Below are 72,089 nucleotides of genomic sequence, written 5' to 3'. Positions count from 1 at the left end.
GGGTGGAGAGGTTAACTTATTATTTCATTCACTGATGCATTTGCAAACAGCGACTTGAGCGTTCAAACTGCCAGGTCTAGAGTCCATTAAGGATTATGGTTTAGTTTCCTCCTTGCGCGCCAGTTCATTCTCCTTTCAAACCGGTCAATCAGCTGTTAGTTGCCAACGAACTGGAGCTCGTGGAGAAACTGGACGTGGAGGGGTGATAGTTATCGTTTTAAACTGCAAGAGGTGTCCTCCACTACTTGCTGACTGCAGTATACCCGTAGGAATACTCGCCTCGCGTGCTGTCTGCTGAGTAATGGCGGAAGAAGGAGACGTGGTGTGCGAAGGAGGAGGGTAGTCGGTGGTAATACCGACCCCTCCCTATATTAAGGGGGGTGGTCGATATTACCATCGACCACCATAGCCCAAACAACAAAACCTAAACTCCGCCACCTTTTATAAGGTCGAAACAAATTTTTTTATTTGTTTTCTTTAATATACTTTGGTTATTACGTTTAATATCATTTCTTTGTTTATATGTTAATAATCAATTAATGACTTTTGTTAATATAATTATTTAAATATTAATCCTTCCTTAGCCATCATATTTGTAAATGTGTATTTTGGTTTTTCTAATTTTATAACGAGTGGCATTTTCCTATATATATATTTTCAAATAATTGAATTATGTATATATTATACGTTCGAAAAGTTTATAAAACATGACATATTTATAATTCTAATTATATACATGCATAATCCACTATCACAGTAAACCGATGGCGATATAAACTACTGATAATACGATCACCTTATCTCAACTCAAATAACTACTCTTATGGACGTAATAAACGTAACAGTTACCAATTACATACAAAAATTGGGACACTGGATACGCAGACTAAGCAAGCATCAAGCGACTTTTATAAAGATCAAACAATAAAATATGAAGACCAAACCAATTGATAGAATGACTTATTGAAGGCACTCACCCGAGTGTAACTGACTAAAATTAGGGTTAACTACTATCTCCTTTACTTCCATCGGAAAATATAAGGCACGCTCAGACCTGTGTAGCCAGGTGGAGACGATACCCCGTACCTACCCGGTACTTGTACCTGCAACATCCTGCATCACCGACCACACATGCATATATACATATATCAAAATTTTAACATACACACCGATGAAGGAGATTCGCGACGTTCCCTATCTCACCGAGATGAGTGAAGGAAAATCGTCCCCATGCATCCCATACACTCGCAGATACAGAACACACAGTGCATAGATGAAGTAAAGCGTCAGTACATAACAATGAACCATATAATGCCATAAAACATAAATACATAAATACTGCAAATAAAACATATGTCTCATAATCAGATAAAACATGAAACAATGTTATACAATTCTAAATAACCAATGATAATGTATCTACTGAGAATAATAAGAACAAAGTATTAGTTCAAACAAGTAAGGGTACTACATTCTCCCCCCCAAGACTAGGCTTACTCCTAGAAGCCTAAAACAAATATGAATATAACTCTCTCATCTTCACTGCATCTTCCCAAGTTGCCGAGGTCTCATCATTTGGGTCCCATAGGACCCTTACCTGGTCGATGGTGCGACCCCTGAGGATCAAATCCCGATGCTGAAGAATGCGCACGGGTTCCATGGAAAGCTGCCCGTCCTCGACCTGCAAAGAGTTCCAATCAAGAACATGTGTCACATCAGGGTGATAAGGTCGAAGAACTGAAACATGAAAGACATCGTGGATGCGGGATAGACTCGGTGGCAAGGCAAGGCGGTAAGCAACAGGACCTATCCTCTCAAGAATCTCGAAAGGGCCTACAAACCGAGGCGCCAACTTAGAACCCTTCCCATAACGGATCGGACTCTTCCGTGGACGCACTCTCAGAAACACACGGTCGCCAACAGAAAATTGACGATCTATCCTATGAGCATCTGCATACTTCTTCTGCCTATCCTATGCAGCTACCAAATGCTCTCGAATTCGCCCCACTTGTTGCTCCATCTCTCGAAGAATATCCGGACCTATAAGCACCCTATCCTCTAACCGATCCCAACTCAAAGGAGTACGGCAAGGACGACCATATAATGCCTGAAAGGGGGACATACCTATGGAGCTATGATATCCATTGTTATATGCAAACTCTACAAGGTAGATATAATCCTCCCAATGCGACTGCTGGTCCATAACATACATGCGAAGCATGTCCTCCAAAACCTGATTCACTCTCTTTGTCTGACCATCCGTCTCTGGGTGATAGGCTGAACTAAAGTTCAACTGAGTTCCCAAAGCATGCTGAAGTGAGGTCCACGAAGCTGAGGTAAAGACAGGATCTCTATCAGAGATGATCCACCTCAGAACCCCATGCAGTCTCACTACTTCCTCCAAGAAGACTCGTGCCACCACTGCTGCTGTATAGGAAGCTCGAATAGGAACAAAATGAGCAACCTTAGTCAACCTATCAACTATGACCATAATGGCATCATGCCGACGCAAAGAGACAGGCAACCCAACAATGAAATCCATGGAAATGATATCCCATTTCCAATCTGGTATCAAATTAGGTTGAAGAAGCCCTGCCGGGTGCTGATGCTCTGCCTTCACCCGCTGACATTCCAAACACTTTGACACGAAATCAGCAATGTCATGTTTCATACCTTCCCAATGATAAATTTGTCTAAGATCTGCGTGCATCTTCTTGACTCCTGGATGTGCCGAATAAGGTGCACGATGGGCCTCAGTCATGATCAAGACGCGAAGACCCTCTAAAGAAGGTACATAGATCTGCCCATGGTGACGAAGAAGTCCATCTGCCTCAAGATTATATCCAGAATATCTTCCCTCTAAAGACCTTCCGGACTATATCATGGTTCTAACATCTTGATACCAAGTATCCTGAGGGAGAACTCTGAGAATCCTTTCTCTCAAGTCAACTCCAAGGGACAATACTGAAACTTCATGCCGCCTACGACTCAAAGCATCTGCCACCACGTTCTCTTTTACCTGAATGTATCGAACATCAAAATCATATTCACAAAGAAATTCCATCCATCTCCGTTGTCGAGCATTCAAATTTGGTTGTGTAAAAATATACTGTAGACTACGGTGATCACTATGTAATTCAAAACGACGCCCTAACAGAAAATGTCGCCATCTAACCAAGGCATGAACTACAGCTGCCAACTCCAAATCGTGAACTGGTTAGTTCAACTCGTGGTTCTTGAGTTTGCGAGACTCATAAGCAACCACTCATCCATCTTGCATAAGCACTGCACCTATACCTTCCAAAGAGGCATCTGTGCATACTACAAAATCTCTAGATGGATTTGGAACTGCCAAAATCGGAGCACTGACAAGGAGTTCCTTCAAGGTACGAAAAGCTGACTCACATTGTTCTGACCAAACAAACTTCTTCCCTTTCCGCTGTAGAGAAGTGATCGGGTGACCTATCCGGGAAAAGCCTTGAACAAATCGACGGTAGTATCCGGCCAAACCCATAAAACTTTGAACTTCAGAAACGTTGGTTGGCACTGGCCAATCAACAATGGCTTGGATTTTTGAAGGATCCACGAATACACCTTCCCCTGAAACTATATGACCAAGATAGTTTACCTCTGATTGAAAAAAATCACACTTTGCCAAATTAGCATAAAGTTGGTTTTCCCTCAAGCACTGCATTACCTATCGTAAGTGACCTTCATGTTCTTCCATAGTTCTAGAATAAATTAATATGTCATCTAAGAACACAAGGACAAAATGATCAAGGTAGGTGCGAAAAACCCCATTCATGAGGCTCATGAAAACTGAAGGCGCATTCGTCAACCCAAATGGTACTACTGTGAACTCATAGTGACCATAACGAGTGCGAAACACTGTCTTATGAATATCTGCATCCTGGATACGCAACTGGTGATATCCAGATTTCAGGTCAATCTTAGAGAATACCTTGGCTCCCTTTACTTGATAAAAAAGATCATCAATACGAGGCAAAGGATATCGATTCCGGATGGTTACCTTATTCAGCTGTCGGTAATCAATGCATAACTGAAGAGAACCATCCTTTTTCTTAACAAAGATAACAGGCGCACCCCAAGGAGAAACACTAGGATGAATAAATCCCTTGGCTAACAACTCTTCTAGTTGTAACTTCAATTCACTTAACTCCTGAGTAGTCATCCGATATGGAGCTCTCGAAATAGGTTCTGCACCAGGAACCAAATCAATGTGAAAATCTATGTCTCTCTTTGGAGGCATACCAGGAATATCTAATGGAAATACATCAGCATACTCTTGAAGAATAGGGTGACTATCAAGAGCGATTTCTCGACTCTTTAACTCATCCATGTCCTCAAGAGTAACTGCAAAAAACTGGCACCCTCTACGCATGCACCGCTTAAGTTGCATAGCAGAGATCATACGTAAGGATATTGGTCTCTGAACTCCAACAATTTTCACTTCCTTGCCAAGGTCATCTAAACACTCCACTGTCTTCTTGCGACAATCTACGTGAGCATTATGAGAAGATAGCCAATCCATTCCCAACACAACGTTGAGGAGGAGATTATGGGGGATGGTTTCAACTAGAGTGTTGGTGGTGATGCCGAATAGAATACCAGTGGTGAAGACCCCAAAACCGATCAGGCCAAGGTTGATGAAAAAATCCCCCCTTCTAACCCTTTTGTTGAGGGTATAAAGGGGTTTGTGGACACCCTCGATTAGCTCATAAATAGTCACAAGAAAGCTGTGGAGGGAAACAAGAACCTAAGTCATAGGATTCAAATTGTGGAGACTATTAGCATCGGTGAAGGTAAATCCATGGTTGAGCATGTTGATGATTGGGAAAGACTATTGCCAGAGCTGAAGAGATTAGGGACGCCTTCAATCCAAGGTTTGAGCAAGTGGAGAAGGCCCTGGAGGAAATAAAAAACAATGACACTATTAGGGACCAGAGAATGGTGGATGCTAAAAACAGAGTCAACAAAATTGATACCTGTCTTAGAAGCATTGTTGAACACAGTTATAACATTCTGAAGGCCTCAGTTGACAACATCAAAATCCTGATCAGTACGTTGGAGAATGAGAAGGGATCCTTGGAGCAAGAACCTGACATGGACGGCGTGGAAGGTGTGCAAGGACCAGGCATGAGGACTAGAGGCAACAAGAGGTAGAAAAAGCCAAACAAGGAAATCGAAGAGCTCAAAGTTGCTTTGGCGAATTATGACCTGTTGGTCATCAAGGCTGCTGAACTTCTTAAGTCTTTGTAGGTGTTGCTAGCTGTCTAGGTCTTTCTTTCCAGTTTTTTCTGCTTTGTTGTTCCTAGTTTTTTGCTGTCCGTTCGGGTTGCTGGCTTTCTTACCAATCTTTTGTATGTTGTCTTTTTGCTAGTCTAGTTGATCTTTGTTGATCTTTCTTTTGATCTTTATGTAAAAGGTTTCGAGTCCTTAAAACCTATTTTTCTAATTAACCAGAACAACCAAACCCCCCTTTGCCAAATCCCCCCTCAATTCAAGATTTGATTGCACAAAATTTAAATGAATTGAGGGGGATTACAAATGTATATCATAGGATCCCTCATCTAAACCCAATATTTGATCCTCTCACGTCGATCATAAAGAGTATGGAAACCATGACTGAGGAGCACAATGTCACCCTTTTGTGGCATGATTCTATGAGGGAACAATATGCGGATGGCTTGTCGTATAAGGAGATCAAGGATCTCAAGATATCCAAAGCCACTATTGCCTCATTTTTTATGAATCCCCACACTGGTCAACCCATAGAGCCCCCCCCCAAAAAAATTCTATTAAATGGTGCACAAATGATGGTATTGTGAAAAACATTTGGGATTGTTGGTGGATGGTTTTCGACAAACCACCCAACAACAATCTTGATGTCCCCTTCTACTTCATAAAAAAATTGTATGTTGAGTTTGTTTTAGGCAAACATGTGAACTACTTTGACATCCAACCTTTCCAAGGTGTGGGTTTAGGTATGCTCCAAAATAGACATGGGTAGTTAGAGTAGTCCAGGGCCCATATGTCGCCCCTCCTCTTGTTGATCCCCCACCTCCAGTGCAACATCCAGATATCATTTGTAAGGCGGCTTCACAGACTATATTGGCTATTCTCTTTGAGTAGCCTTTTGGTTTCTCATGATGGGTCAGTAGTTCAGCCTACTTTTGATGATAGCGGTGCATCCGGTGGCCCTGACACATCATCCTCGAGTCCCCACATTTGCGTGCCCCATAGTTGTGTCATGTGTGGGCATGTATGCTTGGGTCCAATTGGACATCCTGTTGAACCTCCTGCGGACAATGTAGATTATGAGGTGCATGAGATGCACGATGCACCGAATGTTATGACACAGACTGGAGGAGACCTATGGAGTCCTCGCATGCTAGAGGCGAGGAGGCACCATCATCATACATTGATGATGTAGTGGTAAGATTTGCAATTTCATAGTTCATGCTATATTTTAAATGAATATTTATAATCTAGATAATATTAAGTACTAATTTTTATTTACATGGTCTATTTAACAGTTGATGACCGAGGAGGAGTTGACACAGTTTCAGGAGGGCACCTTGTCGACCATTTCATTTGGCCTTGATAGCTTGACGCTATATATATTATTGCACCTAGTCGTTTGTATTTTATTGTGTTAGGTCCCGAAGACAACTGAGAGGGGGGGGGTGAATCAGTTGTCAAATAAATTCAAACCAAAAACAACTTAACCAACTTAATGCTTAATATCGGTAAACCAGTTCAATATGCCGGCAGACAGTTTTAACAGTTAATTGCTATACCGGTAAGGATTAGTGCATGAAACATAAACACAAAGTCATCCACAACACATAACACCGGCATTTATACGTGGAAACCCTGTAAGGGGAAAACCACGGTGGGAAACATTATCCACAATCAGATGATACTACTGCAGATAGTAAGTGTACATAAATGGGGTCTGGACATGCAGAAAGGCCAACCGCCTAGAGCTCACTGCTCAATCACAAAATGGGAGTCACACTGACTACAGTTGGATGGTTAAATCCAATAAGAATGTACTGCTCAAAATAGCATCTTCATATGCTGGATTCAGTACCGGTGTAATGTTGATATGCTTTCACAAAAACCTAGCTTCACCTTCAAATGATGTCTGCATGTATAGCTCTGCTTAATCTCCCATATACCTTCACACAATCCTTTTTCGCATTCCCCATTTGATCTTACAAATAAGATCTTACATTTATACCATAGTCTAAGACCATTTTTAGTAGGTCGGCTCTACAAGATATTACAATAAAAACATTTTACAAACAATATAATATCCAATGCAATAACTGATTGAACATGTCGGCTTAATGCATTTACAACAATAATTAATCATCTCCATAGCGTGCCATGTTGATCTGGAAAAGACAAACCTACCGGTGTAACCCTAGACCTATTTGTCGGTAACAACAAATATGCAACTATGAATATACCAATGAACAAAACTCCAGGACAAGATGTCCAAATGATGTCTTCGACATAACCATCTATTTTCCATATCATTCCAAGTGCCGGTGATCATTATATCTTGCCAGTGTACTAGATACCAGTGACTGTGCATGAGTCGCTTGCCGGTGAATGTTGCTAATTCTCCAAAGTGCTAGAGTTGATAAGAGTTTAGTAGGTGTTGACATCAATGACAAAACCATACCAAAATACCAACAATCTCCCCCTTTGGCATTGATGGCAACACAAGATGGAAAAACCATCAAAATACCAAAACATAAATGCCAAGTACCAAAAACCAACAATCTCCAAAAAGATCATAAACAGAAATCAAAATACAGATACAGAGAGTAATAACCTCTCCTAAACAACAATCTCTCCCCCTGGGAGCAACATGTGTTTTCCTTGTGTTTCTCAACGTTTTTCCATACCAATCTCTCTCCCTTTGACATCAAATGCCAAAGTTACAATAAAACCAAGTTCATATACAAAATACCAATCAATTCAATATACCAACTACTCCCCCTGAGAAATAGCTTCCCATTAGAGACAAGAATAAAAGATTTCTCTGTTAATTCTTTTTAAGATTGCAGAAAATTGTTGAAAGTACAAATGTAAAGATTGATGAACAATTCAGAGGAACTTCAAGGTATATAGGCTCTAATACCAATTGTTAGGTCTCGGAGAAAACTGAGAGGGGGGGGGGGTGAATCAGTTGCCAAATAAATTCAAACCAAAAACAACTTAATTAACTTAATGCTTAATACCAGTAAACCAGTTCAATATGTCGGTAGACAGTTTTAACAGTTAATTGCTATAGTGGTAAGGATTAGTGCATGAAACATAAACACAAAGTCATCCACAACACATAACACCAGTATTTGTACGTGGAAACCCTGTAAGGGGAAAAACCACGGTGGGAAACCTTACCCACAATCAGATGATACTACTGCAGATAGTAAGTGTACATAAATGGGGTCTGCACATGCAGAAAGGCCAACCGCCTATAGCTCACTGCTCAATCACAAAATGGGAGTCACACTGACTACAGTTGGATGGTTAAATCCAATAAGAATGTACTGCTCAAAATAACATCTTCATATGCTGGATTCAGTACCGGTGTAATGCTGATATGCTTTCACAAAAACCTAGCTTCACCTTCAAATGATGTTTGCATGTATAGCTCTGCTTAATCTCGCATATACCTTCACACAATCCTTTTTCGCATTCCCCATTTGATCTTACAAATAAGATCTTACATTTATACCATAACCTAAGACCAATTTTAGTAGGTCAGCTTTACAAGATATTACAATAAAAACATTTTACAAACAATATAATATCTGATGCAATAACCGATTGAACATGTCGGCTTAATACATTTACAACAATAATTAATCATCTCCATAGCGTGCCATGTTGATCTGGAAAAGATAAACCTGCCAGTGTAACCCTAGACCTATTTGCCGATAACAACAAATATGCAACTATGAATATACCAATGGATAAAACTCCAGGACAAGATGTCCAAACAATGTCTTCAACATAACCATGTGTTTTCCATATCATTCCAAGTGCCGGTGATTATTATATCTTGCCGGTGTACCAGATATCGGTGACTGTGCATGAGTCACTTGCTTGCCGATGAATATTGCTGATTCTCCAAAGTGCCAGAGTTGATAAGAGTTTAGTAGGTGTTGACATCAATGACAAAACCATTACCAAAATACAACATATTGTACATACATGCTCATCATTTATATTGGTATAAATTAGATTATGTAGCAACTTGCATGTATATCTTATTTTACTCTTATAGGGCACAAGTAGCACAAGTGTGGGGAAGTGTGATTTAGGATTTGGTAGTGCAGTTGGAGACAAGGGAAAGGTAATTGAATGCAAATATGATTGAATGAATAGTTTAAATAACTTATAGTGATTATACACGTCTTGACATAGATTGATAGTTTCATATACTTGTTGTTTATATGTACAAATAATTCTTGGCTTCACATCCTTGTTGACTACACCCAGTATACTTGAAGATGATGAAGAAGAAGAGATGCCTCGAGTACATGTGTGTTTGTTTTATTTTATGTTTAGTGGATATAATTTGTTATTATCAGTGACAATTATATGCTAACTTGTATCAATGTCATGTTTGTTAACATATGTAGGTTGTGCATGAAAATATTGAAAACATACCTCCTCTACCGAAGACATACATCAAGAGTCCTGCAAAGCCGAAGATAATACGTGGAGATAAGGTAAACATGAATAGTTCAATTATAGTTCATTTTTATGTTAACTTTTCGAATGTGAATTATACAATATAACTAATATTAATCGTGGTTTGTTTTTTCTTGTGCAGGATCCTTCAGAGCCGAGTAATGCGGCGAAGATGATTGATTTTGATGATCCATCCGCAACTTAGGATGTTATAGATAGTTTTGGGATGCTTACATGTCTAATGACATGTATATTTTGTATATGGACATACATTCACGTATATAGACATACATTTTGTTTGAGTTGGCGTTTATGCCATATTTGTGTATGGACATACATTTGTAATCATTTGACATTTTTATATATATAGAAGTTGATATTCGATCATATAAATTGTTGCTCATCTATGCATGGTGTTATCATAAAAATATTTAATCTTCATTCCAATAATTAACAATGGTTAATAATGGTTATTTAATGAACAATACAATTTATTTCATTTAATCATAAGTGTTGTTTGTATAATGAACAATACAATTCATTTAATGAACAATACTTGATACAATTCATTATTACCCTATGCATGCTCTTATTTCCCCCCCCCACTTAGTCTAACACTCGGGGTCATACCCTACCAGTGTCGTCCCTTGAGCACCCTAAGTGCTAAAAAATGTCAAACTTTGACGGGCCCTAACTTAGAATCCATGGCACCTGCAACGATCCGTTTGAACCTACGATGCCATGACAGGGGTCCTTGCAAAAGCCTATCTCAATTTTTCAAGTTTCCCTACGGTTTTATTAGGGAAACATTTTTTCGGTTGGCAAAAAAATCGTCAGCCTCATTCAATCGAATGTTGTCACGTGACCAATTTTTTGTTCTGCTCATCATGATAACAAATCATCGGCTCTGACATGTCTAGTTAGTCATTATTACCCTATGCATACTCCTATTTTCCCCCCCACTCGGTCAAACGCTCGAGGTCATACCCTACCGGCGTCGTCCCTTGAGCACTCTAAGTGCTAAAAATTGTCAAACTTTGATGGGCCCTAACTCAGAATCCGTAGTACCTATTAACAATCCATTTGAACCTATGGGGCCATGAGAGGGGTCCCTGCAAAAGCCTATCTTGGTTTTTCAGGTTTCCCTACGGTTTTATTAGGGCAATATTTTTTCGGTTGCTGAAAAAATCGTCAGTCTCATTTAATCAAATATTGTCGCGTGGCCAATTTCTTGTTCTACTCGTCGTCATAACAAACCGTCAGCTCCAACATGTCTAGTTAGGCATTATTACCCTATGCATGCTCTTATTTCCCCCCCCACTCGGTCAAACGCTCAGGGTCATACCCTACCGACGTCGTCCCTTGAGCACCCTAAGTGCTAAAAATTGTTAAACTTTGACAGGCCCTAACTTTGGAATCCACAGCACCTGCTAATGATCTGTTTGAACCTACAGAGCCATGAGAGGGGTCCCTACAAAATCCTATCTTAGTTTTTCAAGTTTCCTTACAGTTTTATTAGGGCAACATTTTTCGGTTGGTGAAAAAATCACCAGTCTCATTCAATCGAATGTTGTCACATGGCCAATTTCTCGTTCTTCTCATTGTGATAACGAACCATCAGCTCTGGCATGTCTAGTTAAGCATTATTATCCTATGCATGATCCTATTTTTTCCCCCCACTCGGTCGAGCGCTTGGGGTCATACCCTACCGGTGTTGTCCCTTGAGCACCCTATGTGCTAAAAATTATCAAACTTTGACGGGCCTTAACTCGGAATCCATCACACCTGCGAACAATCTGTTTGAACCTACAGGGCCACAAGAGGGGTCCCTGCAAAAGCATATCTCAGTTTTTCAAGTTTCCATACGGTTTTATTAGGGCAATATTTTTTCGGTTGGCAAAAAAATCATCAGTCTCATTCAATCGAATGTTGTCGCGTGACCAATTTCTCATTCTGCTTGTTGTGATAATGAACCATCAGCTTCGACATGTCCAGTTAGGCTTTATTAACCTATGCATGCTCCTATTTTTTCCCCCCACTCGATTGAACGCTCGAGGTCATACCCTACCGACGTTGTCCCTTGAGCATCCTAAGTGCTAAAAATTGTCAAACTTTGACGGGCCCTAACTCAGAATTCATGGCACTTGCTAACGATTCATTTGAACCTACAGGGCCACGAGAGGGGTCCTTACAAAATCCTATTTCAGTTTTTTCAGGTTTCCCTACAGTTTTATTAGGGCAACATTTTTCGGTTGGCAAAAAAATCGTCAGTCTCATTCAATCGAATGTTGTCGCATGGCCAATTTCTCATTTTGCTCATCGTGATAGCAAACCATCAGCTCTAAAATGTCCAGTTAGGCATTATTACCCTATGCATGCTCCTATTTTTCCCCCCACACTCGGTTGAACGCTCGGGGTCATACCCTATCGACGTCGTCCCTTGAGCACCCTAAGTGCTAAAAATTGTCAAACTTTGATGAAATATAACTTGAAATCCGTGGCACCTGCAAATGATCCATTTGAACCTAAGGGGACACGAGAGGGGTCCCTAAAAAAACCTATCTCGGTTTTTCAATTTTCCCTATGGTTTTATTAGGGCAGCATTTATTCAGTTGGCAAAAAATTGTCAGTCTCATTCAATCAAATGTTGTCGCGTGGCCAATTTCTCGTTCTGCTTGTCATGATAACAATTCATTGGCTCTAACATGTCCAATTAGGCATTATTACCCTATGCATTCTCCTATTTTTCCCCCCCACTCGGTCGAACGCTCGGGGTCATACCCTTCCGACGTCGTCCCTTGAGCACCCTAAGTGCTAAAAATTGTCAAAATTTGATAAGCCCTAACTTGGAATCAATGGCACCTATGAATGATCCATTTGAACCTACAGGCCACAAGAGGGGTCCCTACAAAAGCCTATCTCAATTTTTCAATTTTCCCTATGGTTTTATTTGGGTAACATTTTTTCGGTCGGTGAAAAAATTGTCAGTCTCATTCAATCGAATGTTGTCGCGTAGCCAATTTATCGTTCTGCTCATCATGATAACGAACCATTGGCTCTAACATGTCCAATTAGGCATTATTACCCTGTGCATGGTCCAATTTTTCCCCCCTACTTGATCAAATGCTCAGGATCATACCCTACCAACATCGTCCCTTGAGCACCCTAAATGGTTAAAAATGTCAAACTTTGATGGGACCTAACTCAGAATCCATGCCACCTATGAACGATCCGTTTGAACCCACAAGGCCATGAGAGGGGTCCCTACAAAAGCCTATCTCAGAATTTGTGGCCCTAACTTAATCAATGAAAAATATAGATAAACAAGCATTGCACTGTAGACACATAATGATCATCAATATTTCCATGTATTATATACACATAATTACCATTACACTTGCATGTGACATCCATGAAGGGATATGAAAACATGATTTTTTTTCATTATCAATACAACTACAACAATGTACTCATGCACAAATACATTGTATATCATCAATATAACTAAACCAACTTTCACATGGACATTATATATCGTCGTAATAAAGTTACATCAATTCACATCCATATACAAATACAACATCCCACTTCATCTGCATCAGACATCCTCATGTCCTAGGAGAAAATATTACGTACAACAACGCCTGCATATAATTAAAGACCAAAATAAGTAACCTTTTTATGTGGAATGAATGTGCTACAAGAAACAAATTATAACACTTAATGCAAATTAGTTTGTCACATTATAAATAGATCATTTGAAACATTTTTAAGATGTACAAGATTGTATAATTATGAAACTTACCAGTTTCTCTACAAAGTATACAAGCATAACTCTGAAGAAAGACACATGTTGATTAAAGCCCTTCTCACTGCATTTCTCTGCATGGTTGAAGACGATGGTAGATATGGTCATTTCCAAATAGAAATACATTCACTTGACTTAATGTTTATGCACAAAATTTAATCTCATTAATGCACAAAGGAATATGTACCATCACCAAGAGAGAGTCTTATCAACGGTGAATGATCTCGCATGAACATGTATTTTTAAGAATTGTTAGTCTACACATAGAATGCATGGATGGACATAAAGGCTTTATGATAATCACTTCAACTGAAATACATGATAATAAGTGAAAAGGTGGGATTATATACCCTAAAAATACATCCCTTCGAATTATATCAACAGAACCCACTATGTTGACGCAAAAATCCTTGTGTGATACTGTTGTATATCATAAAAAAAGACCTGCATGAGCATAAAGGTTTTGTGATAATTATATCATAAAAAATTGTCAAATAGTGTTGTCTAATAACAAAAATTGTAAAACTCATCAAATACATGATCATAAGTCATGTTGCAAAAATACATCCCTTCCAATTATATCGAGTGTACCCGCTATGTGCATGCAAAAACCACATTGCCAAAAAAAATGTTCATCAATAGACCTGCATTTTGAACACATCCTTAATATACACATAACAAACTTGAACATTAAGGTTTAATGATCATTGTTTGAAATGAAATGCATGATAAAAAAAAAAAAGGCACCATTAAAAACCTACTACTCAAGTATGCCTGAAGGGTCATCTCTTTGCTTAAGAGTATCCAGTATAGCTTCATGGTCAGCAGTAGTCACTATCCATAGCTCTTTGGTCTTTGGTTTTGCTTGATGCTTCAATAACTTGACATTTGTAGCTATAATAAGGTGTGAATACATTAGAATGGTTTTGTGTCTCTCATAGTCTTCAAATGCAGGTATGCCATTCTTTCTAATCATGTATTTTTGCAACTAAGTTCCCACAACAACAACCAAACCTGTAGGATATGTGAACTTGTCATCATCTGTCACTGGTTGTGTTAGTTTTTGTTTTCCCCATACACATCGTGCCAATGAATATTATGATCTCTCTTCATTCCCTTGCAGTGCAACAATTGCAAAAACATGTCTTGGTTGTACAAGATTTGATAGACAGTCATACTCAAGTGAACTTTCCATGTCATCATTTGACAAGGATATTGTTTGAGATAAATGAATTAGATATCGAGGAACCCACGTATTAACCCACTCACTTGACTCACACTGATCCCAATCACACCGAAAACAAATCTAATAAAAATAAGCCAATTCTCGTGCCCAAATGGTCCATGTACTTGCATCTGAGCTGAGAAATGAATGCATCTTTGAAGAATATTTAATTGTTTGACAATCCAATCTATCTCCCACTGTGCCCTCCTCAACCAACCAAAAGAATCTGGTCATTGTTGAATCAAGAGTACCTCCATGTGACAATGTTAAACTACACCAATCAACAATAGAATGTGATAACTCAATGATGAACCACTAGTACCAAACCAGTACTGAGAGGGGGGGGGGTGAATCAGTACAAACACAAATATAGTCTAAAATTGGTTTGACGGCAAATACTCCAAATGAATGATAAACAGGGATACCGATAAAATAGAGTGCAACCAGTAACATCCAGTATAGCTCAATCAGTCATGAACCGGTCACTCAATAAGCTTTTCTCTTAGCTTAATACCACATTATCATTATATTCTCATGCATAAACTAGTAAACTTAACCATCAAATCTTCACAACAGTGAGTTCAATATGTTTTATAGACAAGCATAAAACATAGAACCTTCATGTGCTTAACAGATAAAGTAGAGCATCACAAGACAAAAGCATTACACATGACACACATATTTTTCACATGGAAACCCAATTGGGAAAAACCACGGTGGGGATGAATACCCACAAGCTACTTTTTGAACTCTTTAGAAGTCTGCTCTGTTAGGAGCCTTGTTCGGTTAAGGACATTACAATAGGTTCTGGTAGGAACCGATCCTGTTAAGGATCACCCGGTTAAGGGTTAAACCCGGTAGGGTCACCTTGTTAGAGGATTTTAAGAACTCAATAGCTGAAAGGATCTCCTAAGCTTCTCTAGCTTCTCATAACTCATTAGCCTCGAATTACCCGGTTAAGGGATTTGAAACAAGCTGGTTAAGACCACCCGATTTAAGGGATTTTGAGTCAAGCCAGTTGAGGCTACCCTGTTAGGGGATTTTACAATTGTTGAAGTGGTTAGAGATCAACACGTATTACAATGATCTGTTAACAACACTCAATGCTAATGCAGATCCGTTTAGGCTCCTCTTTTCCTTCTACACATTCACTTTGCAGGTATCTCTCCTCTCCTTTGGCCTGGCAAGAATCATGTATCACTTTTCCTTGGATACACACTCACAACTTTTGCCAACAACCTCAAACAAAAACCCAATATCGACCTTATAGGAAACATACAAGTCGGTAACAAAAACCCTAAACCCTAAACTTGTTAGGTTGAGCAATTCAAATGGTTCGATCCTGACCGTTGAATCATACTGCATTAAATGCACCAGTCTTGAATCGATCTCAAGACATTCTCCATCATTCATTATCCACTGTTTTCATGGCGGATGATAACCCATCACACGTTATCACCGTTTGACAGACTTCGCACATTCCCGAGGTAGATAGGAATAGTCATCTTCATGCAAGATCCTTCACGCACACAGAGCTTACGTGGCAACACGATCTATCCTCCATCATACTACTAACTCATCACACAAAGATCACCGATTGAGTCACACAGACTTGAGGTACTCCAACCGGAAACCCCGAAGTGGAAGCTGCCTACCAACCGGTAGTCATACAGTGCTTCCATGTGCCGGTTCCCATAACTACATGCCGGTTCACTTTGAACAAATATGCCGCTTCACTTTGGCATATAAACTGGTTCACACATATGCTGGTTCCTCTCTCTTCACTTATCACATGTGCCGGTTCACACTATGTCTCATATTGACATCAATGACAACATACAATATCATTATGTCTTCATGCCGGTTCACATAAGGCTCATGCCGGTTCACATACTGCCAACAGAATGTGCATGAAAGAAATTTGCACCTGAAACCCTCAATCGCTCCTTAACTAGAGCTCTCTTCAAACATGCACCTGTTCCATCATGCTCCCCCTTCCCATGCCCTACCTCAAAAAAACACCAAATATGAGGTATACGTCTCTCTACATGTATTCTACTCAACTAATAAAACATATGGGCATTCTTGAATTGACCCGTATAGTTATCTGACCATATGATATGTCGATCAATTGCAATATCTTTCTCATGCAAGAACTCAAGAAAATTCTCGAAAGAATGTTGCACATACTCAGAGGAGTGTGATCTATCATCACTCATATAAAAATGATACTCCCTGATTATCTTCATGTCCTCTTCTGTACTATCAGGGGCATGTCTATATGTAATGTGAACAAAAATAGCAATCTGGATTGAATTGTAGTACTAAGACTGTACCTCATTCTTTGGTTGCAATGTATAGTTCTCTGCAAAATCAACCACCAATACCATAGTGCCTATAGAGAAAGAGTTCTTACACATCCCGAACTGTTGATCTAACCACTAAGACCTATGGGTGTGCTTTGCATACTTGTATAAATTATTTTTCTTAGAATCCAAAATAAAATCAGCAATAGTCACTTCTCTTGAGACTAATTCGCATCTAGAACCTTCACCTCCACTCTTCAAAGTATATTTCACTATCTCATATCTTTTTTTCTCAACATAATTATTTCCAAACTTGTGTTTGTTGTCCTCATGAAAACATGAAACAAAATTTGATAACCCACCACATTCTGAGCACTTCTCATTCAAACAATCATTTCTATAGAAATAGCAGCCATCATCTCTAGGGCATAAAAATAGATCTTGCAAGTCTCTTTATGATCTCGGAAATAGCATTGCACCACACTCCTGAACCATCTCATTAGTATGCATCGTAGAAAAAATATGACATACAAGTTCATGGTACATTGAAAACTCCACATGGTACTTGCAACAACAAGTATTACGAATCTTAAGAGGAACACAATTAAATGGCTTCAAAGATTCAAAGGCCCTTTGTGATATTTGCAAAGTTGGATGTACTTCACAAAATTTTTGTACAACATTGTTTGGCTTGATTCCAAGAAATGTTTGGGATGCGGTGTGCGGTCTCGGTTGCCGATTCTTAATTTCAAAATGTCCTTTGCATTGGGTGACACTCTAGAATTAGAGTGCCAAAATTGTTGAATCTCCTCCTTCACATAGCCAGTCAATTTTCTATCAACACATGGAAGCCTCCCACCAAAAGCCCATGTATCTTGTTGAAGTTGATCGTCAAGTCTTTGTCTTCGTGCAAGTGCTCTATCCAAAGTTTTGTTAGCATATTCAGGTATTTACTTGATTAATTAAACAATATTTGTTTAATTATTTAAGTTCCCTTTATCTCTTTTACACTTAAGCTAACTTTAGGTGCATAATAATTAATTCTTTTATTAATTATTATGTGCAAACCTAGGTTTTCCTTTTTAGGGTTTCCTGACCTATTAAAGGTTAAGTTCTTTCTTTTCTTTGTAAGAAGAAGTTTTTTTACATTACACATTTTGTGAATATTGAGCTCTCTTTTTTAGCATATTTTCTATGTATTTCTTTCTTCTATGATTTGCTTCCTTGCTTCTCCTTGTAACAGGTTTTTTAGCTTGCAGAGATCATTTGGGCTCCTGTGGTGTTGTATTTTCTCAACTCCAACATGGTATCAGAGCTTCAGATCTGCAACTATCTATTCTTGTTTTGATAATTTTTGCATTGGAAGCACATCTGGGGTTTCAGAAAGTTTTTTTATGCACCTAGGGATAGAACTTTTTTTTCTGAGCACTTTGGGCCTAAACGAACCTCACCATCATGCTCAGAAGGCCCGAAAACCCTTATGGTCATATAAAACTTGACCTCTTTTGGTTCTTGAGCCTTTGGGAGTATTTTTTCTCCAAATCCAGGCCATACGACCTTGGCACGCAATTCGAGGAAAAAATTTCAATTTTTTTTTTGCCTTTTTACGGCATGCAGGTCGGATTTTTAAAAAAAAATCAAAAAAATCAAAAAAAGAAAAATTAAAAGTTTTTTTGTGCAGATGCAGGTTTCCGTACCCTGCAGCCAGTCTGATAGTTTGCCCCCCGCCGGACTTGTCAGACCGGGCCCACCGCCGCCGGTCGCCGCCGGTCTTCGGCCTCCTGTCGGGTCGTGGCCCCGGCCTCCAGCCTCCTGCTGCTGCGGCCCCCGGTGGCCTCGCCTTCCCGACGCCTTTGCCTGCGGCCCTCGCCGCCGTTGCAACCCCGACCCCCGCCACCGCTGCGCCCGCTGACCCTGCCGCCTGCAGCCTGCCTGCGACCCCAACCCGCGCTATCGGATTCTTCCACTGTCATCGCATCTCCCCGGACCCCGCCGTCTGCTGCTGGCTTCTCCCATCGCCGCCACAGGCGCCGCCTGCAGCACCCCGACTTGCCTCCCATGCCCAGCCATCGTTCCGCCACACGGCCTCCCTGCTCTGCCTTGGCCACAGAAGCTCTGGCCACCCGGACCCCACCAGCCTCCCTGGCTCTGCCGCCCGGCCACCGGAGCACCACCCCACCATCTGGCCAGAGCCACCAGACTACCCCTGCCTCTTGTTTTGAAAGGGGGTTTGGTTTTTTGGTCATATCTTGGGCATACAGAGTCATTTTTTCAAAAACGAATAGGCATCGAAAAGTTGGTTCTGCATCGGACCTTGTTAGATTGGTAATTTTTTCCAATTTTTTTGTTTGACTATTTTTTTTCCAATCAAAGTGAGGTCTCTTTTTTGCACTCTAGGGGACGTAGAATGAACATCTAAACTCCATTTTTTGAAAAAAATATATTTTTGGAAAGCGTGTGCTGTTTACTTTCTAGCTATATGAGTTTTATTTCCAGATTCTTCTTCATGCATATTTTATTCAATTTTTTTTTCTTTTCAGCACTCTTGTGGATATCTTGGTTGTTTCAGGTCCTAGGATCTCTACTTTGAGTAGGATGTCTTGGTTTTTGCCGTTCTTTCTATTTCTAGTCTTCTTATCATTGTAGCATTGTAATTATGCAAACGGCCTGAGATAAAGTGCCATCATGCATTGTTTACTTGGGATATTTCACATCTTGTTTGCTTGTTGTTTTCCATCTTCCTTTGTCCAGTGAGTGTTCCTTCCACAACATTCACCTCATGATGTGTGTTAGGTGAGTGTTCCTTCCACGACACCATGTACTTTTTTCAGCACCTTTGATGTTCTTGGTTCTTCGTCATGCAGTTCTTATTGGTCATTCTTTTTAGTGTACCTGTCCCTCTCCCTCTTTAGCATTATGGGGAGGTTTGTCCTGTTGGTTCTAATGCTTCCTTGGTTCGATTGATCAGCTCTTTAGGCTTTGGTGTTTTCATACCATCCATATCTTCGATTTCAGTTGTTTGCCTTGTTTTCCTTCTTATTCGAGTAGTGACATTTGAGGGCAATCATACAGATTACAGTCTTCTCTACCTGGTTATGTTCTATTTCAGTGAAGGTTCTTCAGATCAACAGTTTCTCTTTGACAGTGTTTGCAGGTTCTTCATGCTTTAGTGGTGTTCTTTTCCATCTCTTTTTGGAGTAGAGTTTTTCTCCACGTGGTTTTCTCTATTTCTCCAGTTCATAGAGATTTAATTGTATTTGGGTACCTGGTCAGGCCTTGTTGTCAGGACCCATCTTTCTTGCTTTCAGTAGCTGTTCTAGGTTTTAGCTTCTCCCTAAGTCTAGCTTAAGGGGGGGTGTTAGAGTATTCAAGTATTTACTTGATTAATTAAACCATATTTGTTTAACTATTTAAGTTCCCTTTATCTCTTTTATACTTAAGCTAACTTTAGGTGCATAATAATTAATTCTTTTATTAATTATTATGTGCAAACCTAGGTTTTCCCTTTTAGGGTTTCTTGACCTATTAAAGGTTAAGCTCTTTCTTTTCTTTGTAAGAAGAAGGTTTTTTACATTATATTTTGTGAATCTTGAGCTCTCTCTTTTTAGCATATTTTTTATGTATTTCTTTCTTCTGTGATTTGCTTCCTTGCTTCTCCTTGTAACAGGTTTTTCAGCTTGCAGAGATCATTTGGGCTCTAGTGGTGTTGTATTTTCTCAACTCCAACAAGTTTTACGGTTTATGTTAAAATCAACACAAGTTTGTCTCATTTGACGAGCCTTTCTCAATTGATGGCTTACTAAGGAGGTTGTAATCACTCTTCAAGCGACTCTCTTATCTCTTTCTTTGGTATTCTTTCCAATAGAATTGAGAGCGTCAAATAGATTTTTGGCAATAATAGAATTTCTCTCCATCTTCTTGTTCATAGGAATGTTCAATTTTTTTAGCAATGGTCTCATATTTATCATCTTTAGCAATTGAACAAAGAGTTGGCATTGCTTGGTCAATGTCTTATTGCTAAAATTTTGGTCGAAAAGTTGTGTAGCCCATAGCCAAATGGTTCTTGTTGACCTCTTGCCTTCAAGATTCACAATAATGTAATTATCGATTTCAAGTAACCATTTTGTAGTTATTGAAGGTCTTGGATTTGGAATTTGTCTTTCATCCATGAGAGGGTCTTCATTTCTAAAGTAATTAGGTATTACATATGGTTCACTTGGTTGAGCAATTCCACCTTCAATGTCAAAGCTTTCCACATTTTCACCTCCAATGTTAAAATTTTCCACATGTTCACCTCCAATGTCAAAATTTTCCACATGTTCACCTCCTATGTCAAAATTTTCCACATGTTGAGAATTTTAATTATCACTTTAAACATTTTGAACATTTTCAAAATCTACATTTTCATTTTCAATAACTTGTGACACATTTTCAAATTCAATTTCCTCTTCACTTGAAGTAACATTAGCAATATTTAACATACCTTGTCTTCTCCTCCTATGACCTTTTGTATCTCTTTCTCTATACACTTCAATTTGGTCATTTGAAAGTTTTCTTTTGTGTTTAGACTTCCGACGACTACTACTCCCCATTTAAATCAACAAAGATGCTAAAAAATGATTGACAATGTAAGATTTGACTTTAAGAATCTCTCAAAAGCACAAATTTGTCTCAACCTATTTGAAAACCTGTGATCGTCAACAAAAGACAAAATATGCAGATTGTGCGCTGTTGGAATCCACAAAATGGCCCACAAGACTATTTTTTATTTACAAAAATCGGATATTCGTTTTTAATGTATAAATTTGTGGTCCCAAATTTTTTTCCAGTTGCCACCTTTTTTTTTCTTTTTTCTGTTGCCACATTAATGGCAATGACAGAAATCGGATATTCAATTTTATTACTCATATTTTATAGAGAGAGAGAGAGAGAGAGAGAGAGAGAGAGAGAGAGAGAGAGAGAGAGAGAGAGAGAATATGTTGTTCTTAGGGGTCATATGGTGTTGTTAGGGGTCATACGACAACATACGACCCCTTATGACACCATATGGTGTCGTTAGGGGTCATATTGTGTCCTAAGAGGTTGTAGGACACCATATGACCCCTAAGGACAACATACAACCCCTTATGACACCATATTGGGTCTTTATGGGTCATATGATGTCCTAAGGGGTCATATTGTGTCCTAAGACCCCTTAGGACACCATATGACCCCTTAAGACACTAAATTGTGTTGTTATCAGTCATATTATGTCCTAATGGGTCATATTAGGTCATATGACCCCTTTAAGACATCATATGCCTCCTTAGGACATAATATGACCCCTTATGACACCATATGGTGTTGTTAGGGGTCATATGGTGTCCTAAGGGGTCATATTGTGTCCTACGACCCCTTAGGACACCATATGACCCCTAACAACACCATATGGTATCATAAGGGGTCGTATGTTGTCCTTAGGGATGATATGGTGTCCCATGACCCCTTATGACCCCTTAGGACACGATACGACCCCTTATGACACCATATTTGGTTGTTATGGGTCCTATGGTGTCTTAAGGGGTCATATTGTGTCCTATGACCCCTTAGGATACCATATGACCCCTAACGACACAATTTGGTGTCTTAAGGGGTCATATGGTGTCCTAAGGGGTTGTATGACTCAATAGGACCCTTATGGACACCATAGGAACCATAACAACCCAATATGGTGTCATAGGAGGTTGTATGTTTTTCTTAGGGGTCATATGGTGTCCTACAACCCCTTTGGACACCATATGACCCCTAACGACACAATTTGGTGTTTTAAGGGATCATATGGCATCCTAAGGGGTTGTAGGACACAATATGACCCCTATGGATACTATAGGACCCATAATGACCCAATATGGTGTCATGAGAGGTCGTATGCTGTCCTTAGGGGTCATATTGTGTCCTACGACCCCTTAGGACACCATATGACCCCTAAAGACACCAAATTGTGTTGTTATGGGTCATATTGTGTCCTATTGGGTCATATTGTGTCATATGACCCCTTTAAGACATCATATGACCCCTTAGGACACAATATGACCCCTCATGACACCATATTGGGTCGCTATGGGTCGTATGGTGTCCTAAGGGGTCATATTGTGTCCTATAACCCCTTCGGACACCATATGGCCCATAATGACACAATTTGGTGTCTTAAGGGGTCATACAGTGTCCTAAGGGGTCATATTGTGTCCTACGACCCCTTAGGACACCATATGACCCCTTAAGACACCAAATTGTGTTGTTAGGGGTCATATGGTGTCCTAAGGGGTCGTCGGACATAATATGACCCCTTTGGACACCATAGGACCCATAACAACCCAATATGGTGTCATAAGGGGTTGTATGGTGTCATAAGGGGTCATAAGGGATGATGGAACACTATATGAACCCTAAGGACAACATACGACCCCTTATGACACCACATGGTATCATTAGGGGTCATATGGTGTCCGAAGGGTTCATATTATGTCTTAGGACCTGTTAGGACACCATATGACCCCTTTAGACACCAAATTGTGTGGTTAGGGGTCATATGGTGTCGTAAGGGGTCACAAGACACAATATGACCCCTTAGGACACCACAGGACCCATAATGACCTAATATGGTGTCATAAGGGGTCATATTGTGTCCTAAGGGGTCATATGATATCTTAAAGGGGTCATATGACACAATATGACTAATTAGGACACAATATGACCCATAATGACACAATTGGTGTCTTAAGGGGTCATATGGTGTCGTAAGGGGTCGTAGGACACAATATGACCCCTTAGGACACCATACGACCCATAACAACCCAATATGGTGTCTTAAGGGGTCATATGGTGTCCTAAGGGGTCATAGGACACAATATGACCCCTTAGGACACCATAGGACCCATAACGACCCAATATGGTGTCTTAAGGGGTCATATGGTGTCCTAAGGGGTCGTAGGACACAATATGACCCCTTAGGACACCATGGGACCCATAGCGACCCAATATGATGTCTTAAGGGGTCATATGGTGTCCTAAGGGGTCGTAGGACACAATACGACCCCTTACAACACCAGAGGACCCATAACGATCCAATATGGTGTTGTTAGGGGTGATATGGTTTCCTAAGGGGTCATATTGTGTCCTAAGACCTCTTAGGACACCATATGACCCCTTAAGACACTGAATTATGTCGTTATGGGTCATATTATCTTCTAATGGGTCATATTATGTCATATGGCCCCTTTAAGATATCATATGAACCCTTAGGACATAATATGACCCCTTATAACACCATATTGGGTCGCTATGGGTTGTATGGTGTTCTAAGGGGTCATATTGTGTCCTACGACCCCTTAGGACACCATATGTCCCATAACGACATAATTTAGTGTTTTAAGGGGTCATTTGGTGTCCTAAGGGGTTCTAGGACACAATATGACCCTTTAGGACACCATATGACCCCTAACGACACCATATGGTGTCATAAGGGGTCTTATGTTGTCCTTAGGGGTCATATGGTGTCCCATGAACCCTTATGACCCTTAGGACACCATAAGACCCCTTATGACACCATATTGGGTTGTTATGGGTCCTTATGGTGTCCAAAAGGGTCATATTATGTCCTATGACCCCTTAGGACACCATATGACCCCTAACAATGCAATGTGGTGTTTTAAGGGGTCATATGGTATCCTAAGGGGTTGTAGGACATAATATGACCCCTTAGGACACCATATGACCCCTCAAGACATAAAATTGTGTCGTTACGGGTCATATGGTGTCCTAAGGGGTCGTAGGACACAATATGACCCCTTAGCACACCATAGGATCCATAGCGACCCAAAATGGTGTCATAAGGGGTCATATTGTGTCCTAAGGGGTCATATGATGTCTTAAAGGGGTCATATGACACAATATGACCCACAACGACACATTGTGGTGTCTTAAGGGGTCATATAGTATCCTAAAGGGTCATAGGACACAATATGACCCCTAAGGACAACATACGACCTCTTATGACACCATATTGGGTCGTCATGAGTCCTATGGTGTCCATAGGGGTTATATTGTGTCCTACGACCCCTTAAGGACACCATATGATCCCTTAAGACACTAGATTGTATTGTTAGAGGTCATATAGTGTCCTAAGGGGTCATAGAACACCATATGACCCCTAAGGTCAACATACGATCTCTTATGACACCATATTGGGTCGTTATGGGTCCTATGGTGTCCATAGGGGTCATATTATATCGTACAACCCCTTAGGATACCATATGACCCCTTAAGACACCAAATTGTGTCATTAGGGGTCATATGGTGTTCTAAGGGGTTGTAGGACACAAGATGACCCCTAAGGATAACATATGACCCCTTATGACACCATATTGGGTCGTTAGGGGTCCTATGGTGTCCATAGGGGTCATATTGTGTCCTACAACCCCTTAGGACACCATATGATCCTTTAAGACACCAAATTATGTTGTCAGGGGTCATTATAGTGTCCTAAGGGGTTGTTGGACACCATATGACCCCTAAGGACAACATACTACCTCTTATGACACCATATTCGGTCGTTATGGGTCCTATGGTGTCCATAGGGGTCATATGGTGTCCTAAGGGGTCATACGACACAATATGACCCCTATGGACACAATACGACTCATTATGACACTATATTGGGTCATTTTGGGTTCTATGGTGTCCTAAGGGGTCATATTATGTTCTACGACCCCTTAGGACACAATATGACCCCTAACAACACAATTTGGTGTCATAAGGGATCATATGGTGTCCTAAGGGGTCATATTGTGTCCTATGACCCCTTAGGACACCATATGACCCCTTAAGACACCAAATTATGTGGTTATGGGTCATATTGTGTCCAAATAGGTCATATTGTGTCATATGACCCCTTTAAGACATCGTATGACCCCTTAGGACACAATATGACCCCTTATGACACCATATTGGGTTGTTATGGGTCCTATAGTGTCCTAAGGGGTCGTATTGTGTCCTACGACCCCTTAGGACACCATGTGACCCATAACGACACAATTTGGTGTCTTAATCTCTCTGTCTATCCCCCTCTCCCCTAATCTCTCTGCCCCTCCCCTTATGTCTCTCTGTCTCTCTATCCCCCCTAATCTCTCTGTCTCTCTCTCTCCACTAATCTCTTTATCTCTCTCTCTCTCTCTCTCTCTCCCTTCCCCCCCTCTCTCTCTCCCTTCCCCCTCCTCCCTCCCCCCCTCTGTCTCTCTCTGTCTCTCACTGTCTCTCACTGTCTCCCCTAATCTCTCTCTATCTCTGTCCTTTCCCCCCCCTCTCTCTCTCTCTCCCTAATATCATATACTAATTTATTTATAAATTAATATATTAAAATATTATATATTAATATATTAATAAACATTAGATTAATTATTTGCAAATTTAGTTAGTGAATTTATTTATTAAAATCCGATATCCGATTTTTGTTGTAAAATTTTCAAATTAAAAATTTTGGCTCAGGAATGCTTTGGGATTTGGCTTGGAAGTGACAAGCTTGGATAGTCAACTGAAAAAACGTGTTTTTTCAGTATTCCTTGATTTTCCAGACTTTACACTGGTGGCTGACGACTTTTTTGGTAGCCAAAATTGATAAAACAAAAAATGGTTTTTTAAGGATGTTCTCATCTTTCCAACAATATAAGGCTTGTCTTATTTCGACTTTAATAAATTATTATTATTTATTATCTAATTGAATCTGACAATAGTCCTGATGGATAGACTGATTGAAAAACACTCATAACTTTCAAATGGTATAACATTTTTTGAATATGAAACATGCATCACATCCTATGATTTCTCTACTATAGGGAAAAATTAATGAAAAAAAATTCATAAGGTTTTGACCAAGTTAAGGTGGTCAGATGTAGGAGTTTCTGAATTTCTGAAAAAGCTATAGTAAAAAATTCATAAATAAATATTTACTTTATAAAAAATTATAAAAAAATATGTGTCACATCCAGACATGATTCTAATACTTATATTATAAATATTATAAAATTTTTTATGATTTGATTGTGATTAGGGTGGTCAGACACATGTCTACTTCTTATCTTTTTCCTGAAATTTTAGTACCACTGCATTGAAATTTGAAATTTTCATCAAATAGGATTTTTTTTTTGCAAAAAATAACTAGTAGCTTAGAAACTACATTCAATTTTCTATAGATTCTCTTCTTACATATTTTAAAAATAATGTTGACAACTTATTCAAATTTTCATGTCAAGTTGCATAGCTTTGATTTTCTGAAATTTCATTGCCACTTAAGGGCCTATTTTGGCACACCATGATCCTGCACATACCCATTCTCCTATGATGATCTGTTTGTTTATAACCCATATACACTTGTTTCCTCTTTAGAGTCGAGTGTTTCTTCTTCAAAGGCTTCTAGTGATTCTTTGTAGCAGGACATTCAAAGTCTTTCAAATATTGCTTTGTGGGATGACTTCTTGACAAGAATTTCAGACTTGTTTATAGAGTCTCATATTGGATATCTGAGAGATACTATTGATTTCATGCATATTCTCTTTGATGAGGATGATTCTTCTTTAGTTTTTGTGGAGGAACCTTTGTATTCTCTTGTTCACTCTTCACATGATCATTCATCATAGTTTGACATTAGTGTGGATACTTATGTACAACATTTGGAGGACACATATTTACCTTTAAAGGAGGTATATTTATCTTTGGATTATGTTCTACATCACTCTCTAGAAGATTCTAGATTATCATTCTCAACTGTGTGGCCTAGAACACCTAGTTTCATCAAGACAAATTTGAGTATCAAAATGGAGACTACTAAGAAGAGTTCAAAGACATCATATGTTTGGTATCTTCTTCCTACATATTCCTTGCAAGAATGGGAAGATATCATGAATACACATTTGGTTTTGTTTCTTCCTAAAGGGAGGAACATTTTTTGACAATTGTGGACCATCTTCTACATCATTTTCTAGCATCTACCATCGACAAGTGTCTACTTCAGGAGGGGTTTCTTAGTCCTTCATTCTTTCTCTCTCTATTTAGTTGGGGGTGGGGGGATATTCCTCTAATGGGGGGGGGGATTCTTCTTTTTTTGGGGGGATCTCTATGTACATGGGTACCTAATATGGCCTTATTTGCCAAGACCCATCTTTTCACCCACCTAAGCTATGATTAAGAGGGCGTGTTAGTGTAGGTTTTTTATTTTCCTTATGTTAGGGGGTATTTATTTTTCCTACACATATATTATTTAAGCTTTCTTAGGTTATTAGGAATGGTTAATATGAGGACACGTGGCGAAATACTTTAGCTACATGTGTAACTCTCCACCTCACATAGGTAGTTGAGTTACACACCCTCTTTTGGCTTGTTGTGCCACCTCTCATAACCACTATTTTGTCATTTCTTAAATGGGTTATGGGGTAGTTGAGTTTCTCACCCTCTTTCGACCTTATGCGCCAAATTTCTCAACTCCTTTCATGTGTTCATGTAAGGAGGTTATGCCATATGTTTTGGCATTTACCAAGAAGGTAAAACCTTCCACTTTTTATGGGGAATAGGAGTTAATGTACCCCCTAGATGTATATGCTATGATTTTTCTATATAACAAGTATTATACTCTCACCTTCACAAGTTCATTGATTGCTCAGTGAGAGTTTTCTCCAAAATTCTCTTATGTCTCTATTTTTTCTCTCATATCAAAATTATCTTCATTTAGCTATTTTGATCTAGGATCATCTGTTGCTTGGGGAGTTGCATGCGATCTACAATCGACATTTGATCATGACTCGGTTCTCGCTTCTCACATAATCTAACATCCTAAGGTTGGAGTTAACCTGAAAAAAGTAATTTATTAATTTACTTCAACATCCCCCCTTAAGTGGAATATCAGGAGAATGATACAAAAGCTAACAATGCAAGATGGGTCTCAGCTACTTGGCCATATGAGGTACCTATGAACAAATGCAATGCAATCTCTCATAAACAAAGAAAGGGAGAAAACCTAGTGGGAGAAAACTCCTCTCGAAAAAAAGAGACAAAAACACAAAATAAATCTCAAAGAAGAATGAGACAAACAAGTCCCTCCCATACGAGAGAATAAAAGAGACCAGAAATCCCTCCCTAAATGTAGAATCTCCTACAAAGATGGTCCAAGATGTCAACCAACATTCCTTCCCATTAGGAAGAAATAGAGCCAATGTTGAATGAAAAATGTCAAAGTATAACATAACTAGGTACATTGTTAATGAAGAATGATTAATGAATCACTCATTGTAACATGATGAAGGTCATGCATGGAGTGAACTTATATGAGCATAAAAAAGATACTCAAACCATATACATTCTCATCTAGATACATGTACCAAGTATCACAAGATAGTTCATCATCTCTTAAGTACACAATAATTACACCAAATATATCGTCAATTTCCAAAGTGCAAAGAGGAGTGACACTTTATATTAGTGCATTAAATATAGCTCATGATGGAGACTACAATATGAAATACAAAGATGAAAATTTAGCAAGTAAATGAAGATGCCGCCAAAAATTCCCTACAAGAAGATGATTGCTAAAATAACCCTTTGATTGTTATGTCACCAACAAGAAAAGAAGACAACTATTGCCCTAGCTGTTGGTTGGAAGACAAATGGCCACATATAGGTATGATAGGTTGACAAAAAAATATCTTCCCCAAATTTTCTTATTTATTGTACAAATCTATTTGTACATTAATTTTTATAAAATTTAAATAAAAAACATTATTAAAAAATAATACCCTTGTAGGATAGCTACAGTACCCAGAAGTACCCTGGGAGGCTACAGGTGCCTTCTATGACAATTAACACTAGTAAAACAAAAGCAAAGTGGACTTCTGATTTCAACGGTTACAATTCCCACAATCAGGCTATATTAGACTCAAATAATTTATGCAAAAGACCAAACTAAAATATAAGCATTACAATTATCAAAATAGGTAGAAAAAGACCAAGTGATGAAAGTCAAATTTCTTATCATAGTGGCTACAAACTAATGGCACCACTGCAAAATACAAAAATAAAATAAAATTATGCACTTTGAAAAAATATTGCACCTAGAAAGGAGTCTATATGAGCTTGAACAGTGCCCCAAAAGCTGTAAAAGCACGAATCTCACAATTTATAAAAGATCCATGTATGAAAATAAAAGAACTCTTGCACCACTATGAAGAGCCTATAATACTACCCCAAATGAAGAAAATTGGTTGGAAAAAGGGGTTCGGATGACTAGGATATCATAGTTTGAAAATCGACTACGTAATTATAATGCCTAAATTGTCGCCACACCTCCAAACTTCAAATGACTCTAGCTTTGGCTTCGAGTGTTAGATTCAGATAAAACAAAAGGTAGTTTTAAATTTCTCAAACCCCTTGAATCCAATGGTTACTTTATATCTAACCCAACAGGCTCTAATTTTAACTTGTAACAAAAAAGCCACAAATTTAAAATTCTAATTTGTACCAAAATTCTCTCAAATGACAAAACTATGTAACTCTAAAAGTTTTGATACCATGTAATAATTGGATATGGAGATAGCCACCCAATATCTAGAGGCAATGAAAAGTACAAGAACAAGAGAGAAATAATTTGTCACAAGAATAAATTGTATTCTCATCAATAATGGAATAAAAAATGGACCAATTGGATTGAATGGATTTGCAATGAATCTTCTACATAACTGCCACATGATGCTTTTCCTAGGGACATTGAGGAGGGGCACATACGGACATGCATCAGGAAGGCAAATTTGTTTTGAGGACCTTTTCTTGGTAGTTGTTGGATTCTTTAAGATGTCAACACATGGCATACTAGTGGGGCTCCTTCTATAGTATTTCCTCAACTATTCATAGTTTCATGTGAAGCCAACACATGGCATATCTATGGGGAACCTTCCTATGGGGGGCGTTCTTTTTCAAAAGATCCGTGAAGCTCCTATGTGTCCTTTCTACACTTCTTTTTGTACGATCAAGGAGAGCAACTGATATTATTAGTCGATAAATTGATTTCTATAGGCGAACACTACAATAACATCACGAGTTATTATGATTTCCTTTATTATTAAGTATTTTTTTAATCCAATATGAACCTTTTTTTCAATTTAACTTTATTTAATCACTTCTATCCATTCATATCCATATAAAAAATACTAGGATTATCTCTAATTATTTACTATTAGATCATTCCTTAATATTTTAGATCTTCAGGAGGAAGCTTTAGCAAAAAATCCACTTGAAATAATCAACATTTTCTGATGGGGGTAATGGGAGCTTGAAAATATAATGAAATCTACCAACATAAAATTTATCATTATCGAAGTTTTTTTTATCAAATCATTAAATCATTTATTTTTCTACATGTATTCAATATTTTTATGGAATAAATCTTTTAGTAGTTCTAAAATTTAACTTTACATTTTGAAAAGTATTCGAACCCACCCATTGACTTTGAGTTATCTTTTCTTTTATTTTCACCTTTTCTATCTTTTCATTGTCTCCTTATAAATAAGAAATTTTTGTACTAATCATTTATATATTTTGTCCTTCATTTTAAAAATACCTTGATAATATCTTCATATTTAGGTGAACAACAATTTTCCCTAGTTGTCATAATTATACTTTCCATGAATTAGGCATTGATAAAAGTAAAATAATGCACTTATCTTTTCTTTTAATTTTATAGCAATTAAAATTAGTGTAAGAACTCGCTAGTCCTAACCTTAGAAAACTAACATAATTAATTCGTAATTAAACCTAATTAAATTTCCACTTACAAAAATACAATTTTTTAAAATAAATGAATAAATATCACCATTAATATGAATACATTCAATGAAAATAATGATATAAAGTAAGATCCACAAGTTATGAAAAAATGGATAAATGTTCTATCCAATCAGTTAAAGGTAACCATAGGTTAGCGTGAATGAAAAAATGTGAAATAAGACTTACATTAGCATCCTACCCGAACGTCACACATTCAAGGAAAACTCATCCAAAAAGAATGCTTATGTGATGGTTCGTGCATATAATTAATGTGAACTTAAGGTATGCATCAAACTTAAACAAGAATTTATGAAATGAAGGAAAACTAAGCATGAAAACAAACATTCCACAAATCATACACAAGTAGGACACATGTTAGTTGGTTAGTGGTTAGTAGTTTCCTTACTTTCTGTTAGTTACATTCTCTTGGTGGCTTCCTGTCACATTTTTTATAGTAGGCCTCGTAGGCCCTTTACATAGCTTACATAGATTTATCATAAATAGCTTACTTAGATTGATTATGAGACCACATTGATCTATTACAAGAAATCATTAATAGATCATACAATATTATATAAGATTTTACAATGATATACATAATTCTCTGCTTCCGGATGTAGTGTCTTCCTCGCCATCAAAATCACCTCCATCTGTTATCTGGAAGAAGAACAAATAAACCAAGCGTTTTATCCACCTAGCCAATCGAAGCTTATGCTTCCTGGTGCTTATGACAAGCTCCCGTCCCTCACGATGGAGTATCCTAGCGAACCGGCATCAACTTTCAGGAATGGAACCTGTACGTGCATGTAGTATATAAAAACCAAACTATTGAACTTAGCTACATGTGTTATGGCAGGGAGAAATAAATAACTTGACCAAGTTTTAACCGTTTTGGGATAGTTGAAAACACCCTTCCCTATTTGACCCATAATCAAGCACCCTTTCCATTATACATCCCTCATAGAAAAAGATAAAAATTACCCCTCCCTGGTATATATTTTATTTGTAATGAGATATTATTTCGCTTTCAATATTACTCATACTCATTATGGAATAATACTCCAGATAAGTTTAATAATGATTGAAAAACAAGTTTCACTGTAACATTTCTTAATTACTGTAGATTTATGATTGGAAAATGCATCAGATATTTAATCTTACACATAATAATAATAGCTGGTCATAATTTAAAGCATTTGATGGAGACAGGAGAAATTATATGTTAGCAAAGGAAGAAATGAATTGACTCAAGACTCTTCCTATCAAAATGGTGTCAGAAATAACTTATACAAACTTGTTAATGATTAAAACAATATTTCCTAACAGTTGAATAGGCTATGATAACATCTCTCAATTACCTACGTCATGAGTCAATTTGCTCAAGCAATTAAGAAATCAAAATGAATGATTACTAAATTAATTCGATGCCTAGTCAAAACTATGACAACAACAATCAATTCAAACCCGATATGCATTAATAACAATAGATCGACCCAAGAAAAGAAACACAAAAGTAGATAAAGAAGAGATGGGGAATGATTAACCCACAAGGGGTATCAGCTAATCCTGCTTCAACCTATCTATGCCGATCTACAACGATTCCTCTGTCAAGTTATCGATTTACAAAATAATCGATCCCTCTCCAATACTTTGATAGTAAAACAATTAAATCGACCTACCAAAAAAATTATCTCAGATGGCAAAGAAGAAAATAGTGGCATTAGAAAGTAGCTAAACAAATTCACACTAAACCATATGTATGTAGATCGACCCATATTTAAGTCTACAGAATGAAAAGAAGAAAGAATAAATAGGGCGATACCTTCTTGTTGTCTGAAAATCGATTTGGTTCTACCAAATAGATTATGCAAAACAATACTTTAATAGTCCAAAACAATATCAACTGAGTCAGATCGGTATTAAAAGGAAGATTATCCCAAATAGAAGAATGAGAAGGGGGCGGCAAAGAGAACATTATGTTTCTATTGATGTGGAGAAGGAATGGGAGTATGGTGATGTGGTAAGGTGAGGTGAGTACTAGCGCATTCACCTTTGCAATACATCTTTCCCTCCCCAAGAATTCAATCTGCTTCTTGCAAATCCAACATGGGAGGGAGAAGAGGAGAGGTGGCGTGGTGAGGAAAGACCGAAGAAGACGTGGGTCTTGTTAGCTTCTAACCCTCCAAACACCTTCGACGCCTGAGACCAGTTGTCTCCCCTCTCAGATTTGCTTACAGACCCTTTGAAGACCTCAGCCAGGACAAAAGAACAAATAATGCAATATAATCATAAGTTGACTTACCAAATGATGTGTAAGCAAAGAGAGCTATATCCCAGTTTGATTCTCTGGCTTTATAATATTTTCTTGCTGAGAGATTCGATCCATAGACGGTGGATCTAAATGGATGAAATTTGAAGTGATTGAGAGATGAAGTGGAGAAAGCTCAATCATATTTGTCAGTTAAGAGAGTTAATCAAGAGTTGGACTGGTTTGATTAGCTAGCCAAGACATGAAGTTACTCGGAGTTAACTCTCCATCAAAATTTGACTCAAGTGTTGAATTTTAAAACATACTGGAGTTCAAATAATTCATTAAATTATTATTTTAAATTGATTTATTTCTAATCTTATTTAATATTTTAATTTGATATTTTATGCTTCAATTATATCATAATGTTATCTCCTTAAATCATTTAAAATTTTTTTTAATTAATTAATTTGTTTAATTATTACACGTGTGTGTGAAATGCACAAGACATATTCCCTAGGCTAATGCCAACGAGCTAGGAGATCCCTCCTTGGTTATTTATCCACCTTCAACGGTCAACCCTACATCCACCTCGCACTCAACAAAAATCATCAAATCATCATGATATTTAAAAATTCGTAACGTAATTAAAATAATGTCGTTAATATTGTTTTTTGATTAAATAACATCAAAATATCATTAAATAGCATCATAATGTCATCAACACTTCATAATGTCAAACATAAATAATGTTACGAAATAGATCATAATATCCATGTCAAATTTAAAATAATACCATCAAGCATCAATACCATCAACATCTAACTTATCAACCTAGTCTAAAACTTGTTCATCTAAATCGGGTCGTGACAGTTAACTCTAATAAGATTATATTGAAGAAAATGAGATGATAAATCACAAAATCCCCTTATTTTATTTTCATTGAATAGAAATCCTCTAGAAAAAAATAAAATATTAACAAGACTTTTCAACTAATATAATATTCTTTTCTATAATTAAAATATTCTTACTCAAATACTATCTTTAAAATATCATATAAAATACTTAAGCATACATTACTTCTAGCTTAATTATCTAGTTAACCCATTCATTGGCTAACATATCATATGGTTTATTGAAGAGGATATGAAAATCCATTGATCTCTTTAATAAGATGTTTTAAACCTTCAACTTTCACAATAAGTTATCATAATTGAAAATAGTAATATTAGAAGTTGAGGTTCTAGTAATGACTTCTACACTGTCTTTCTTTGAACCAATCAACAAATATGAACTATTATTTTAAAAAAAAAATGAAAAATGAAAATAAGTTGGATCAAAATAAGAGGAATCCCTTTTTTCATAAAACTTTGAGGTGTTAGCAATGACTTCTACACTATCTTTCCTTGAATCAATCAACAAATATGCAAAAAAATAAAAAATAAAATTAGACATTAAAATAGAAAATTAGTTAGATTAAAATAAGAGGAATACTAGTAAAGTTAATAGAGTTTATAACTAGTATACTTATATTCTAAAAAAATATATGTAAAATAATGCCGAGAGATATCACAAAATTGTCTTGCATGTTTATTAGTTGTCAAGAGGACATGGAGCCGAATAATGTTGCACTCTTTCACTCTCATTAAAGATGTATCTGTTTCATATACTTAGAGACAAGTAACAATGATTCCATTTTTTTTAGAGTAGTAAAACAATACTTATAGAGAAACTGAAACATGCATGCACATTTACCTGTCATCTACACATCAAATTTATCAAAATCATTTTTTTTGTTTATTGATATTTGTATGTCATTGTAGATGCCTCTCGACATAATTATGTGATCAAATTAAAGATTGACACAATAAAACTAGTAAATAAAATGTTATTTATTAAATAAGCACCGAGGATATGAGATACAAGGTTTATTTGAAAAGAAAAACTATAAAATAAGACACAACAAATATAAGTCACTATATAAATGAAGAAATACAAATACTAGGAACCATCTCCTTACTTTTTATCCTTTATTCTATAAATGTATAGTTTATCACTTCTAAACACGCATTTAATTATTGATAACTATTAACATCTTTAATAGTTGTCTATAATTTCTCAAATTACATGTATTTATAATCATTTCATTGGATTCTAATTGATTAAATATTTTTTAAGTTGAAAATTCAAATGCACATTATACCACAATATAATATGTGCCAAGTGAATTCCTACACAAATTTCCTAATTGATAATTTTTTTGGGAGACTCTTATATAATTATTCTAATACATTAATTATTCACAACATATCCATTAAATTAAAAAAAATAAATAAATTAGTAATACATTAATATCTCCAACAACATTACCAAGACCATTTTTTATAACTTGCATTTATTTAGGCAACAATCCCAATGCTTATTGTGATAAATGCAAGTTATTAAAAAATGGCTTATTTTTAATGGCTTCTAAGACTTGTTCCAAAAATCTCATTTTGGCAGATGGTCAGAAGATTCTAACATTGCTAGCAGATTTTGGCTTTACATCTACCAATTACACATGTTACAAGGTCACCAAGGCATCTTGTTTATCTGATTCAACTTCCCAATTTCAAACATGTCCCTAATACATTTCTCAATGGGTTGGTTGCAAAATATTTCTTCTTATGATTTGCTCTTATCTGTCCAATTCATTTTCTATTTGACAGTAGACTAAGTCTCTCTTAGGCTAAATGCTTGTTAGATTGTCCATAATCAAGGATCAGACACAACCCATCTGAGCATCTATTGACACATATCATTTTAGGTATTTTGCATTTTGTGATGTAGTAACTCACCAGCACTGTAGAGTCTACAATTATTCACGTAGATGAGTTATGAAGTATCATTATTCTTTAACTTTTTGTGTACAATATTAGTGAAATAATAAGTGAGCCGAAATTTCTTCACTGTTAAATGGATTTGTTTTTTATAAAAATACATTGTATTTTGAATTTTTAAGGTATATCAGTCTTATTTCCCATGCCTTTCTTCCTAATATTTGGGGTCACTTCGAACTATATTCCTATCAAATATCCCGTTTCCTTGATGCCCCAAAAGGAGAACTTCGTGGAACATACGAAATTAGTATTACAATTGTTGATGGTCTGATTTTTTCTTTAGATATTTTCCATGTGAAATGAAAGCCTTATTAGCTTTGTTTCCTTTCTAAAACATACCCAAATTCTTGTGAATGTTTGTGTTTGCAACTGGCATCAATTTTTAAGTAGGATGGAATTTGATTTGGGCAGATAAGTGATATTCAAATTTTAAGTTACTCAAACAAGAATTGAAAGCTAATTTAAAAAAAAAATTTAGCGCACCCTGAAAGTACATAATGTTTCCTCTTTGGTTGAAATACCAAGTGCATCCTGACTGCTATATCCTAGATTTGAATATGTCACTATGTGTGTGAAAAGTGGATAACTATCTGCATCTCGAATACAACACTTAAATAAGTCATTATTTGCATGGGTTGGTTAATCAAAAATGACAAAATGAAATCCATTGCAAGTCGGCTTATTGCCTTCTAGTAGATATGAGTTTAGATTGCTCTTAGATTGCTAAGCTATCCAGTGACTAGACTACAATCTAAACGAAGGATTTAATCTATATGAGCATCAATTTGAGCTAAATGAATGCAAGATTTAAGCTAGATGAATGCAAGATTTGCAAGATTTAATCTAACATGATTTAAGCAATATTAAGCTAGATGATTTAATAAGGATGCAAGAACTAATATGCAAATATCTGAATGCACAAATCTCAATGAACCTACAACAAAAACAACATAATAACAATATATTCTCCAGGATCCTTGAATGAGAGATGATGGCTAAATTTATAGAAAATTTAGAAAGAAACCAATGGCGAAGATCAAATGATGCTGAGCGGTCAAAATTTTCCAAGAGGAAGCACAATCCAGGTGAATTGATGTGATTGGCTGCTTTTCTCAATTTTAGAGGAAATTGAACTAAAATTAAGATAAAATAAAAAAAAAATTGATTTATTCTCTATTTTATTCAATTTTGAGATTTAATTGTTTTAATCGCTTTCTTTGAGTTTTTTTCAATTTTTAATTCTTTTCAAGATTATCTCCATTTGATTTCTTTTCTCAAATTTTAGTTCTTTTTTCCCAATTAATTTCTTTTTTGAAGATTTATGGCAATTTTTATTTATTTTTTAAATTAATTCCTCTTTTTGATGATAAATCTCTTTTTGTAAATTAATTCCTTTTTTTTGTGATTAAATGGCAAATTAATTAATTAATTAAATATGCTAGGATAATTAATTAAATAAATAGGATAAGGGTATGTGCAAGCTAATGAGTCACAAATTCGCGGAAGTCTGCGCGTTGGAAAACGCGCTCCGCAAAACGGGCCCCCGTTTTTAAAAAACGGGGGCCCGTTATAAAAAACGGGGGCCCGTTAATGGTTCGGCCTCCTGAGCCGAAAGGTCACGGGGTGCCGAAGCCAAATAAAACGGGCCCCCGTTTTTAAACAAAACGGGCCCCCGTTTGTAAACAAAACGGGGGCCCGTTTTGAAAAGCTATTTTTACCCTTTTTTTTGGATAATTTTTCATTTTTACTGTTACACAAAAGGATATCGAAAACGGGCCCCCGTGCTGTGGTTTCCACTTCAAGCCTCCACCACTATCCCAGGTACACATTCTGTCATCTATTTTTACATTTCATAATTTTCTTGTGTATTTTTCTCTTTTTTTTGTGTATTATTTAGTTTTTTTTTTATTATTTTAGTTTTTTTTAATAGTAGCATATAAATAAATTATTTTTTATATTTGTAAATTCTTGATTTTGATGTAAAATATTTTTGAACAGTTAACCCTAAACCGTAATCAACAAATTTAGAAACCAAAACCAAACCTAGATAATTAACAAAATGAAATCGACACAAACAAAAAACCGAAAATGAAATGGGAACAAAAACAAAAACGTTCGAAAATGAAATCGACACAAACAAAAAACCGAAAATGAAATGGAAACAAAAACAAAAACGTTCGAAAATGAAATCGACACAAACAAAAAACCAAAAATGAAATGGAAACAAAAACAAAAATGTTCGAAAATGAAATTGAAATAAAACCGAACATATTATAATAATTATGCATTTATGAAATATATAGAAATTGAGATTTTTTTATTGAGGCTAATTAATTTTAAAACTCAATGGTTATATCCATATTATAATAATTTATTTAGAAAATATGTGACAACATGCTTAGTGTTAGACCATTTTGTCTTATATTGGCCTAGACATTCACTAGCGTTTAAAATATAATCTTTTTCTTGGTTTATTGGTTAAAAATTACATTTTATTAGTTAATTATATTAAAATTATTTTAGAGGAACCCTTTGAAACCTTCAATATAAAATTTGGAGTTAAAAATAAGATGATCTTGGCATTTTTTTTACTTCTCACCTACTTAGTTAAACTATCATGCTAGAAAAGGGTGAATATCATAAACCATGCGGAAAATAACATTTTGGACCATTGGGTAATTTTGGTAAGGTGTGAAATATTTTAAAAGGGGAAAGTGCCAATAGTAAATAGTAGATGCATTTTTAAGAAAAAAATTCTAAAGCAAGGTTGACTATTAGAATGTACCTTGATGTATTATTTTCCTATTTTATTAGATTATAATTTTATCTTCTTTGTTACTTACTTTTCCATTTGTTTCATAATTCATGTCTCAAGAGTAAATAAATAATTTTTTGTAGGACTAGATTGAGAAATTGATTATCTCCATTGTTCATTCTTCTATTATACATTCCTTGAGGTTTGAATATTGTTTCCACGTCATTTTGGATGTATAAGTTTTTTTTGGGCTATGTATATAGTGATAATGTCTGAGTTCTTTTGTATTAGAAAATGATGATAACCTATTCTCATTCATTCCTTATTTTCTTACAAGGATTATGTAACCTTTCAAATTGTTAAGTTAAAATCTATCATCTTATATGGTCATCATGGTGATTCATTACATGAACATGTTGATCCTTGTAATTGTCCTCTTTTGCTTAATGCATTGATGTTGTATGTATTATGTGAAAAATTATAATTACAATGACTACACCATTATTATAGATGAATATCTTAATTTAAATTATGAAAACTAAGATATTTAAATTTAATCTAGATCACAACTTGATTTGAACATTACATCATGTCCTTATTTTTGGACATGAACCAACTAACCTATGGGAATGCAACTTCCCAATCAATAACTAATTTACTAATTACTAACTATTAACTAACCTATAATTCAACATCTAAATATTAATTTATTTTATATTTTATTATAATCTAAAGCTATCTAATGATGTAATATATCCAATGTTCTCCCCTTCTTACATATATTTGAACAAGAGATGGAATATTTCAAGACTTGAATGCAACCCTTATGTAAACTTTAATGATGTACATCTACTGATCCTCCTCACTAACCAAGAAACACTAGACTAACTCCTTTTCCTCAAAACTTTCTTGGATCATGAACTCCTCATGTGCACCAAACATTTAAGTTGCCACTTGGAAGCTTCTAATGCACACAATCCTTTCAATCAATCTACTCCATTGATCTCTCAAAACAATCTTAGTATTTAATCCTCTATCCTTCATTTCTTATTCAACTTTGTAAGAGAATTTGTGTATGGATTGATATCTTAAATTTTATAGAAAGATTATATATGAAAACAAATGATTGCGGAGTTTTATAATAAATGATTTATAGGAAATAATATTTTTTGAAGACCTTTTGTAAATTATAATCTTGTGTAGATTTGATTATGGGAGAAATTTAATGGTGAAATATGCTTAACTCTTCAAAAGTTTTGATGTTTTGTCTTTACATGACAACCACTTAGAATATAATATGTTTTAAGTATGTCATTTATAGTCATGGGAGATTAGTTTTTTTTTAAGATTGTTTGAAGACTAATCAATGTAATATGAATTGATGACAATTATCTCAAAACTACGTAATTGAATTCTAATAGATTTATGATGTTTCATTGAAAGTTTTTATTAAGTTTTGTGCACAAATTTTATATTTCAAGATTCAATAGTATGTACATGTATATTTTTTTAAGTTCAATATTATATTATATATTTCATGTGTATCTCATTCAACAACATAGAAATGTTACTATTTATAAATGTTTTTTTTTAATTTAGTAAAATAGATTCTTCTTTGACATAGAGTTGTATATAATTCATGTATATCTTTATATATGCAGGAGTTCTTTGCCATCATGGATGTTTTTGACATAGATGAACTATTAGGTGAAAATTCCCCACCACAACCCCCTCCTCCTCCTCCTCCTCCTCCACCACCACCACCACCACCACCACCACCACAACCCCCTAGATTGGATGAAATTCGTTTAAGAGAACGAATTAATGAAAACCTACAAGTGATTGAACAAAACATTGCTGCTATCCAAAATGAGCAAGTCACGCCACCCCATCTTGTAGAGTTTGCAAAATCAATGCAAACTGTTGTCGAGTCAGTTAGATCTGTTGATTCTCAATTAGATCAATTTCATAGACGACGACAAGAGTTGTGTGATTTTTATGCCAATGGTTTAACTTATAGACAAATCACAGATTTGAAAATAACCAAAGCTCATTTATATCCATATTTTACCAACCCAAAAACAAGAGAACCAATGCAACCTAACCAGAAAAGAATTTCAATTAGGTGGTGTGTGCATCCAGAAATGGCTAGATACTTTTGGGATAGATGGTGGATGGTTTTTGATTATCCACCACATCGTAATTATGAGGTCCCTTTTTATTTTTTGAAGAAATTATACTGTGAGTTTGTAATGAACCAAAAACCAAATTATTTTGATATTAAGTCATTCCAGGGTGTTGGTCGTGGAATGCCACAGCATAGATTAGGGGCACGGAGTAATAATCCCCTACCGGATCCACCCATAGTTCCACTTGTTGCTCCATCGATTCCTGCAGATGTCCAAAATACATCATTCATTTCGACATTAGATGCTTTGACTTCCCTCACAGGGAACCTGAGTGAGCAAGCTGCTCACATGGCATCTGCTCCTCGATGGATGCCACATATGTGTTCGAGTTGTCATGAGACGTGTGTAGGTCCTACTACTGCTGCAGGATCTACTTCAGTTCCAGATGAGCATGATGCAGCAGATGATAGTATGATGACATCTTATATGGATTTTCTTTGCTTGGATGTTCATCTTGACCAGGTATAGATATATATACATGTACATGTCAATGTTTTTATGTACTTCATTAAATATAGGTATAAACTAAGTGCATCTCTTTTTTTATACAATCTAATACTTCATTAAATAAATTTTGTTTATGTAGATAAGGACTACGCCTAATATTAGAGTCAATATTGCATCTACTGGAAGACAACTCGGCACACCTTATGGGGTATAGTATAAATTTCTATCTAGACATTGTACTAGATCTTTTTAAGTTAATATGCTATCGTCGTATATTATATAAATTTTCATGTTGATACATTGAATGCTTCTTTCTCTAGGATTCAGGTCATGAGGGACCCTCTACATCACATCGAGAAGAGGGTCTGACTATTGTGACACCATCTATGGTATGTATCTTATAATTCTTAACTTAAATATGAACTCTTACAATATTGTAACTTTACTTGAAATTATTTAGTACACATATATATGTTCACTAAATATGATTTCATTAAATGCATGTATGCAGGTGGACACTACCATTAGGATAGGTTATCCTCATAATTTTGATCAGAGCCAATTTGAACGCACATCGACATCCTTTGAGGTATTAATATGTAATACTTAATTTGATCTTATTTTGACTCTTAATTTAAGATTTAATTGGACACTTTGAATTTGACCTTGTACAGGAGCTAGCTAGCACTGCATTTGGTGTTGATACTGCACAAGATACTGCTAGAGGAGATACTGCTACAGGATCTGATGAGCATATGGTAAGTTTGTAACTTAATTTATGAATTCTACTATATTTGATAAATGATTCTTTTAATAGTTAATTTCAAGTAATATTTTAATATTATTTTTTTATTGTACAGCATGAGACAGGTGGATCTGGACCACGTCCCGGGGACAAGAGAGATACTGCTACAGGATCTGATGAGCATATGGTAAGTTTGTAACTTAATTTATGAATTCTACTATATTTGATAAATGATTCTTTTAATAGTTAATTTCAAGTAATATTTTAATATTATTTTTTTATTGTACAGCATGAGACAGGTGGATCTGGACCACGTCCTGGGGACAAGAGACCACGAGATGTTATTGATGATAGCACTTAGATTTTACTATTTATTTGGCTTTGATATGTACTTTTTTATGGACTTTACACATTTGTTTACACGTGCACATACTTTATATATATGGATAGTTGCATAATAGGATTAGATCATATATATTTTGTGCATACTTTATATATTTTGTGCACATTAGATATTATGTGGAGTGAACATCATGTTACCATCTAGACATATATATGGATTATGTGGACTTGAAATTTTACTGTTTATTTGGCTCTGATATGTACTATTTTACGGGCTTTACATATTTGTTTACACGTGCACACACATACTTTATATATATGGATAGTTTCATAATAGGATTAGATCATATATATTATGTGCATACTTTATGTGTATTGTGCGCATTAGATATTATGTGGACTTGAAATTATGTGCACATTAGATCATATATATTGACTTGAAATTATGTGGACTTGAAATTTTGCGCATACTTTATATATTATGTGGACTTGAAATTTTATTTATGGAAGTTGTGCTTAAACAACTTTATAGGCATTATGTGGACTTGTAATTTTATTTTTGGAATTTTATTTAAATAGTTCTTGTGATTAGATAAACTACATGTGCATACATCATGAACTAAGTATCGAAACATATCTTATAATTATAACATATTCTAAATCAAAAAGTATCATTTAACAAATATAATGAATAGAACTTGATTAAAACATAATTATCTCATTCATAAATTTGACCAGTAGTCTCTCATTTATGTATATTGTACACAAAATGTAATCAAGAAGACATATCTAAAATAAAATAAACAGTCTATTTAAATTATAATAATAAGGATTTATATCTCTCAAAATACAACATAAAGTATGCACAAACAATAGTAGTCATTCAGGGCAAGTCTACTCTGAGAGACCTAGAAAAAAAAATACATATGATTAGTTTTTATAATCAGGATGCATTGAATTTAAAATACAACATAAAGTATGCACAAACAATATAGTAGTCATTGAGGCCAAGTCTACTCTGAGAGACCTAGAAAAAATAAATACATATGATTAGTTTTTATAATCAGAATACATTGAATTTAAAATACAAATGGATTTGCCTTAAGGGTACAAAAATTTAACTTACTTGTAATTATTCAAAATGAAACATAAAGTATGCACAAATAACTTTGTTTTCATTGATGCCTTCTACTTGTGGTAGACCTGAAACAAAATTTTAGTAGATTAGATTTTGTAATTATGATTCATGATTTAAAATACTATATATAATATGCATCGTGACTTTTAAAAGGGAGGTGGATTAAGGGTTCAAATTATAACTTACTTGATATTCATTCTATTATACCATCTGCATCCTCTCTCTTTTGCAAAGCATCTATAATTGTCTCGTGCTCTTCCATAGAGAGAGTCCATAATTGTTTATTAGCAGGCCTGCCACGATATCTATCCAATTTTATATTAGTTGCCACTACCAAATGTGAGTAATGTATAATCTTTTTCTCTAATTCATAATCTTCAAATGCGGGCAATCCATTCTTTCTTGTTAGATATTTGCGTAGCCAAGTGCCAACAACAACCACAGATCCTGTTGGATAGTCATAACCATCATCATCTACTCGAGGAGTAGTTAGCTTATGTTTTCGCTCTACACATCGAGCCAACCAATACTCTGTCCCCTCTTCATTGTCCTCTGGTGCAACAACAGCATAGACATGTCCTGTGCACAAAACAATTTTATTTTAATATTTAATGAGAAATAAAAACAAAAATATACACTGTAAGATTTCATAAATTTATGTACTATTTAATAAATCAAAACAAATTTCAAAAATAATTTTACCTTGTTGTATAAGATCTGAAATGCGATCATAGTCATTTGATGCAAACATTTGATCCATATCTTCATCAGTTCTTTCATGCGGATCATTTGCATCTATGGGTGTCAATGATCTTTGTTGCCATTCTTCAACCCATTCTTTATTCTCACAAAATTCCCAATCTCCAAAAACACAAAACTGACAAAAGCAAGCAAGTTGCCTTGTGAATATAGTCCATGTGTTTGAATTAGAACTCTTAAACGAATGCCATTTAGCTGATCCAATGATGGTATTACAATCATGCCGAATAGGAATACTATCTTCCTCTATCAACCAGAAGAAACGTCGAATTGCAGAGTTTTCAGTTGATCCTTTTGACAACTTTGAATTGCACCAATCTACAACTGCACGAGCATCTCTGAATTTCACTGCATCCTCGAATTTCAATTGTTCTCTAGCAAGAGCTCTTTTTATACAGGCACCGGCTCCATCGTGTTCCCCCTTACCATGTCCCGCTTCAAAAAAACTCCATAAATGTTGGACATTGGTTATCTTGTGAACTTTGCATAGCCAATAAAACATTCTTGCATTTTTGAATTGTCCAGTGCAGTTATCTGACCATATCATATGTTGTTTCATGTCAATTTCTCTTTCCTTAAGATTATCATAAAATACCTCGAAACAATGTTGGACAAACTCTGAAGAGTGTAATCGATTATCACTAACATAGAAATGATACTCCCTCAAAATTTTTCTGTTATCTTCTGTACTGTCATGGTCATGTCTATATATAATGTGCACAAATATGGCCACTTGCACTGAGTTGTAGTATTGTGATTGAGTTTCCTCTTGTGGTTTTAGAGTATAATTTTCTGCAAAATCCACAACTGATACTATTGTTCCAATTGGAAATGTGTTCTTGCATATGCGAAACTGTCCATCAAGCCATCGGGCATGTTGGGAATGTTTCACATATTTTGGAACAATATGAGTTTTAAACTCACTAATAAATGCATTCACACTATTCTGTTCTGTAATCAATTCTAAACGTTTCCCCATCTTTCCATCCTTTAGAGGGTATTCTATATTTTTAAATCTCCTAACATCAACCATTTTTTGTCCAAACTCAGATGAAACATGTTCATGCAAACATTCACCTATCGAAGAATAGTTCCCACATAAATTGCAAAGACCATAAATGCATGAACTGGAAAGAAATAATTTTTCATTAGGTGGTTTACAAAATAAACTTCCAATAAAATCTTTTATAGTTTTAGGTGGAACATAAACACCACAATCCTGCACAAGATCATTACCATGCAACATACAACGAATATATCAAAAAACATCATAATAGTAACGAAACTGGACATGAGTTTTACAACAACAAGATATTCTTTGTTTATTGATTTTAACATACCAGGGTTTGCATTTTTCAAATGATCTTTGACTAATTCGTAAATTCATTAACACAGATTCATCACTAAATTTTTTAAAGAATTCAGTTTGAGTCATGTCAAGAAGATGTTTTGGATGAGGATCACGAATTTTTGATCCCACCCTTAACTTTAAAACATCTCTAACATTTGATGAAACTCTAGTGTTATCATGCCAAAATTTTGTAATTAATTGTTTAGTTTCATCATTTAATTTCATGTCCGACCTTTGAAGTCTACCACTAAAACTCCAACAATGGTTTAGTGGATCAATTTCAATTGTGTCTCTTCTTTTGGCCGCTCTTGACAAGGTTCTACGATGTAAGTTCAAATAGCCACTTATATCACTTAACATTCTTTTATTAACAATCATTTTGTCAACTATAGCAGTCGTTATAACTCTACGTGCTGCATTCTTATCTTTAGATCGACTTGTTTTTCCTATAGAATCGATGGCACTGGCAACAGTAGATACAACTTGCTTATATGATTCATCTTTTCTTTTTGGTTTTGCATAAATACCTATTTTTTTCATGACTTTACGCATTTTTAACATTTTTATTAATTGTAGCATTAATTGACATTGGAATCCTAACTTTTTATTATAGAAAAATTGTTTATATAATCTGTTTGCATGTGTTTTGATTTGTCTCCAAGAAACTAACCCATTAAGATTATCTAGCACATTGCTATCAATAGTAAACAAATTACATTCATTTTCTTTTAGAGATGGTGGTGTAATATTTTCAATTTTTATTTCTTTTCATATTGGTGTATGAAATTTATATCCAGCTTCATTTAAATCAGCAATTTGATTGGCATCATAGTCATCAGGATTTAAAAACATACCAGGATTCGCATCCACATCAACATTTGCATCAACAGTCATACCCGTGTGTGGTTCTATATTTCTTGCATCCATCATGATGTCTTCAATGGTCTCATCTACAACGGGCACTGAACTAGATGCTTCAAAAGTGTTATTCAATTGCCGTTGTTGTGATCTTCGATCTCTTTGGCGTTTTGCCTCCTTCTCTCTTTGTGCTTGAATTTCGTTCACTGTCATTGTCCTCTTTTTTTTCTTTTGACGTTGCTTAGAACCCATTTTTACAAACTTGTCTTCAAAAAATCACGTAAAAAATATTAAAAAGTACTGCCAAATGATGTAAAAAACTTTGTCAGTACGGATTTCAATGATAGTGTAGTAAATCGATGCAATCTGTTTTTTTTTTACAGCAACGGTTATTTTAATAACAGGCCCCCGTTATTTTAACAACGGGCCCCCGTTTTAAAAACGGGGGCCCGTTATTAAAACGGGGGCCCGTTGTTAAATCCAACGGGCAGAAAATGAAACGGGCCCCCGTTTATAAAACGGGGGCCCGTTATGTAAAATTTGAATTCACAACCCGCCACTTGCCTCGGGATTAGGCCCGGGATAGGCCTGGGATGGCCACACCTGAGACATGAACCTGCAAATTCAAAGCTCCATGAATGAAAGCACAAATATGATGAAATGAAATAGTTTACGTGCCTCTAATCAAAGAATTTTTATACGAAATTGAAACCCATTTCAGATTATACTGTCTAGATTCTAAATATGTAAATTAATTTAAAAATTGATTATTTTAACTATTTTTCATTTAATTTATACTAAATCAGGGTCATAAATTTGAAATATTAACTAATTTTCTTAATTTAATAACTTATTTATTTTAATGAATTTTGAAAAAAAAATTATATGTCATCAATCTACACAAAATTCTTTTCAATTTAAAAAAAAAAAAATTCAAAAAATACTAAGTTTACGTCAAATTATGTGGGTCGTACACGTCAAATTTTTAAAAAGATAATTACGGTCATTAAAAAATTAATTTAAAAAAAAATATTTGAAAAAAAAATATAGAAAAATATGCTCATCAATCTTTAGTGTGTTACAAACCATTTCCCAAAACGGTTTGAGAAAATAATTTTAATTGTGTCAAAAAGTGTGGGTCGTACACATGCATGGTATGGTCCTGAAACAGGCATTTTTAAAACATAGTTTTTAGAACTTCATTCAAAAAGTTATTTTTTATTATGTGGGTATTAAAATAAATTACATATTTGAAAAGTACACTCAGAGAGCTATCTTTTATAGTACTGACTTTTTTCAAGATTCAATCTCTAAGTGTTTCAAAATTTAAGCTCAAGTGAGACAAAATCTGAAAAACAGGGAAAACACTTCCACTTTTTGGCCAAAAAGTGGACTCATCTTCTTGCACTGACCCATAATTGGTCAAAATGATTTACTTGGAATGTTTTAATTAATTAATTAAATATTATTTAATATTGAGTGATTAATTTGTCATGTGACATTAATGATTGAAAAATTAATTAATTTGGTGCTCAAGATTGATTTAGTTGTCTTTGGTTAGGACCTTGGTGATGTTGTCGAGATTAGGGGCCCATGGTTTAGGTGACCATTTTTAGGGTATTACATTTGCCCCTCTTTGAATTAATGTGTGAGCAACACATTGGTTCAAAGAATAGTTGATGACTAGGAGATATCAGTTCTGAACTTGATTGATCACTGACTAGATGAAGAGCGAGGTGTTTAGCTTGATTTGAAGTGATGAAACCGAACAGATTGATTGAAAACGATACCAAACCCGAACTTGATTGAACTAGGACCGATGAAGAGAAAAGATACTGAACTTGAACTTGATTGATCAAGAAGCGGATCTTACTGATCTAGAACATTATTGAACTAGACATAGTGAGCGAAGATAAAATCGATCTTGAACTTGATGGATCAAGAAATGATGAGCGAAGATAAACTATCCAACTTGATTCGATGTGATGAAAATGAACACCTACTTAGATTGAGCATGTGATCAAAGATACTCTTTAAACTCTTGATTGAGTTTAAATGAATAATCAGCTTGATGAAAAATGATGAAACTGATTAACATTAAGAGACTAATTTAGATGAAGACAATATCAACTTGATTTGATGCGACGAAACTGATATGCCCCTAGAGATTGATTTGATTCAGATGATTGAGAAATCTCAACTTAATATGAAGCGATGAAGCTGAGATGCCCCTAGCAATGAGGTCTTATTTGATGTTCTATAAAGATTAGTTGCTCGACTTGTAAGATTTTGAAAGAAATTCTCGACTTTGAGGATGTGATCACTGATGATGATGATGTCATGAGTATGCCCCCTCGGGAGTGAAATCGAGAAATAGCGAGGGTTACACAGTGATTTCAAGCAATTTAATTTTGAGTGATGATAAGTTATTTGAGCACAAAGATTAATGTTGAAGCGTTAAAATCAGAGTTGATTTAAGAATGAAATTGAGATTTATAATTGAATTGAGAGAAAAATGATTCAAAAATTGACTTGAGGATGAAAGTAGTAAGTGGTCAACATCATGAAATTTTGACTAGAGAAGTGACGTTAGATTTTAATTTTGATCCCGAAAATGGACTCAGGACAGTCGATTTAGTTTAGGATATAAGTTTTATGTCCATCAGAGCAAGTTTAAAAATTAGGGTTTGGGCTATATAAGGGGCTCAATGTATCATTGTCAATTTTATAAGGTTCTTGCTTCGATGAGACATTGTATTTGATAGTTGATATAATTTATACTCTTAGACATTGAGATTATGATGAGATATACGAGCTCTTGATTTGATTTCTTCGTACTTGTGTTGATTGATTATGAGATGTCTTTCTATATGTTTTATTCTATATTAATATGTATGCATATCTTTTCAATATGGATGTATGCAATGGAGGTGTATGAATGTTTTTTTTGTTTATTTCTTTTCATATGCAAATAAATGATGAAAATGAGTAGCTAGTAATGCAAATATTTATTTTTCTTCATGCAATAATATGAATGCAAATAAGTAATAATGAAATGTATGGATCTATATAAGATGCTTATGTATGTAGCTAACATCTCAATACACAAGTACTTGACCAGATAAATGATGATGAATAAGATACCACTTAGCTCAAAAATGATGATGCTTCAAACTCTCATTCAAAAGATAAAGAGATCATTATTATCATGCCCAAATCACTTGAAATGCCTAAAATTTAGAATGGATGCAATCTAAACCTAGTCACTGGATTTGGAATGCTTAATTTTCATCATTGAGCATTTTACAAACACAACAGGAAAAATAGAGTTCCTTCCTTTATATATGCAATATTAATTATGTTGTCTGCAATGACCCTTTTTTTTCATTCATATCCTTGGACAAATTACCCATGCATCCAGTTTGCACATTAAAGAAATTCCCTCAAAAAAGACAAAGAAATTACTCCAACCTCCCAATAGCATACAAATAAGTGGAGTCGAGGTATGTGTGGTAATTTCACCTTGATGTGAAGGCACTTATCACAGACACCCAGCTGATTAGATGTTTCTAGTTAGAATCACCCCTACAAGCAGAAAACAAAAAAAAGTACTATGCCCCCAATCCTTGCTCCTCTTACTGAAGATAGAATTCCTTGAGTTACTCAGAGGGAATAATGACCGAAAGCCAATATAAAAGAAAACATACAAAGGAAATGTTAGCATAGCTCAAGCAATTTGAGTTGTTGTTTTCAGTTGTTCTTGTTTTGCATGTTTTATAGGGTGCTAGTGATCAAAACTCTGTATAAGGTAGGAGATAGATGACTGACTCAAAGTGAATGATCTAGACTTGACTGACACAAGGATGGCTTGGGTGAGCTGCTCAGGGCTTTAAGATTGAAGTGCCCTAGGACTATAATATTTATCAATTACAAGCCATGAGGGTTCTAAGGAGAACCAAGGGGGGTCACAAAAGTGACTAGAGAATATGCACAAGCAAAAGAAAAGTGAATTATTTTTAGTGATTTTTAAAGATGAAACTCGTTCTACCATCAGTTGATAAAGATAAGATTAACTAGGACAAAATCCAGCAATCACACTGATCTATGTCATTCTTTTGATTTTTTGATGATTGATAGGAATGTCTGGTTTCAAAGAGTAAGTACCTTGTATAAGACCGATCTGTCTGGTTTCAAGTGTACCCTTCCTTGTATAAGACATGTTGATGTTTGGTAGAGTTTGATAGATTAATTAACAAGACATGTGATAAGTTTGATTGTAGACCTTGATAGTTTGTCTATGATTGATTTGGTTTGAAGGAGGGTCTATGCTTTCTTGCTTTGATTTTGTCAATTTTTTATTTTGTGTGTTTTTTTTTATTTTTAGGATTTTTTCAGGACATTTTATGATTTTTAGTATTTTGTTCAGGACATTTTATAATTTTTTATGATTTTGATGTTTTCCCCTAGTGTCTAGCAAGGCAAAAGGGATTTTGAGTACATGAATGGATAAGCGAATGCTGGTTGACGCTTTCAAGGACTATCTCACAATATAAATCCAAGCACATGGACCAAATATAGCAATGTAAAGCAAGGATATGGTGTAACGAATGTCATATGGTCCAAATAAATGACCATGTCAAGTGGTTTGTTACATTTTATGTCCTTAATTTTGATCAAGATGAAGTGATGGGTTTTGGATAGGAGAAAAATAGGATTAGCAAGATCAAAGGGGGTAATGAAGGATAAAAGTAAGAAATGGATTGGAGTAGAAGGGTGTAGATCAAGTGCAATATATAGGACATACAAAACCTTTAAAGATCCTTAACCTTGTCAAGATTAAAGGTGTTAAAGGGATATGAATGTAAATAGAGTGGATGAGGGATAATGGAGGATGAAGGATAATAGATGGATGTACATGGATGGAACTTGCCCCCAGTGTAAAGTGCAAAAGGATAATGGATTACGCATGATTCCTGTTTGCCAGGTTTTCATCATGGTACTTGCCCAAGGTGCCACAAGAAGTGGTTTGCACTCATGAACAAAATCATTTCTCTTTACTTTTTTTTTTTTTTTGATTTTTTTTTCATCATTTTTTTCCTTTTTTGGAAGATAATGGAGGCATGATAGGGGATGGATGAAGAACCCCCAACGTCTTGCTTCTTTGGATGGTATCCTTGGAATATGAGTTGCAATAGACCATGGCTATGAAGGTATGCTCAAGGATATTGGTAGGATAATGAAATGAAACTAGGGCAAGGATTTATGCAAAGGATTGGACAAGAGGGATGGAAGGGTGAAAAATAGGCGTTGGATAATGGATGGGATGTTGGAATAATTATGTATGGCTAGATGGAAATGTTGTAAAGATCAACATTGTCACACACCTTGAGGGATGGTGGACACATGTAAGAGAAGTGAATCTCATATTTAGATATTTGGATGGAGGAAAGGTTACAAATTTTGGGACACAAGAACCCAAAATGGATGAAGGAGGTGATGGAGGAATAGAATTGGAAGGTTTGGATGGAGGATCAATGACATGCTCTTCAATGGAAGAAATAATGAGATCATCAAAAGAAATGAGATCTTGGAGTGTATATGGAGGACTAGGACATGGAGACGGAGGGACAAAGGAATCTTGTGGGGGATTTAAAGGGATTATTTTATCTTAAAAAGGAGGATCTAAAAGTGAAGGGATACTTTGATCTTGACAAGGAGGAAGATCACTGGATTCCTCTTTAAAGGTGCTATTCTCTTGACTTTCAATGGAATCATTAAAAAGAATGGAAGGTATATCGTGATCTTGCATAGGAAGTGGATTAGGAATAGGATTTGGAATGATTATTTTCTCTTGAGATGGAAAGGGATCACCTTGGAAGAAATGGAAAGGCATAAGGGGATCATCATGGGATTCTAGTGAAATAGGATCTTTTTCAATCATTAGATGGGATTAAGGAGTTTTGGTGTCTTGATCTTGATTTATGATAGGACTCAGTTTTTCATTTTTCAAATTATGCTCTTGACATGGAACCACTTCTAAGGAAGGGATAGGATTTTGCATAGGCATAGGGTATTTTTGAAAGCTCTCCATATTTTGGCATGACGGGGAAGCATTTTGAGTGGGACTCTCTAGAGTGGGTACGTTTGGAATTGGAGTGCATGATGTTATAGGATCTGAGATTTTTAAATCTTTAGAGGAACTTGTATCAATATTGGAATTAACTTGGATTTTCATAGGAGATAGCCCTTGAAGGTAAACATGAGAAGTTTGATTGTTTGAAGGAGATGGTATGGATTGTTGCTGAGAAGTTTTAGGATATGAAAGCATCATGGAAGGGATGAAAGCCACATATGGAACCTTGCTAGACATAGGTTCATGATTTTGATCATGCTTAGAAGTAGTTCCTTATTTTTCTTTGGGTGAGTCATTAGGATCTTCAATTTAAATGACACCATTATCAATGAGATCTTGAATCTTATGTTTTAATTCCATGCAATTCGAAGTCTTATGTTCATTTTGTCTATAATATGCACAATACTTACTCACAAATTCACATCCCGATGTGGTATTTTTAGGCAATATGATAAAATTATGCTCAAGAAGCTCTTTCAAAGTCGACTCAATAGATGGCCTCAAAGGTGTAAATTGTCTATCTAGAGGATATTTGGAGGAAATGTCTTTATGTCTTGGTGAAGGTGTCTTGTGAGCTTGTTTGAGATTTGGCTTTTGATTGTCAATTATTTGTTGGTTTTTGATTGTCAAATCATATAATCATTTTAGCATTCCTTGAAGTTTCTCACTCTTGATATCATGCATTTTCTTTTTAAATGGAGTCATTGATTTATTTTGCTGGATTTTCATGTCATATATTTCCTTCTTGAGATCTAGAATCATTTCAGCCAAGGTAGCCATGGGAATTGGAGCTAAGGTAACCATTTACAATTGATAGTGAGAGGTGTTACAAATTTCAAGGTGAGATCAAAGCTTGTTGTTCGTTGAGGCCAAAGGTTGATGTTCAAACTTATGCGGGTGAGATATACTGACTCTAATTTTGAGTCAAGGCTAAGTAGCCTAAGTGATACTCGAGAGTGAAGTTTGGACAATAGATTGGTTGATTGGATTATGTTGATTGAGCTAGCTAAGAGGTAACCGACAAAATCGTGCAACACAACTGTAGAAGGTACACTACCAAGGTGTATTTATGCTCAGGTTTAGAAAACCAGGAATAAGCTTATTGTTTACGTTTTAGGATTGATCAAACAAAATTGTCATAGGCCTTGTTTTTAGCAACTTTGACAGACTTTTGAGCAATGACTCATATGACAAACTTTCAATGTTAGGACAACAATCCAAGGGTTTCTAGATGAAAAATACAGATAGTCTTATGAGTTCCTGCTTATACTCAGATTACAATTTAGTACTTATTAGACGATAAACTATGAAGGATGATGATGACTCGTACAACTCAGGAATGGACATAGGACGAGTTTTGATAGTATTGATCACTGACTTTGTTTTCAGTTTGTCTTTCAATTTTAGTATTTTAGTTTCAGTTTCAGGGATGAAAACACAATAAACACACAAGATGTATAATGACTTTCAAGCACAATATGCTAACCCTATGAAAGTTCGTTGAGAAGGAAAACCTTTTCTTGAAGACTGAGGTACACACCCAATAGCTAATCAGAATACTACCACTGAGTCTCATGCAATGGATTCTCAATGCTATATTAGCCAACTCCAAATGCTAATGGGGGCACAAAATGGTAAGTATCTTGGGAGAGTTACTATCTCTCTTGCACAAAGATTATCCCCCTTTCGGAGGTGAATTAGGTAGCCTCTATTTTAAAGTTCTTAGTTAGGAATTCTATTTGAAATTACCCCTTGAAGTCATGCGAATATGATTGAGGCCTATAGCCCAACAAGGTAATGAAACAAGTTGTAGTCATGTAAACGTGATTGAGACTGTGAGGCCCTACAAAATGACCGATATGAGAGATCTTAAAGAGAAAACTCAAATAATCCCGTCCTTTGAGATTTAATCACTAGAGGCCTATTTATTATAGTTAGTTGGAATGCTTAGGTCCAGCTGTACTCACTTGGGTCATTCTCACTGGGTGATTACTTTTTCCCACTGTGACAGGCTTCCCTAAAGGTACACAAATCTCAAAACTTAGAAAAAGCCTCGAGGGTCTAGATTTCTGATTATCTGTGCTGACAAGAGCATACTCTCCTACCTCTCAAATTTTTCTTCAAGCACAAAAGATAGATTTGTTCATTAACCAGATAGAAATTTAAGTGCCTAAGAAAATAATAAATGAATACACAATGTTTAGTTGATTCTCCTTAGGCAACCTGCAAGAACAACGCATTAGAAGTCATTTCGCTTTTGATTCTTTGATAAGCGTATGTTGGATTGATAAATTCTTTGAAAAGCATTGTGCAATCATTAAAAACCCAAAATTAGTTGCCAAAATAACATAAAAAAATCATCAAAATAAAATACTAGCGTGCAAATTGTAAATTAAACTAATCTAACAAGAATTTCCATTCTTTATGACTATCCTAGTTATGACAATTTTGATAATGCTGCACTCTGTCATTTATAACTTTCTAAAAAGACATATTTAGGAAAATCCCTTTGGTGGAAATGTGGAAAAATTGGTTTGAAACAACATATAACATTTTTGTTTAGATCCAATGGTTTAATAAAAAGTTATTCTCTCTGAACAGAGACCATTTTTTATTGTCACAGAAGAATAAGTAAAATGATAGTACTGCACTCTGTCATTCATAACTTTCACACCAGAAAATATTAGGACAATCACTTCGGTTAAAATATAGAAAAATTGGTTTTCACCAACATATAAAATATTAGTTTAGATCCAACAGTTCAAAAAAAGTTATTCTCTCCAAACAAAGACCATTTTTGACTGTCACAAAAGAACAAGGAAAAAGAAAGATTTTTATTTGCAAATTTAACACATGTTTATTAGTTATAAAAACCAAACATTAAATTTATTCAATAAACATTGGAAATCTTGTAGTCGTGGGTTCGAGTCCCATGGTAGGCGCTAGAAATGTGTGTGCAAAAAGTAGATAAGTATTTGCATCTCGAATACACAACACTTCAATAAGTCATTATTTGCATGGGTTAATTAATCAAAAATGACAAAATAAAATCCATTGCAAGTCAACTTATTATCTTCTAGTAGATGTGAGTTTAGATTGCTCTCAGATTGCTAAGCGATCCAGTGACTAGACTACAATCTAAACGAAGGATTTAATCTATATGAGCATCAATTTTAGCTAAATGAATGCACAATTTAAGCTAGATGAATGCAAGATTTGCAAGATTTAATCTAACATGATTTAAACAATATTAAGCTAGATGATTTAATAAGGATGCAAGAACTAATATGCAAATATCTGAGTACACAAATCTTAATGAACCTAGAGCAAAAACAACATAATAACAATATATTCTCCAGGATCCTTGAATGAGAGATGAAGGCTGAATTTATAAAAAATTCAGAAAGAAACCAACGACTGAAATCAAATGATGATGAGTAGTCAAAATTTTCCAAGAGGAAGCACAATCCAAGTGAATTGATGTGATTGGCTTCTTTTCTTAGTTTTAAAGGAAATTGAACTAAAATTAAGATAAAATCAGAAGAAAACTTATTTATTCTCTATTTTATTCAATTTTGAGATTTAGTTGTTTTAATCGCTTTCTTTGAGATTTTTTCAATTTTTAATTCTTTTCAAGATTATCTCCATTTGATTTCTTTTCTCAAATTTTAATTCTTTTTTCTGAATTAATTTCTTTTTGATTTGTTTCCTTTTTTGAAGATTTGTGCTCAAAATTTCCAATTCCTCTTTCTTGATTTGTTTCCTTTTTTGAAGATTTATGGTAATTTTTATTTATTTTTCAAATTAATTCCTCTTTTTGATGATAAATCTATTTTTGTAAATTAATTCCTTTTTTTTGTGATTAAATGACAAATTTATTAATTAAATATGCTAGGATATTTAATTAAATAAATAGGATAATTGATCAAAATGATTTACTTGGAATGATTTAATTAATTAAATAAATATTTAATTAATATTGAGTGATTAATTTGCCATGAGACATTAATGATTGAAGAATTATTTAATTAGGTGCTCAAGATTGATGTAATTGCCTTTGGTTAGGACCTTGGTAATGTTGTTGAGATTAGGGGCCCATGGTTTAGGTGACCATTTTAGGGTATTATAGTCACTATCTACTATGTAGCCCTAAATTTTTGAATAAACTATACGTTTACATTTATCACTATTGTCAACTATTAAAAGCTTTGGGGTTCTATAAGTTAGCAGTCAATATTTTCGAGGCTACACAAAAAAGATAATTCTAGTCTTGGTAGTTTTCTATAAACCAATCCAATTGCTAGAGTTTCCTATCGAGTCTAATAAAAATTATGGTTTTTTAGTCACAATATCAACTTAAGCATGAAGGGTTTGAATATTATTGTGGTTCAAGGGCAATTGACTAGTTAAATTCGCTACATGATTGCAAACACAAACATCCACAAGAATTTGGGTATGTTTTAGAAAGGAAACAAAGTTAATATGGCTTTCATTTCACATGGAAAATATCTAAAGAAAAAATCAGACCATCAACAATTGTAATACTAATTTTGTATGTTCCATGAAGTTGTCCTTTTGGGGCATCAAGGAAACATGATATTTGATATGAATATAGTTGGAAGTGACCCCAAATATTAGGAAGAAAGGCATGGGAAATAAGATTGATATACCTTAAAAAGTCAAAATACAATATACACCAAATCCATTTAACAATGAAGAAATCTTAGCTCACTTATTATTTCACTAATAGTGGTACACAAAAAGTTAAAGAATTTAATGATACTTGATGACTCATCTACTTGAATAATTGTAGACTCTACAGTGCTAGTGAGTTACTACATCACAAAATCCAAAATACCTAAAATGATATGCGCCAATAGATGCTCAGTTGGGTCGTGTCTGTTCCTTGATTATGGACAATCTAACAAGAATTTAGCCTAAGATAGACTTAGTCTGCCGTCAAACAAAAAATGAACTGGATAGATAGGAGCAAATTAAGAAGAAATATTTTGCAGCCAACCCAATTGTCTTAGGGACATGTGTGGAATTGGGAAGTTGAATTAGATAAACAAGATGCCTTGGTGACCTTATAACATATGTAATTGGTAGATGTAAAGCCAAAATCTGCTAGCAATGCTAGAATCTTCTGACCATCTGCCAAAATGAGACTTTTGGAATAGGTCTTAGAAGCCATTAAAAATAAGCCAATTTTTTTTGCCAAGTTCTAACTCCCTGATAGGCACATACACTATGTATAAGAATACATAAAGCCCATAATATGTCTCATAATAAAATTTAGATTGATAAAATACTATAATTGAAACTGTGCACAAATAATGTCCTTTGCTGTAATGCCCCTACCCTAGTCGGCCTTGTAAAACCCGTTTGACCTTAGTTGACTTCCTATGTGGCATTCTTGAATGGTTGATTTACTACGATGTAATGTTGTAGATTAGATAATATAAATAATTGTGCATACCTATTATTGTGCTTTTGCATCGATTCTTGTGTAAATGTAATTATTCCCTAATTCTTGTTATAAATCTTGAGCTAACACCTTCATTCAATATGTATAGATATGTATGCTTGTGTGACTCATGCTTGCAGGAGATTGCAGGCACTATATCGCCTTGGTGCGGGGTTCATCTCATTCAAGATTCATAGGGTTGAGTATACCTCCTTCATCCTTAGTGTAGCTAGGAAATGTGGAAATCATCAAAGCATATATAAAAACTAATTTAGCTCAATCACGAAAGCTCAAATGCAATGATCTATCCTAAACACACTCAATAAAGACATGAAAACAAAAACATTCAAAACTAAATATTATGCAAACCAAATGTAGATCTGAATGCTTCCTTCATGCGGCTCCATTGTCCTTCTTTCTTCTCCAAATAGCCTTTGTTTGTGGATCTCACCTTCAAGTGCATACACATGAGATGAAAGCAAGTAGACAAGATTGTGGCACAAGAGTACTCGAAGCGTGATTGATTCAATAACCTGATTAGTTCGACAAAGTGATTACCAATTACCTTTGATTGAAGAAATTCATCCAATTTATAGATAAATTGGAGAAAAGATCAAATTAGCATGAAATGGATATTAGAAGCAATTAATTTCAAAAATGGCACAATTGAGTGGAAAGAAGAAGGTTATGAAACCTTCTATGTCATGAATTATGACATATTGCCAATGCAAAGACTAGAGAACTAGAACCTTATGACATCTTACTATGCCAAGAGTATGACGCATGAGAAATTCATGCTTCCACCGAAGCACAAAAATAGGGAGAACTAGAGACAATTTAATTAGGTGGAAATTGCAATTAGGAAATTAGAAAATAGGTGGAAATTAAGAATTTAGAAATGATGAAAATTAGGAAATTAGAAAATTAGAAAATTAGAAATGATGGAAAATTAGAAAATTAGGTAAATTAATTAATAATTTGTCATTTATTAATTAATTCACAAAAAGAGGAATAATTAGCCAATTAAATGATCATTTAATTGCGATGAGAAGACTTAGGATAAATAAATAAATTATTTAACCTAGAGGAAGAAATGACAAATTAGGTTAAATGAATAAATCATAAAACCTTAGAAGATGAATTAGAAATGCAAGGATGACAATTAGGTCTTGACAAAAGATAATTAATGTCGATTTGATTTGATCATAATTTTGAATTAATAAATGATCAACGTGATAAATGATTTGATTGACAAATGCACCAATTGACGAGGAACAATGACTAATTGATCCAAATTGACATGATTGATAAAGATGACAATGATTGATGATAAATTGATCGCAAAATGACAAAATTGACAAGAGGACAAGGATTGATGACAAAATAGATGATAAGATTGAAAATGACCACGATCGATGACAAAATCGATCGCATGATGATAAGATTGACAAGAGGACAAAACCCTAATTAGGATTGACGATGTCCAAAATGACGACAAATAAGCATGCACATTGATGCGACAGGATAAGTTTGACCAAAATCATGACAGAAGATTGTTGTCAAGAAGACCAAATTTGAAAGCGAGATGATTGAAGAATGTAGAAGAACGACTCGATGCTCGCAAGTGATAAAGACCAAGTGCGAATCATAGGAGAAATTTTAATGCGATGCAAAAACCTAAAATGAGGCAATGCGCAAATGTTAAAGTATGACTCCGCAAGCGTTGACCATTTTTAGGTGTCTACACTTAGAATTTGGATTAGGTGGCCATAAAACTATCATCTTGCCTTAGCCATGATCAGGTATGCGTCATGTGTGGTCCGCAGGGTTCCTTTGTCATTTGGGTTGCGTGTCGTGTGATTGGTGGACTTTCTTGGGTTGCATGCCTTGCGTGTGGTAAATGGATTAATTTATCCTAATTATTTAATTCCAATTAATGTGTGGATTTACGCATTGGTAATTGAGAAATTTAAAATAGATAGGTTTTGTTATATGATTAATCGTTAATTTAAGAGATCACTTTATTTATATTTGTAGCAAGCTTAAGTATGTAATTTGAATTAATGTGTTCATTTACGCATTAGTAGTTGAGAAATCAAAATAAATAGGCTTCTTTTAGGTGATTTATCATTAATTAAAAGGATCACTTTATTTATGTTGTAGTGAATTTAATTTAATGGTTAATTTTAAATAATGAATTTAATTAGTTATGCGTTTTAAAAAAGAAGGGAAATATTTAAAGTTATTTGAAATATAATTAATTTAACCACTTTTGCATTTTGGAAAAGAAAGGGTGAATTTTATTATTTAAAGAAAATCATTTTTAATTTATAAAGTTTGATATAGTGTAAATGATTGATTTGGAAATTAATTTAATTTAAATACCTTACCCTTGTCAATAGTTCGATATATAAATGTTGGCTTAATTAATATTGAGAAATTAAAATTAAGATTAAATAAGAGGTAAGTATATTAATTAGAAAATCAAGTTAAAATAATTCAATAGTTGAAAAGAATTATTATTTCTTTTTATTTTAAAAGGGCTTAAATTTCAAAATTAGAAATTAGGTCAAAATTGGTTCCCATTTAACCTAGGTTGAAAAATATTGTGGGGGGGTTGTTGAATTTTTGGAAAAGAAAAATATGGGGATGGAGATTTGGGGATTTTGGGGAGGATGGATTTTTCTACAGCTGCAGGTTGGGCTCTTCTTCAAAATTCTTGCTAGGAATGCTAAAGGAGGTAGGTTTCTTGTTTATCTTTTATTCCACTATAAATCAAAAGAAAATGTGGTTGGTTCTTCCTCATGAAATTCTGGTTTTTTTTTTTTTTTAAAAGAAAGATAATCCATGGATGTTCTTAAAATTTGAGTTCTAGTTTTGAAAATATTGGTGGATATTGGATCAAGAATGTTTATATGGTTTTGTGATTTAGCAAATCTTGCCCATTTGAAAGTTATTGGGTTTTTGGGAAAATCATGAACTTGCTAGGGATTTTTTCCCCATTTTGTTGTTTTGGTCTTTCTGGAAAAATGTATTACAGTCCCTGTGTGGGATTGTGAATGAGTTAAAATGGGGCGTTGATTTTAGTTTATTATTATTTTAATTAGATGGGTTATTGTTTTGATTATTTTTAAAAATCATATATATAAAAAAAAAAGAAAAATTGTAAATCGAAATGTGTTTGTTTTAAAATAAAATCAAAATTTATTTAGCGCCTAGGGCTGGAGGGCGAAGGAGCTGGGGGCTCTACCTGCGCCCTCCTCCTTGTGGGCCGCAGGGACCTGTAGTCACTAAGTGGCCATAGGGTTCCCTACGTTCATAGTGGCTACAGGGTAAAACCTGCATCCACGGTGGCCGCAGGGAAACCCTGCGTCCACAATGGCTGCAAGGGGTGCCCTATTCCACTATTTGGCCGCGAGGGAGCTGCGGGGGTCCTCGCCTCTTCCTTGTTGGAAGGTGGGTCCCATAATGTCCCCTCCAATTTTCTTTAAAGTATTTTTAAAAAAAAATTATTTATTAAAAAAAGAAATTTTTATATAAAAAAAAAGGGTTAATAAATCTTGTGTTTTAGAAAAAAATAAAATAAATATGGATAGATTTAGTTATGAATTAATATACTTGATAACATTAATCTCTGATTAATATATATTATTAATATATATAAATTATAATTTGTGGGTTAATGTGGATTTTAAATAAATGTTATTTTAGATAATCCATATATTAATATATATTATTAATTATATGTGGTTTTTTTGGTTCCTTTGTAATGAATAATGTCAATGAATTAACCATTAGTATTTAGACGTTAATTTTATTTAGTTAGATATAAATTGAGATACATGTATACTTGCTTTATATATATGCAAGAGATTTATAAATCATTGGGAAGCATTTTCTTTTCATTTCAAAGATTCCTTTTAAAGTATATTTACTTTTGAATAGGGTATAATTGTGTTGCTAGAGAGGGGACTAGTGTATATTTCTAAACCAATATGCCAATGATGTTTATCTAAGGATTAAATATCATATCTAGACGAGTGATGCTTACATTTATGTGAACTTGGTTGGAAAACTTGTAGAGATGTATTTACTGACCGAAGTGGACGTTTGTATATTGGTAGTGTTCGCCTAAAAGGCAAAAATGTATATGACATGTAACTTATGTAACCTTAAGCTAATTTTATTGCGAGAAGGGTCTTGTAGTTGAGCAGACCTGGAGATGTAGCCCTCTAGGGGTGAACTCCAAGATCATATCTGTGTTATGCAATGCTTTTGTTTTCTCCTATTTCATACTTAGAGCTAGCATGTATGGTTGTATTTTGTATGTGAATAATGAGAATTTAATGAAGTTATTTCTTGAATGCATGAATAAAGTCATCTTGTTAAAAGTAGTAATTAGGATCATAAAAGTTTGTAGATATGATTATGGAAAGTATTTTGCTAATGTTAATGAAAAGAAGTAAGTATGGAAGGAAACTCGCTAGGTTACAAATATAGGATTAACTTGCTATAAAGCTTGAAATTTGACCGTATTGGATGGGTAACAAATATTGGGCTAATGTCATAATATCTAAATTGGTAACTAATGGATGAACCTCATTCAGCTACTTACCGTATTATCTTAATAAATGAACATCGTCATGTTAGCTATATTTCACTATATTGGATGAATTTATTTAGTTGTTTACATTTTATTTTAAACAAATAATCCTCACCAGATTAGTTTTATAAATGGATGAACTCAAATTGGTTTCCCTCATTATAACCTTAATAAATGATCTTCATCATAATAGCTATAATTTAACTAACATGGGAGAACTCATTTAGTTGTTTATATCTTACCCATAACAAATGTATTTCTTCATATTAACTTTATTTTAACTAAAAAGAGTGAACTCATTAAGTTAGTTATATTTCAACCCTAATGGATGATCGTCACTATGTTACTTACATTTTTAATCCCGAACAAATGAATATCATCTTACTAACTACATTTTAATTAAAGGGATGAACTCATGTGGCTATATTACATTTTCACCTTAGTGAATTGAACTCCATCTCTTAGTATTATTTTTTCTTCAATGAATGAACTCTTTGGCTATTTACATATTACCCTCTATAAATGAACTACGACTTATTAGTTGGTTATGTTTAAACCCAAATGAAGAAACCTCATTTTATTGTTTACATCTTAATTCTTAATGAATGAATTTCATCTTATTAGGCATACTTTTAACTATAAAGGATGATCACAGTTGTGGTTGGTTACTTTTAAACATAAATGAATGAACTTCGTTATATCAGTCACATTTTATCTAAAATGGATGGCTCGTCAAGTAAACCCTACTTAAACCTTAATGGGTGAAATTCTTAAGTTAATTATGTTTTAACTTCATTGAGTAAATATCCTCATGTTAGCCTCATCTCCAATCATAATAGATGAACGCTTCCTAAATTATAAAATGTCAATTCTTCAAACATATTTTATCCAGGTCTAAAGCATTAATGTAGTACCCCTACCCAGATCTATTTCTAACCTTGGTTTAATCTTGATTAGTTTATCGTAATATTATGTTATAATCAGATGTTGATTTTACGCATAGCTATTGATGTGGTTTTCACACTAGTTGTATGCAAGTTGTTAGTGTACCTATCTCGTGGTATTAATATTGAGCTAACGCTTTCATTAGATTTTATATATGTATGCATGTATGACTCTTGGTTGCAGGAAATTTCAGGTACAATGCCGCATGAGTGCGAGGTTCGTCTTCACCTGGATTGCAGGTTTGAGTGTGCCTTTTTAATCCTTAGAGTTGGATTAGGTGGTCGTAAGACCCTAGTTGACCTTAGTCGTGCTCAAGTGAGCATTGTCAGTTGTCGTCGGTAATCCCTTTTTGTTTGGGTTTGCGAGTCGTCTGTTTGGTTGACCTTCTCGATTTGCGTGCTTGGTGTGCATGGTTAAATTGATTAATTAGTCCTCAGTAATTATTTTGATTATATATGTATTTGTGCATTAGAGATTTAAGGATTAAATTAATCGGGAACTCGTTATGCGATTTTCGTTGTTAATGAATTGCTTGTTTTGAATTGGGAGTAAATTCGATTTAAATGATTGATTTGGAATAGTAAATGCATTTTATATATGCTGTTGAAAAAAGAAAGTTTTATATTTTATCACAATAAACTTAACTGTATTCTGTTGGATTATTAAATCAGAAAGATTAAATTTGAGTTAAATGAGAAATCGATTTTGGAATTGATAAAGCAAGTTAATTTGTTGCTAGCTAGAAAAGAATTAATTTTTGAGTATTATTTGTAAATAAGAATTTTTATTCCAAAAATGGAATTTTTGGGTCAACTCTTCCATATAACCCAAAATTTGGGGAAAATATGGGGATGGACAATTTTGGAGAAGATCTTGGTTGGAAAGAAATTTTGGGGGTTTTGGGGAGGGAATTCTGCTGGATCTGACAGGTGGGCTCTCCTTCAGCTATTCCAGGATTGCGTGTTAAGGTAGGATCCAACTCTCAATTTTAGTTTTTGTTTGAAATGGAAATGGGGGTTTTATTTGGTTTTAGATTCTCCATTGTCTGCCTTGCTTATGAACTGATTTAGTAAATTAATTAGCTGGCTAGAAGTGTATTTGAGATGTTGTTATTCCTCTTTTCGTTTTGGGCGTTTGAAACCCTTGGGAGTTTGAAAAGAATGAGAAACCCATCAAGAAAATATGATTTTAATCGCAGTTCGTTTAAACCGAATTCATGGTAACCGAATTTTTTTTATCATATATGCGGTGGGCGTTTGGATTTTTATTATTTCCGAACTGTGTTTTTTTTTTAAAGAAAAAAAATAATAATAATATAAAAGTTTCGAGCCTATGCGTTTGAATTACAACGCTGTGTATTCTTTTTTTTCCGAGCTGGGCGTGTTTGTTTTAAACCCTGGTTTGGGGTTGGAGGGCGGGAAGCGGAGCTCCCCCGCTCCTCCTCCCCTCCCTACGCGTTTTCCTTACCTCCGCTTGCCATACGCTGCGGCTGCGGCCCACGGCGGTGGCTGCAGGGCGCCGCGGCACCTGCGGGCACCCCGTGAGCGCCGCCCGCGAGCCTGCACCGCCTGCGGCTAGGGCTTGGGCACCCAGCCTTCCCAGTTGGGAGGTGGGCCCCGCCCTCATCTCTTCTTTTTTTATGCATTTTTTTAAACGTAGTTTTAAAATGGTTTTTTTTTTATGCTTTTTTTTATTATTCAAAAATGGCATATAATATTGTAAATATTATTTTATGTTAAGATTTAATTAGTTTCTTATTTAGGATTAGGGTGGCAATATCATCATAATTGTTGATTTGGTATTGATTAATTTCGTAACGGAGTTATTGGTTTAATCATTATTCAATCTCATTTCATGACTTATGCTCCCTACCTGATTAAGTTCTAAATTGTGAATCTTCGCAATTGAATATTATTGATTACTTTCCGATTGATCTTGGATTAATTAGTTATTATCTTACCTTCTAGCTGATTAGAACATTTGGCTAATTAAGGTAGTATTGCTTAAAAACAAAATAGAGAATAATATGTTATTGGAAGATCGTTGAATTACGATGTAAATTACTAATTGATGTTGTTAAATATTGTCTTAGAACATATCATTTGAGTAATTGAAAAGTAAGTGAAATATTTATCGTTAGAAATTGAAACGATGTGCTTTGGAAATGATTATCTTCATTAGATTCTCTTTTTATAACTATATTTCCATGATTCGTATTATGCATCTGGGTTTGAAAATTATGAATCTGTAGAGGTCGGTTTTAGACCAGTATGTTAATGACGTTTTGATTGGAGATTAAATATCTTATTTATTTGATTAATGGTTGTCTGAACTTTATTAATATGAATTGGTTTAAAAACTCTTTATGGCTTTATATGTCTGTTCGATGCTTTGAACCTTCAAGAGTTAGAAAACCAAGAACAACCTACTCCTAGATGAGGTAGATAACTGTAAGTTGATTTAGATCTTGTAGAAAACTTGATCGACTTTTAATGATTAAATCAATTTGAGGAAATATTGTCTTTTCTGATTATTGCCTTGCGAGTTTAATTTCTGTATTCGCTTTTTATTATGGGTGGCAAGAGTGCTTTGTTTGATAGGACCCTGTCGTTTGGATTGACTTGGGGTACCTGTTTCAGTCCTCAATTCCGAGTTGACTGTTGTATTGTGGTAGTGTCATTTTGATCATAACCTCCTTGTGTGTGAGTCGAATGATGATTGTGGTTGACCGTTGTTGATCGGGTCTCTAGTTAGAGTACCGTCAGTAAGTGTTCATCTTTGAGTCGTATTTGACCTGATGATTGTTTCTCTCTTCTTGAACTCCGTTCATCTGACCATGTCTATTCCTTGGTTTTGAGTTCGTCTGAGTTTAGTCTAGTGTCGTATGGGAAAGTGGCTTTCGATTGGGGGCCGCGCCCAAAGTGGCTGCTGGGTAACCCGTCGAAAGTGAGTCTAATAAGTGATAACCTAAGTAGATTAGAATGTAATCTTTAAGTAAGATAATTGTGCCTCACACATGGGACGAGTGCTATCATAGATTCGACATGCTGTGAGAAGGCCTGAAATGGCAAACTACCATCCTTGTCTTCACGAGAGGATGTGTGGGTCCACATGAGGCTTGGATGGGCCGGAAGCTCAGATTAGGTTGCTAGGGTGACCCAGTGTATGGGGCCGGGACCTATGAAGACTTGCCATGGTAACCATACCAGGTTGTGTGATGACACTTGTCCCTACGTTCGCTAGTGTGTTGTCGTTTTGTCCTGTTAGGAGTACCTTTGTGAGTCATCCTTTTGTCTCTGCCCTTGTGAGTATCGGTTTCATGTTAGACCTTGGGTGGTGATGGCTCAGTTTTATGGATGCTCTCCTGGACCTTTGTATTAGCTTGATTATGTTCAGTTGGATCCTGTTCTTTTCAGAGATCGTTTATGTATTTATAGACCGATGCAGTCGTTTGTATATTGTTTATGTATCGCCTTGATGGCTGGATTGTTTAGTGTAACCTCTTGTATTCTTAACTTTATTAATTATCAGAGGGGTCTTGCAGTTGAGCAGACCCGGAGATGTAGCCCTTTAGGGGTGAACTCCGAGATCATTATGGTGTTATGTGATGTATTCTCTTATGTTTCCTTTATTCAGCTTTATCATGTATGATTAACTTATGTTAAAATGGTTAAGTGGATAATTGGAATTAACTATAAATGTTTATATTCAGTTCTTTCTTGAATGCCATGTTGATCGAATGCGTAAGTGGTTTAGATGAGATTATCGTAGATGCTAGTATGCAATCGTCTTTTGAAATGCAATAAGTTGGAATATGGAAAGAATGTAACTTAGAGTAATGAATTATACTCAGTTGTTGTTAAGGAATTTATATATGCTTGGAAAGATCTCTTATGTTATGATGAAATCCTAGTGTATTAGAATGTTAGATGTATGGGTTGTAATTTTAAATGAAAAGCTTGAATGAAGATTATGAATGGATCTTAATGATGAATCTTCGCTTGTGATTTATATTCTCCTCTTTTGAAAGGAATTATCCTGATTATGAATTATCTCATTATTAAGATAATTAGCTTATTGGACTAATCGTGTGAGTTAAGTGAATTGTGAAATTTAAGTAATCTCGTTGGGAAACTCTTTAGGTGTTAGTTGAAGTCTTCCGCTATGTAATCTGAATCTTTGATATCTTGTTGCATCTTATGTGTTGTAACTTTAATAAAAATAAATAAAAAAATTTGCACTCTATTCTTGTGTTATGGCTTGATCCCTTCGGGGTTTCCTGTCGGGGCATTACAATTAACTTGTAATTAAGATATCCAACTTAATTGGATCAAATGTCGCGAGTTGAGTTAGGTGTAAGGTTATGTAATCACGTTGGGAAACTCCTTAGGTTTGTTTATTCTTTCGCTGTGTTATCTAAGCTATAGATAACTCCAAATAATCTTAATGTCATGACTTATTATTAACACTCTTATTATTAAATCTAAAAAAAAAATATTTACACTCTATTTGAGTGTTTTTAACTTAAACCCTTCGGGGTTTCCTGGCGGGGCTTTACATTTGCCAAAATTTATAGATTGACCATAAAATGGGATCTGATAGGGCTACAATAATGCTAAATATGCAAAAAAAAAAATAGACTAGCTAATAAAGCCATAACTAATGAATACCAATCACCGATACATATGAAAATTGGAACAACATTAGCAAATCATGGAACATGAATTGGAATTGCACAATCCTTTGAGTGTGTACTGACAACCAATTTTCACTCAAAGATTGTTACATGTGAATGGTTGTGTTTGATGCCCCATACCTCACACTTCTAAATTACTACTAGCATGACAAGCAACCCAAAAAATTATACTCATGATTTTACCAAAAAAGGCCTCCCTGATTACCCCAAAAAAATTTGTCCCACCTTCGAATTATATATCCCTATCCCATTGCTAAGGTTAGAAGGAGGCGTGTATTGGAAAGAATAATCTGTCCCACCTTTTGACTCAGATAGAAATTGACCAACTGCATTGGGTCTATTCACATCTTAAGGACCACCTTTTCTGCAAATTATATATGAGCCAAAAAGACATGCCATAAGAACTTGAGAATTTACTAGAAATTTCTAATTTAATGTTGGAAGGTCCATGCTGGAAAAATAGAAACAAAGAAATTATATTTAAAATTGGTAGGTAACTAAAGCAGATCAATGGGACTCAAAACTATATAGTTACAATCCCACAATATTGCGGCAAAAGAACTTAGAGCTCAAAAAGATAATCAAAACTATGAAAGTCATCAATCTAAAATTATTTGATTATTCTTTTATCTTTTTCCATATAGTTATTTTAGTTTTATTTCCCCTTTGACAAGGGCCAAATACAACACATCCAAGTTTCTGGTTGTTGCATACTCCAATGGGAAAGGGAAATACAAGTTTTGGTTAATGGAATCACACCCTTTAGTTACTAAGCCAAAGATTCGCTCAAAACCAAAGATTCACCCTGGAAAATTTAATAACAAAGTAGAACTATAAAATATTTTCTATGTAGTTTTTTATCTCATATTTTCTTCTCGCCCTTCATAACTTCTTGAATATTTCAAGAAAATATTTCTAAATAAAAACAAATAGAAATCTAAAAAGCTTTCTACAATTTTTTCACAAAATTATTTTTAAATACCTTCTTGTTAGTTCCTTCTAGCTCATAAGTCCATCAAAATTGAAAGAAAATGTAATGCTGCAAAATATTTCCTATGAGACTTTCTATCTTAGTAATTGTCTGGTTTTCTATAATTCCATCAAAATTGTATGAAAATGTTTGTAAATGAATGCAATAAGCTCAACATGCTATGGACTTCCAAAGGGAAACATCATTTCCATATACACAAGAGATATGATAAAATGTTGAAATTGTGTAGAATACATGATGACAATATAACTTTCAGCTATGGAATTCAAGCCAAAGGTTACTCCAAAAAGGGGAGGTCATTTAGCCCCTTAACCTGATAAAAAACAAGTACAATTGTAAACACGACTGCCACTTGAAAATCCATACACAGTTTCCAGGGGGGATGATTCTTTTGAATTTTTGTAAATCGTCAAATAAATGGTAATTTTAAAATAAATTCACACCGGATTTAAATGGACATGATTACTCAGAGGCCTAAATTGAAACAAACACGATGACTATGTCCACAAAGAGTTCCATACATAAGAATCCCACCATTTGTGAACTTGGAGATGAATGGAACTACATATGGCCACCATACAATTGAGACTATCCAAGGTAGAAATTGCAAGTGTAGACTAAGACTATTAGAGGGAGAAGAAAACTATCTACAACACATGGGAATCAACCGACATGGTACAGTTTTCTACCCCAATAATCACTCCTTGGCTAGATTTGCATACATAGAGTTGTATGCAGCTAGATTCTAGCACACTCATATCATTTTAGTCTCTTGGATAGTCATTGCCCTAATCTAATAGCTATGTCCACTACCCTATCTAAGTAGCTTTGAAACAAATTTGAAACCAAACAAAAAAAAAAGGCTATATACAAAATCATAACCACTGACCTATGATTAAAACTAGAAGTAGAAGCGTTGTGGATTGGAGTACAAGGCCACAATGGTGTGCTTCATAAATCAACTTCCAATGGGTTTGAGAACATGTAGAGGGCTTGTAATGCCTTCCACTTCACCTATCAATGTGAATAATCTTCCTTTCCTTCACAAACATTGGTGTTTTTGTAATAACACACACAAGGTTCATTATTCTCAATTGTAGCAGGGCAAAGAGAAATGTGCACATAAAATTTCAGATTATTATATGCTCTATGAAAGTGTTGATGAAAAGCTTCTTTACATAGATCCTCAACTTGAAACTACATAAGTTAAGCGTTTAATGGGTTTTCAATGAAACACCAACATAAAAAACTAAACATGTTTAAAAGAAAATATTCAACTCACTACTTTTCAATCAACAACTCTTCATTGGAAATTATTGGCAGAGACCATTGGTACCAGAAACACTACAATGAAGAGTAGTTTGGTGTTTTAGAATGTTGAAACATGTTTCCAGTTTGCAAGATGCTCACATTGTTATGGTTTTGCTTGGCTTTGCCACACAGTATTGGAATGCAAATGTAGTGAGATAGGTGGATGGAAATAGCAGTAGGGACTAGGCAGTAGTAGTGCTGGTATGTCAGAATATGCAGCCTTGTTAATCGTGCATTCCATCTTATAGGAATCTGTAAACAATTCTAAATGCATTGGTTAGCCGTGTGCAAAGCCAATCAGAGATTTTTAA

The sequence above is a fragment of the Cryptomeria japonica genome, chromosome 8 (assembly GCF_030272615.1).
Source record: "Cryptomeria japonica chromosome 8, Sugi_1.0, whole genome shotgun sequence".
NCBI classification, from domain to species: domain Eukaryota; kingdom Viridiplantae; phylum Streptophyta; class Pinopsida; order Cupressales; family Cupressaceae; genus Cryptomeria; species Cryptomeria japonica.
This window is presented reverse-complemented; position numbering follows the sequence as displayed.